Source organism: Vicia villosa, unplaced genomic scaffold (genome assembly GCF_029867415.1).
Source record: "Vicia villosa cultivar HV-30 ecotype Madison, WI unplaced genomic scaffold, Vvil1.0 ctg.000032F_1_1_3, whole genome shotgun sequence".
Classification (NCBI taxonomy): domain Eukaryota; kingdom Viridiplantae; phylum Streptophyta; class Magnoliopsida; order Fabales; family Fabaceae; genus Vicia; species Vicia villosa.
In genome coordinates this window covers 947,839-1,019,927 of record NW_026704967.1, presented here as the reverse complement: position 1 = coordinate 1,019,927, position 72,089 = coordinate 947,839, and the positions used below count along the sequence as shown (strand labels likewise).

The following is a 72,089-nucleotide window of genomic DNA, read 5'->3' as shown; positions in this document are numbered from 1 at the left end:
TAATCAGTCAATAGCTCATATCTCATAGATACGTTCACATCTACCCGTCAATTCAAACCCCAGTTGAATCCAGATGACTTAATTCTAAAAATTTATTAAACCTATTTGAGATATTAGCTCATTTTCTCAAACCTAAAATGTATGCCAGCTCCCGTCAAATGCTTAAAAGTTTCTACATTTAATGTATATTATTATAATATAAAAATATAATTTTATAAGTTTAATAAATTTGAAATTGAAAAAAATTCTCTAGGTTTAATTTTTAGATTTGAAATTGAAAAAAAAGTTATAATTGAGTCTTAAAATTAGTGTTATATTAACCAATTTGAAGTGTCATTTTTCACTATTTGTTATAAATAATAAAATTAATCATGACTGGGGTTTTGCAATATTTTTTGTTGGGTAATACTCTTTCTAATTAAATGTTCCATATATTTTCCAATTTAAGAAATAATTTTTAAAATTTACTATCAACATTTTTTACAATTAAACCCATTAATTTAAAGGATTTAAGATTTTAAAATTAAATTAATGTATTATTTAATTGTAATATTTATTTAGTAAACACAATAATTAGAAACATTCAAATATTAAATAACATTTTTTATGATTAAACCCAATAATTTAAAGATTTTAAAATTAAATTAATGTATTATTTAATCGTAAGATTTTAATTTGTAAACACAATAATTGAAAACATTCAAATATTAAATACAAAAAATATTTATTGGACGTATTAGACGTGTTATTGTTCCATTCTTTTTTATTTTAGAGATATCTTTTCCGTAAATTACAATATTAAAATTTTATAGTCAAACTAATTTTCTATATTCTTAGAGAATCTTCTTAGACAATCTATTTATTTTTATGCAAACCTTTCAATATACCATTTCATAGAGAACTAATTAATATGTTTTTTATTTTTTTAGTAAATTATAACTATTAATAAAATTAAAACAAAATATTTAAATAAATAACACAAATATAAAATTACTAAAAATATTTGTAATTAATAAAAGAATATCCAAAAATCTAAAAGCACTTTCAGATGAAATGCCCTTAAAAGTACTTTAAAATCGAAATGCCCTTAGAAGTACTTTAAAAAAACAAAAGAGTACTATCTGTAAATTTTGAATTCATTCAAATAACACGACAAAATTATATTATTATACTACTTATTTGTCTCAAAATAAAAGTTATATTATGATACTACTATTTAGGTAAACTATATATTTTAAAATTAATAGCAATTATAAATATATTTAATAATTTTTATTTTATGCATTTATTACTACCACAATTCATTAATGAGTCTTATGATATTTGATGATAAAGAATAAAATAAAATAGAATAAAATATATCAACTAAATTTATTAGTCTTTATTGGCTACACTAAGAGAATAGGAATAGACGCAAGAAGATAGCCAAGTTTGGGTTTGTTTGAGTTTGCTGGTGGTGGTAATACAAATCCTCTTCCGAATAGGAATAGACGCAAGAAGATAGCCAAGTTTGGGTTTGTTTGAGTTTGCTGGTGGTGGTAATACAAATCCTCTTCCGAATAGGAATAGACGCAAGAAGATAGCCAAGTTTGGGTTTGTTTGAGTTTGCTGGTGGTGGTAATACAAATCCTCTTCCACTCACCGTTAGTGTTTGAGAATGGATCTTACTTCTAATCAACAACTAAATGCAAAAAAAAAATCAAAGAATTATAATTTCATAAACCTCAAAATGTTATTAAGAAAATAATCAACAACCAAATATTCTAAAAAAACAATCATAATATATACATTGCTACGAAACATAACATTCACACAAACATTTTAATAAACAAACCACAATTTTCGTAGAAGAAATGAAACTATAGAAATTTTTTGTCCCTAATAGAAGATCGTAGAAGAAATGAAACTATAGAAATTTTTTGTCCCTAATAGAAGAAATATGAAACAGCAGGTTGTGGACATTAGAAGAAATATGAAACAGCAAATTGTGGACAAACTGCAAATTTTACTACTCATAGTAGCCTTCTCGCCTCAATAACCTGGAAATACATAAAATCAGATCCAATTAAAATTATAGGACTTAAATAGAATTCAAAATAAAAACTCTTTACGTTTGTACTCCAGCCTACAGTTTAGGCTTCAACATTTGAGATGTTCTATTAAAATTCAACTAAAACAATTAAAATTTCATTGTTCCAATGCCCTCAATCACCTTGTCTCAATCACCTTTCCATGATTGAAGTTAATCCCATATCTATGCTAAAATCAAACTTAGTACCAATAAAAAAATCAGAAAAAACTTGTTGCAGACCATATATGCTTACACCTAACTGCTTCTTTCACAGAATCGATTGGACATGCCAAAGGTTGAAAGAACAAAACAAATTTCACTTGATTTGGCAAATTAAAATCGAAATAAAAAAGACACAAAAACAAATATGCAAATTAAAATTGTACTTGCAGCAAAACAGACATGGAGAAGAATTTGAAAACCTCAAAAAGATAAATTGAAGAAGAATTTGAAAACTTGAAAAAGATAAATTGAAGAGTGAATTCCATTGATTCAGTAAACATATAATCCAACAATCTCCATAGAAATATGAAAGGGCAGGAGTAATTGTATTTTTCGTCAGTGGAGGCTTTGGGTTTTCAAAATCGTAAAACTCATCCTTCCAAATTATGCAATAACTCTATGCATTTAATAGTAGTTAGAGTTTTGTAATTTGTGTAAATAAATAACTTAATAATAACAAATAAAAATAAATATAAAATACCAACAAAAATTAAGGGAGCGACACATCAGCAGTAATAAATGTCAAATCAATATAATTATTACACGACAAAATTATATTATTATACTACTTATTTGTCTCAAAATAAAAGTTATATTATGATACTACTATTTAGGTAAACTATATATTTTTAAATTAATAGCAATTATAAATATATTTAATAATTTTTATTTTATGTATTTATTACTACCACAATTCCTTAATGAGTCTTATGATATTTGATGATAAAGAATAAAATAAAATAGAATAAAATATATCAACTAAATTTATTAGTCTTTATTGGCTACACTAAGAGAATAGGAATAGACGCAAGAAGATAGCCAAGTTTGAGTTTGTTTGAGTTTGCTGGTGGTGGTAATACAAATCCTCTTCCACTCACCGTTAGTGTCTGAGAATGGATCTTACTTCTAATCAAGAACTAAATGCAAAAAAAAATCAAAAAATTATAATTTCATAAACCTCAAAATGTTATTAAGACAATAATCAACAACCAAATATTCTAAAAAAACAATCATAATATATACATTGCTACGAAACATAACATTCACACAAACATTTTAATAAACAAACCACAATTTTCGTGGAAGAAATGAAACTATAGAAATTTTTTGTCCCTAATAGAAGAAATATGAAACAGCAGGTTGTGGACATTAGAAGAAATATGAAACAGCAGATTGTGGACAAACTGCAAATTTTACTACTCATAAATACAAAAAATCATATCCAATTAAAATTATAGGACTTAAATAGAATTCAAAATAAAAACTCTTTACGTTTGTACTCCAGCCTACATTTTAGGCTTCAACATTTGAGATGTTCTATTAAAATTCAACTAAAACAATTAAAATTTCATTGTTCCAATGCCCTCAATCACCATGTCTCAATCACCTTTCCATGATTGAAGTTAATGCCATATCTATGCTAAAATCAAACTTAGTACCAATAAAAAAATCAGAAAAAACTTGTTGCAGACCATATATGCTTACACCTAACTGCTTCTTTCACAAAATCGATTGGGCATGCCAATGATTAAAAGGTTGAAAGAACAGAACAAATTTCACTTGATTTGGCAAATTAAAATCGAAATAAAAAAGACACAAAAACAAATATGCAAATTAAAATTGTACTTGCAGCAAAACAGACATGGAGAAGAATTTGAAAACCTCAAAATGATAAATTGAAGAAGAATTTGAAAACTTGAAAAAGATAAATTGAAGAGTGAATTCCATTGATTCAGTAAATATATAATCCAACAATCTGCATAGAAATATGAAAGGGCAGGAGTAATTGTATTTTTTTTTGTTAGTGGAGGCTTTGGGTTTTCAAAATCGTAAAACTCATCCTTCCAAATTATGCAATAACTCTATGCATTTAATAGTAGCTATTAGAGTTTTGTAATTTGTGTAAATAAATAACTTAATAACAACAAATAAAAATAAATATAAAATACCAACAAAAATTAAGGGAGCGACACATCAGCAGTAATAAATGTCAAATCTATAATATTGAGTTATTTTGCAAAAAGTCATTTCTATCCATGGAATAAAAAAAGTTTTAGTACATTTATCAGAGGGCTTTAAGTGGAATTTCCAGGTACTTTTGCTTTTATATATTAATAATAGATTTTAGTTTACTCCTTTAATTCAAAGTAAAACTACGCGCGTTAATTTTATAACCACAATTTATAATTATTTATTCCTAGTTAATTATTAAGCTAAATAATTGTTTTATTTTTGATAGATAGATTTATGGTCAATTATCCTTACATACTCATCTAATTTCATTTTGTGTGCTCGTTAATACACAAGGAGTATTAAGAATAAAAACAATTGAATAGAAATTATAAAATCAAAACATTTAAATAACATCATACAATCATATGATCCAATAGAGTAAAATCAACTTCATCTTCTAAGACCTAATTAAGAGAAATCTAAGTACTCACAATTAAACAATTAAATATCATGGGTTTAGATGAAGAGTACGTGAAAATCAAGGAAGAATTATCTCTTTAATGACTCAAAATTGCTCTAAATCCTTATTTGAAAACTCCAAGGTGTAACTTTATATTGTCAAAACCAGAAACCCTTGCAAAATAACTCACTTTTCCTTTTTAAAGCTGCCAAAATGCATCAGAATCATGTACCATTGCAACCACGATTATTCCAAGGATTAGATCTCCTTTTTAGCTTTCTTTTGCAAAAAATCTTGTCTCAATCCGAGTTACGAAACTCTGTATATGATCAAATTACTAGACATACGTCAAGTTGTAAATTATGTTGAAAAATGCTCGTTTCTTCACGATTTCTCGGTGTTGCTTTGTTTCTTCAACTTATTCACTTTCTTCCTACTTATTCTCCACCTTAGATCAAATTTTGCTAAAAAATAACTCGGTTTTATAAAAAATACTCGTAAATATTACGTAATGATAAAGTGTCATCGCAACCCCAAACTTACTTTGTTGCTTGTTCTCAAGTAACCTGCCTGTAAGTTGAAAAAAATTAACAGAAACAAAATTGCTTACCTTTACCAATGAGCATCACCTTTTTTTTCCTGATCAACACGTTCATTCCCTACTTCAATCCAAATAATTCTGAAAAGTTCTTCCAACATCACAAAGACTCAATATGTATCTCATCTCACCTTTGTTCACTCGAAACTTACATGGTAATCACACGATCAACATACAAAAGCATTTAACCATAAGTTTGCAAAAAATTTAACAAAGTCAATCAAAGTCATATTTTCACACGCACTTTTGATGTCTTTTCAATGTTGTAACATGGCTTATGTCCGGGTAGGATCAATTGGGATAGTAGACTTAAACCTTTGGAGTTAGGTATCTAGTTTTTCTTATGTTACCATGTGCCTTTCATAACAATCTTTGCCTGGTCAACCGGTACTAGAGAATGTCATATTCGTACTTTTTTTCTTCATTAAATTATTTTGAAGAAGTTATTTTAAATTTTTATTTTCTTTTTCTTTATTTTGACTAACTTCTCTAGTACCCCAACGCCAAACTTAAACGTTGTTCACTTCCAAGAGCAATCCCAAACTTATACTTTAGCATGTGACAAGGAAAATAAGTTTTCTACTTAACTCTAAAGAGTGTGGAAAGATTTAATCTTTCAAGTCAAATGACTATATAATAGGCTAAGTCACCGAAAGAATGACTCGGACTCAAAGTGGTTAAATAATGAATATAAACATTTCATACAAGTTGGCTTAAAAAGGCTTAGAGTTTTCACAAACAAGTGCCTCAATATGCTTTTTATCAAACCAATAGACTCAATAGAAATAAAGAAAATTCTAGTAAATAACTATTATACGGATACGCTCATAAGAAGGAAAAGCACTCGAATTTTTGGCTAAAACCTTACTAGTTGAGGTATCTGAAGATTGAAGACAATTCAATTGATTTTTCCTTTTCTTCATCAAATATCCATCTGCAATGGGAACTTCTATAATGATAAAATTTTGTTCATTTTTTGGTGGCTTAGTTTCTTTTTGCTTTTTCATATTGTCACTAGTAAGGTAGCAAATCATTAACTGAAATAAACAACAACAACAACAAACTAGTTCATTAAGTAAAGCATAGAGAAGTAGTACACAATAGGAAAAGTATTAATCAACTAGATATTACTCTTGTTTATATAGAAGTGCAAAAAAAGAGAAATACTCTTGTTCATGAATCAATGTTTCCCATTATGTGTCATCTAATAACTTGCTTTTGTTGGAACATATTGAAGCAAATTCCAAAAATCAATGTTTCTATTGAGTTTCTAAGTCTTTCTTGTGCCTCTAAGTCTCACACCTATATATGTCTCATACATGCATCTTTTTCAAGTCGATGAAACTATAAACACACACTAAGATTGCTCATCATCTTCAACCTTTATGCATACACCCAAACAAAGTATACATACTCATTAATTATTTGGGTGTCATCTAGACTTGGTTGATAACGTTCTATTTAGGTTGGTTGTTATCTGAGATTTGGTTGAGAATCATAGGGGGTTTCATCGAAAAAACTATGAGGATTTTTACTCCAAGATCAAAGTGTGTATTTGGAGGTTTTCGATAAGATTTACGCAATTGGATTCAATTGAGTGAAGAGCTTTGAAGAACATGTGGTTCTTGCAAAGGAGTAGCGTGAGACGGTGAATCAATTAGTAATCTTGGGACAATAACTTGAATTTTGGATTCGACCGAGTGAAAGGCTTTGAAGAACAGTGGTTTCTTGCAAAGGAGTAGCGCGAGACGGTGAATCAATTGATGTTTGTTGGGTGACTTGATCAAACTCAGATCAAGGGAAGAGAAGTGCAAGGATCAACATTAAACATAGAGTTTGTAGGGTTGGATTTCTTGACATCTCTTGCAAATAATTTTTTGCATAGTAAGATTGATTTCTCAATTCCAAATTGGAATTGGGGGCAGACGTAGCCATAGAGAGGACAATCGGTGAACTGCCTAAACAAACTCCTTGTGTTCCCTATCTCTCTTTATCTCTTTATTTCTCTTGCACTTAAATTTCCATTATCAAATTGTTTAACACATTGATTGAGCGATTGATTCGTAGAAAATTTTTGGAAATTATTTTGATAATAGTTGAGTTGTTGATATTCTTGCAATCAATTTGATTGTAAGAGTATTTGAGTATCAACAAACTTGAAAGAAATTTCTGAAAAATCAATCGCACGACAAGTATTCAATAATACGACACTTGATTGTTTTATGTTTTAAATTGGTTAGAAACTGATAAGCTTATGGATACTTCAATTGTTAACTCTTCTTATCTCATTTTCATACCGTCTACGGTAGCACATATCCGAGTTCCAATAACTTGTTCGTTTTAACAACTTTCGATCTAACCGCGAAACTTTCGCTAGCCAAAGTTTAAACTCTTTTAAAAAAACTTTAAAACTTGTAATTTTTAATTAGGGGATATATTCATCCCTCTCTAAAAAAGGTCTCATCGTCTAACACTTCAAACTTGTATCTATGTATCTAATTGGTTTGAAATCAAACTCGGTCTTATACATGGATTCAATTAGATTTCTCCCCTTTATACCACATATGTTCAAATCACATGTTCCCCTATTCTTTCTCTATACTCTTCTAGGTTTCTCTTTTTTTAAACTAAATAAAGGACTACAAGTTCAATGAGGTGGTGTTGGTTGTTTTCTCAATAAAGCAAGCTTTGATTGTGGAGGATTCCCTTTAACGTCAAAGATCCTAAATTTTGAGCTTTTGAGGACATTAAGACACTTGATTCAAGATTACTCAAGGTCTCACTCTTTGATATGACATGCACATACTCATTGACTTCTTTATCATGTTATTCCTTAATAGTGTCGATATAATTTATCATTATATATATAATAGGTAACAAAGGCGACTCACTTGGAGACACTTCTTCGGCTACATCTTCAACCATATCAACTTTATAGCATTGAGGCTTCTTTCTTTTTTATTCATGTTTCATGGCTTCAAACACCTTAAACACAACATGCTCTCTGTTGAATCTCAAAATCAATTATCTCGTCTCCATATCAATAAGAGCTCTACCTATTGCTAAGAACGGTCTTCTGAGAAATCATGGTGTTTTAGAATCTTCTGATATGTCAAGAATCACAAAATCTATTGGGAACAAACAAATAATTTACTCTAACCAGTACATATTCAAAAACTCTGTATAGATAGGTGATAAAACTGTTAGAACAAGATTTGTTTTGATCAATATTCTTAGTTTTGATGATAACAAGGATATGAATTTTGTGTGAGATAATGTGGTACTCTAATACACTGCAATTTCCCTTTTCAGGAAATATATAAAGAGTATGCACAAATCAGCGCTCAGAAGCTTTGACTCATAAGGTTAAACATGCAACATCAGAACATGGTCTGGCAAGACATCAGAAGATGGTCAAGCAGAATCAGAACATGGGTCTATGGAAGCATCAGAAGAACTTGAGATCAGAAGTAGAAGCACTGAAGTTCTCATGGTATCACGCTCAGAAGCACTTCAAGGTCAGAAGACAAGAAGATGCTTTGCACCAAGCTGTTTGACTCTGATGATATTCAAACGTCGTATACACAAACATCAGATCAGAAGCAAGTACAAGATGGCAGGCTACGCTGACTGACAAAAGGAACGTTAGAAGCTATTAAAGGCAACGTCAGTAGACACAGCGTAAACAAGGCTCGAGGTAGTTGACAAAAGAGTGAAACATTAAATGCAATGCTGTACGGAATACACAAAACATTAAATGCTCCCAACGGTCATCTTCTCAAGTGCCTATAAATATGAAGTTCTGATGAGAAGCAAGATGACCGAATCTGCTGATAATTAACTTGCTGAAACGCTGTTCAAATCAAAGCTCTCAAACTTCATCTTCATCAAAGCTCACTACATTGCTGTTGTAATATATTAGTGAGATTAAGCTTAAACTTTAAGAGAAATATCACTGTTGTGATTATAGCTTTTCAGAAGCATTGTAATACTCTTAGAATTTGATTACATTAATTTGTAAGTAACTAGAGTGATCAAGTGTGATCAGGATACTCTAGGAAGTCTTAGCTTGTGTCTAAGCAGTTGTAACTAGAATGATCACGTGGTGGTCAGGATACTCTAGAAAGTCTTAGCTTGTGTCTAAGCAATTGTTCCTGGAGTGATCAGGTTGTGATCAGGATACTCTAGAAGACTTAGTCGCGGACTAAGTGGAAAACCATTGTAATCTGTCGAGATTAGTGGATTAAATCCTCAGGTGAGGTAAATCACTCCAAGGGGGTGGACTGGAGTAGTTTAGTTAACAACGAACCAGGATAAAAATAACTGTGCAATTTGTTTTTATCGTTCAAGTTTTTAGACTACACTTATTCAAACCCCCCCCCCCCCTTTCTAAGTGTTTTTCTATCCTTCAAAAACTATCAACTAATGTCAGAGTCATCTGAGTTGGCTTTGGTTCACCATAATTTAACTTTTTCATCATGGACAATGACATCAAATTAATGCTAACTCATAAATCATAAAATCATGACCAATAGTTAGTGAACAAATATTACATGGGCTAGTAAACCTACATGGATCTGTGAGTTTGGGTTGAAGATTTTGTTGAATGATTGTGTTGCACTCTTATGCTAAATTGATATTCTTGTCATACTTTAATTTACGCTTTCCCAATAAAAGTTCTTTCATGAATTTTGCATAAACCGACATTTGTTCGAGATCAGAGAATAGAATATTAACATATATTTTTGTCAGCATCTCCATAAAAATTTTGAATTGACTCACTTCCATTCCTTTCTTTGGTTTCTTTTTTAAGACCAGGTAAGGTGGTTTAATGTAATCAAGTAGCTTGGGGTTGAGTTCAATCAACATCTATTTCTCTGGTCTATGAGTTTATCAAGGGTGTCCCATCTAACTCCATCCTCACTTTATTCTCCCTCTAATTTTTTTCAACCTTTTTTCAACTACTACCTCTTTTTACTCTTTTTATCACCCTCACTTGATTCTTTTCTCTCATCACCAACCTTTTGGTTTGAGAGTGTCCCTCTATTTCTCAAATCAATGGCTTTTCAACTCTCATTTTTTGGGTTGTCGATCGTGTTTCCAACAAATTCCCCACTTAAACTAGTTTGTGCTGCCATTTTTCAAGACAATTTACCAATTTGAATTTCTAAATTTTTATCGAAGCTTTAGTATTTTTGCTCATGGTATCTTGTTCTTTTCCATCTCCTTTTGGGTTTTAAACATTTTTTTTTGAAGCAAATAGAATGGTTTTAAACATTTTGTTCTTACTCTTTCCAACTTGTTCAAAACTTGTTTGAGTGGCTTTCATAAAATTGGTTAAGCCTTCTTCCAGTGGTGATGGTTTCTCATATGGTGGAGTTTGAGGAAAGTGAGGAACTCCTTGGTTGTTACTCCACTTGAAATTTGGGCGATATTTCCAATCTGCATTATAGTAACTATTAGAATAAGGATTACCTCTTTAAAGTTTCCAACATAGTACGCCTCTTTTGTATATCCCTCTAGTACATAGTTTCCATTAGCATGTCTTTCCCCATAGAAACCACACTTGAGTGTTTGAACTTGACTCACACTTGCTTGACTGAGGGTGGATGCAGCTAACTATTTTGATATTACCTTAAGTTATACTAACACTGTTGTATTCGAATCTACAACAAGAATACCTTTTTTGTTTCACTGTTCGCTCCCTTGAGCGATACTCATTTTGGCACGTGCTTTCAATCAACTCTTGTACCTCTTCTTCATTCTTAGTTCTTAAGGTACCTCCAACTAAGGCATCTGGAAGGATTCTTGTTGGATTTTTAAGAATGCTGATAAAGCGTGTCATCTATTCTATAACACTCATATTATAATTTGGACATCTTCGGAGTAATAACTTGAATTTCCCCCACACATCAGATAATGACTCATATTCATCTTGATCGAAATTTGAAATTTCAGCTTTCCTTTTTAAAAATAGAGCATTAAAGAAATACCTCTCTAGAAACTTATCTTCTAACTCTGTCCATATCTGAATTGTACCACTCGGTAGAGGTAGATAATGAAACCAATCTTTTGCTCTTCTAGTCAATGAAAATCCAAAAAGTTTCAACTTGATATGACTTTCAGTTATCCCGTCTAGATTGCAAATAGAGCATGTCTCGTAAAAACTTGTCAGATGTTCCCATGAATCTCTAATGGCACTTCCATCAAATCGTCTGTCTCTTAAACCCGCAATTAACCAGTTGGAACCCGAGAGATACCCGCTCAACGTCAGTTATTTTGTAACTGTCTCCCATGGTCTACCTCAGTGTATTGGTTGTGATATTTTCTGCTTGTACTCTCTTTGTTAACCATGCTAATCGAGATGATTTTCAGGTTGCTTTCGTTGTCTTCTCTATCCTTAACTTCACATAAACAACAAGAAAATACATCAGTAGCACTGCATTAATTCACAAAACAAAAAAAATAAAATAAATTATAACAATAAAATTATAAAATAAAAAATAAAAATGTAAGAAATAGAAAAATTAAAATTAAACTAAATAATGAAAATAAAACAAACTATAACAAAAATAAAGATAAAACAACAAATAAATAACAACAAAGAAAATTCAAAACTAAATCTAAAATTTTTAAAATAACAAACTAAACACAAAAATTACATTGTTGGAATAACTCAACAATCTCCATCAACGACGATGCCAAAAACTTATTGACTTAATTAACAAGTGAACTAATCGTGTCTAAGTAATAAAGAAATCGTCTCCACATGGATTGCTAATTCTAACAAGGTCGTAATTGTGTTTTTTGAAGTAAATATGAGGATTTTTTAGTTTGGTTTGTGAAAAGTAGTTACATAAATAAAGTTATTAAAAGGTACGATAATAAGAAAGCGATTAGATCTTATTCAAATCTCTTAATTTTCTCATATTAATGGTTGTGCATTATTTAATTCTTTGGTGTTCAACTCATTAATTTAGACTACAATTTTCTAATTTCTTAGACAAATTCAAAGTAAAACTAGGCGATCTACGCGCCTTAACTCTCTAGCCACAACTTATAATTACCTATCCCTAGTTAATTCTTAAGTTGAACAATTTCTTTATTTCCGATCAATAGACTTACATTCAATAATCCATACTAATCCAATTTCACTTTGCACGCTTGTTAACACACAAATAGCATTTAAAATAAAAACAATTGAATAGCAATTATAAAATCAGAACCATTTAAATAACGTCAAAAAATCATATGATCCAATAAAATATAATCAAGATCATCTTCTAAGACCTAATCCAGAGAAATCTAGCTACTCATAGTTAAATAATGAAATACTATGAATTTAGATGAAGCGTACATGAAAATTAAGGAAAAATTATCTCTTCAACGACTCCAAATTGCTCTAAATCCTTGTTTGAGAACTAAAGGGCACAACTTTCTATTGTCAAAACTGAAACCCTTGCAAAAGTAACTCACTTTTCCTTTTAAAACTGCAAAAACCGTGTACCATCCCGACCACGATAGTGTTATCGCGACCACGATAATTCTTGTGGCTAGATCTTTTTTTAACTTTCTTTTGCAAAAAGTATTATTTCAACCTGAGTTATGAAACTCCATATATGATCAAATTACAAGACAAACGTCATGATCTAAATTATGCTGAAAAATACTCGTTTCTTCACAATTTCTTTATGATTTCTCGGTTTTGCTCTGTTTCTTCAACTTCGTCACTTTCTTCCTATTTCTTCTTCACTCCAGCTCATATTTTGCTTAAAAATAACTCAATTACACCCATAATACTCATAAATATTACGTAATGACAGAGTGCCATCATCATTAAGTTTCCTGCTCTCCCCTTTACTATGTCCATCTGTCTTGTTTTTTTTAGACTTTTACGAAGCGAACCTAACCAGGACAAGCATGCTTGTTTGTCATCCTAACTAAAACTACAATTAATACTTTATAAGGTCAATACCTATTTATCCCCCTGTCATATTGGGCATTTTTGAAAACCCCCGTAAAAAAAGTCAATGGATTCTTTGGCAGGCCAAGTCACCAAAAATGTTGATGTGTCAATGTTTTTTCATATTTTTTCATTAGTTTTTATTTCCACCTGTATTTAGTCATTTTTAGCTGGACAATTATACCCTTAGGTTCGAAACAAAACAACTTCATAAAGGTCACCCGTGTTGGATGGAATCCCTAATCCATTTCTCCTTCTCACCTATTGTCTGTTACATGACCCTATACCAAAGAACAACTAGCTACAAGTAATCATAACTATCAGAAAATTCATCTTCTTCCTTAAGCCTTCAACCTTATTCTCTAATACCTCCGTCTTTCTAGCAATTTCTTTGTCCATTTGCTTCAAAAACTCCAACACTTCTCCATCTATATTTGCTTCTCTTTCACTAAAAAACTCATCATGCCAAAGAAATAACACACAATCATTTTCTTTACCCAAAAACTTACACTTCCAATACTTCTTACCAAATTTTACAACTGATTTTGAAACAAACAACTTCATGGGGAGATTATGACCACATTTAGGAGTTCTTCTGTCGTTTGAATCTATGTTGGACATGCTTGACCGTAAACAACTGAACGTTTTCATTGATCTTGAGTGAAACCGATGAACAAAGAAGACGAAATACAGATGGTCACCGATAGAACACGAGAAAACGATAGAATAGATAAAAAGGAGAAATACATTAGGGATTCCACCCAATACAGGCGACCTTTATGAAGCTATTTTGTTTCTAACCCAAGGGTATAATTGTCCAAGTAAAAGTGACTAAACACAAGTGAAATAAAAAACAATGAAAAAATCTGAAAAACATTGACACATTAGTATTTTTGGTAACTTATCTTGTCAAATGTTTTAAGAGTGACTTTTTCCAAGTGTTAGGGGAATATGTGACTTTTTTTTTACGCGGGGGGTTCGAAAAGGCCTTGTTGTGAAAAACGATACCAATAACAAAGTATAATAGGGAATTATAGGGGAGAAGAAGAACACAAGAATTGGTTATAACTGTTATTCTTTCACTTTCTCTTAAAACAAGATTACAAGTTTACAAGAATAACAAATAACCTCTCTCACCCTAAATTAGGATTTGCAGCTTAGCAATGATGAGAGACTAGTATGCTATTTATAATAAAACCTAACATACTAACTAATGGGCTTTTTCCACAAGGCCCATTACACAAGCCAACTTAATAAACAAGCTAACTTAACAAATTAGGGTTTAAACACTAAAACCTAATTTAACATGCTAACAACCCTAGCATCTTCGACACAAGCATGTGAACAACCTTCGACATCATGCTTAACCCTGTCGAACCAAGAAGCTACCCTTCGGCCATACTAGAGTTCGATCCAAAATCTCACAAATCTTCACCTTGGATCTAACTCTACAACATCAAGGGAACAAACTAGCTTTCTTCATGCAGCTTTATCAACTGCATACAGTGGAAAAACTTGCAACTCGGCAATGTCTTGGTGATCATATCAGCAGCATTGTCTTCAGTCGAAACCTTCAGCACTTGGACTTCTCCACGCTCGATTACTCCTCTGACGAAATGCAGCCTCACATCAATGTGCTTAGTTCGCTCATGATAGGCTGAATTCTTCGACAGGTGTATTGCACTCTGACTATCACATTTAACAGTGATACTTCGACCTTGAAGTTTCAGCTCCTTTGCAAAACCTTCAAGCCACAATGCTTCTTTCACAGCTTCAGTGAGAGCAATATATTCCGCTTCAGTGGTTGATAGAGCAACAACCTTCTGAAGAGTTGCTTTCCAACTAATTGCTGTGCCAAACATAGTGAAAACATATCCAGAAATAGACTTTCTAGAATCCATACAACCTGCATAATCAGAGTCGACATATCCTTCTATTACTGCTTTACTATCTTCACCCAAGGCTCCACCATAAATTAGGACTCTATTCAGAGACCCATTTATGTACCTTAAAATCCACTTCAATGCTTGCCAGTGAGCCTTTCCAGGATTCGCCATGTACCTGCTTACAAGACTGACTGCGTAAGCTATGTCGGGTCTAGTACAGACCATAGCATACATCAAAGAACCAACTATATTAGCATATGGGATGCTATTCATATAGGCTATTTCGACATCAGTACTGGGACACTGATCAATACTCAGCTTGAATTGAGGGTTTGTTGGAGTCACAACTGGCTTCGAATTCGACATACCAAACTTTTCAAGAATCTTCCGTAGATATGCCTCTTGAGATAGGCATAACTTCGACTTCTTTCTATCTCTTCGAATGTCAATTCCAAGAATCCTGGAAGCAGCTCCCAGATCCTTCATATCGAACTCCTTATTGAGTTCAGCCTTCACCCTCATCACATCTTCGACACTGTTGCTTGCTATGAGAATATCATCAACATAAAGCAACAAAATAACAAATGAATTACCAGGTCGAAATCTGAAGTAAACACAGTGGTCGAACTGACTTCTAATGAAACTTATGTGTGTCATGAACTTGTCGAATCTCCTATTCCACTGTCGAGGAGATTGATTCAGCCCATACAAAGATCTTTTTAGCTTGCACACATAATCTTCCTTTCCCTTTTCGACATACCCTTCAGGTTGCCTCATCAGGATCGTTTCATCTAAATCACCATACAAGAACGCAGTCTTCACATCCATTTGTTCTAGTTCAAGGTCGAACTGTGCCACCATGGCAAGCAACATTCGAATGGACCTATGCTTTACAACAGGAGAAAACACATCATTGAAGTCGACACCTTCTTTCTGAGTGAAACCCCTTGCAACTAACCTTGCCTTGTATCTTTTCGACGTCACTCCTTCAATTCCTTCCTTAAATTTGAAAATCCATTTACAGCTGACTAACCTTGCCCCAACAGGTTTCTTGATCAGTTCCCAAGTATGATTATCATGAAGAGATTTCATCTCATCATCCATGGCCTTCAGCCATTCAGTCTTATTTCGACTCCTCATAACTTCCTTATAGTCTCTAGGTTCTTCGTCTAGAACCTCACTTGCAGAGATTAAGGCATAAGCTATAAGATCTGCATATCCAAGTCTCTGAGGTGGCTTGATGACTCTTCTCGACCTATCTCTCGACAATAGGTAGTCATCGTCAGTTTCCTCAACTTCAGCATCTTCTGCTTCTTCTTCGACTTCATCTGGGATATGCAATTCAGCATCAACATGCTCCACCTCAACAGGAATCTCTACCTGTTCCAGCTCTTCGTCAGATGTTTCTGTACTTCGACCAACATCATCAGTTTTCTTAAAAGCCATTTCAGCTTCATTGAAAACTACATCTCGACTGGTGATACACCTCCTGTGACCTGACTCTAGGCACCATAGCCTATAAGCTTTGACTCCTTCAGGATATCCCATGAACATGCATTTCAGAGCTCTAGGTTCGACCTTGTCTTGCCTAATGTGAGCATAGGCTACACAGCCAAATACTCTCAGTTTGTCGAGATCTGGTGGATGTCCCGACCAAACTTCTTCAGGTGTCTTCATATCTAACGCTGTCGAAGGACATCTGTTTATCAGATATGTTGCTGTCGAAACAGCCTCAGCCCAGAACACCTTTGTTAACCCCGCACTAGTCAACATGCATCTGACTCTCTCCAAAATAGTTCGATTAAACCTTTCAGCCAAACCATTTTGCTGTGGAGTACCTGCAGTAGTTCTATGCCTTGCAATACCAGAGGCAGCACAAAAACTGTCGAATGCCTCATTGCAAAATTCAAGGCCATTGTCGGTTCTCAACCTCTTGACCTTTCTGCCAGTCTGATTTTCAACCAGAGTCTTCCAACTTTTGAAATTCTCAAAAGTTTCATCCTTAGTCTTCTGGATGAATACCCATAATTTTCTGGAATAATCATCTACTATGGATAGAAAATACTTTGCTCCTGAATGTGATGGACACCTTGCAGGCCCCCAAAGATCAGCATGGATGTAATCAAGGGATCCATGTGTTCTTTGTTTGCCTTTGTTGAACTTCACTCTGCAAGATTTTCCAAGTACACAGGGTTCACAAAACTTCAGCTTTTCGACTTTGTCTCCACCAAGCAGATTTTGTTTCCCTAATTCGACCAGACCCCTTTCACTGACATGGCCCAATCTCATGTGCCAGATTTCTGTTTTCGACAAAGGTTTCGTGGATGCAACATTTGTCGAACCACTTACAACTTCAGCCTCAAGGGTATACAAGCCTTGTTTCTTCACGCCTCTCAAGACTTCCTTCGAACCCTTCATGACTCTTAGGATACTTTTCTCTCCTTAGAAAACATATCCTTTCTTGTCGAATTCACCAAGAGAAAGCAGATTTCTCTTCAAATCAGGAACATACCTGACTTTAGTCAACAACCTTATTGACTCATCATGGAGCTTGAATCTCACAGATCCAACACCTGCAATCTTGCAAGCCTTGTTGTTTCCCAGCAATACTGATCCACCATCTTGATCACATAATTCCTCGAACAAGTCTTTGTTTGGAGTCATGTGCCAAGTGCAACCTGAATCCATAATCCACTCCTTCTTAGAGTCACTGCTTGAAACCACAAGAACATCAGATGATTCGAAATCATCTTGAACAATGGCAGCGTTGCCATTATCCTTACCTCCATGATATTTCAAGCGTTCAGGGCACACCTTTCTTGTGTGACCCTCCTTCTTACAATGGTAGCATCGAATGCCAGATGCTTCGCCACTATAAGTCTTCGACTGGCTTTTGCCTTTCTTCTTGTCAAACTTACCATCCTTTCGTAAGAGTTTTCCTTTAACGGCCAAACCTTCGCCAACAGTCGAAGGTTTATGCTCCTTTCGTTCATTCAAATCCTTAGAGTACAAGGCTGATTGAACTTCTTCAAACGTCAGGGACTCCCTTCCATACAAGAGAGTTTCTTTGAAGTGAGCATGTGATCGAGGCAAAGAACACAATAGTAACAGCGCTTGATCTTCATCATCGATTTTCACATCAATATTTTCAAGATCAAGAATCAGCTTGTTGAACATATCCAACTGCTCAGCCAATACTTTGTCTTCAATCATCTTGAATGAATACAAAGCTTGCTTCAGGTAGAGTCGATTTACCAGCGATTTGGTCATGTACAAACTTTCAAGTTTCACCCATAACCCTGATGCCGTCGTCTCCTTTGATACCTGCCGGAGAACCTTATCACCAAGGCTCAACAGAATTGCGCTGTGTGCTTTCTCGATCATAGTTGTCTTCTCCGCTGCCGCTAATGCAGCATTCATGGCCGCCTCTCCCTTCAACGCTTCCAAACAACCCTGCTGAACCAGTAGGGCTTTCATCTTCAAGCGCCACAGACCGAAATCATTCACTCCGGTGAACTTTTCAATCTCATACTTTGTTGAAGGCATCTTCTCCACGCTCACCGCACCAATTTGTTGTGAAAAACGATACCAATAACAAAGTATAATAGGGAATTATAGGGGAGAAGAAGAACACAAGAATTGGTTATAACTGTTATTCTTTCACTTTCTCTTAAAACAAGATTACAAGTTTACAAGAATAACAAATAACCTCTCTCACCCTAAATTAGGATTTGCAGCTTAGCAATGATGAGAGACTAGTATGCTATTTATAATAAAACCTAACATACTAACTAATGGGCTTTTTCCACAAGGCCCATTACACAAGCCAACTTAATAAACAAGCTAACTTAACAAATTAGGGTTTAAACACTAAAACCTAATTTAACATGCTAACAACCCTAGCATCTTCGACACAAGCATGTGAACAACCTTCGACATCATGCTTAACCCTGTCGAACCAAGAAGCTACCCTTCGGCCATACTAGAGTTCGATCCAAAATCTCACAGGCCTCATATTGTCTTTTTGGTGGACTTTGTCGATTCCCTCCATCCCATTCTAATGACTCAGATTTTGTTTTACAAATATTACGTCTTTTGTGGTATTTCTAAAAAGAATAAAAGTAGAATAAATCTGTTTAGGTTTGAGGCTCTCTTAAACTTAAGGGTCATTCGTCTTAGCCTATAGAAAGAGATATGAAGTATCGCTTGTCACAATGTTAGACGATATCAGTATAATGCAGATATATGTTTTTTGGAATGATGGAACTTTAATAATTTTCCTTGATGAAAAAGAAAGTCTCCAACACAAAAAATATCAACATATAAAACAGAAAAAGATAAAGGGGGTCCATGATGATTTTGTAGCTTTTAAATTCAATGATTTTGTAGCTTTTAAATTCAAACAACTATTTTTTCTTACATGATTTTTTATCTATTATGCATTTATGGGTAGGATTTAATGGAAATACACCGACAGTGTAAAACAGTTTTATACTGTCAGTAAAATTCAAACCGTTAATTTTTATAAATATTTGACTTTTTCTTTAAATAAAATTTAAAGTATTTATTTTCAAAGGTTGTGATGCACTAATTGTGTAAAAAATTTTACAGTGCACTACCTTTAAGCTCTCGTATGTATATCCAATATTTTTTATTTGACAAAAATTATATGAAAAAGAAAAAATTAAACTCTATATATATAGAAAAATAAAATAAGCCTCTTCTTGTCACAAGTGTCCTCCGGGAAGCCTGTGCTGGAACCCTCATCTATCTATCCCTTTTAGATTCAAACGGTTTTTAATTCTACACAGAACCAAAATTCAGTTAACGAGATGCTGAACACGCGGCTCTAACTTCACCTTCACACTTGTTCCTTTTTTCACCCCCTCTTTTCAATCCCAAATCAGATTTCACTTTTCATTATCAGATCATAATCCACACTTATTATTTCTTAATCATTTAATTATCTCGCTTAATCTCGTTTTTCGAATGCATCGTTAGGTATTACTATTTGGTATTGAATGTGAATGTGAGTAGCGATTCATCGTTGATCTCGTTGATTTCATCGATTTCGCATTTTCTGATTCGATTATTGCTAATTATTGTTGATTATTGTTGATGTCTGATGTAGTTATGTATGTGATTCTAGGGTAGATGGTATGCGGCAGGTGTGTGAGTTCTATTTTTGTTCGAGCTGGAATTTTGAACAGGAGATTGCGATTCAGCTTCGTTGGGAAGGGTTTGTTGCCTAGAGTTGGTCCGGAAGTTGCTGTTTATTTTCCAAATCGTGTGTTTAAGAGGTATCTAGGGATGATGGTTGATACAGGTTCTATGTCGACTAGGGCTGGTCCTTCTATGGATACGGCGTCGCAGAAAGATGATGATTCCGCTCGGTCTGGTTTTGTTACTGGTGGATGGAAGAGGTTAATATGATTTTCATTTTTCACCATTTGATCTTTATAAATGTTTGATTATTGGATTTTATATGCGGGAAATGTATATTGATTGCTCGCGCTATGATTGAGTTACTTATTGGATTGTATACGCGGGAAATGTTTATTGCCCGCGCTATGATTGAGTTACTTATTGGATTTTATATGCTGGAAATGTATATTGTTCGCGCTATGATTAAGGAGGGAAATGGCTTGATCCTCTCCCTTTTTTTGCCTGGATTGCAGTATCATGCTTTTGTATTTGGTTTTTATAGCAAGTGTAACTCATTCTTAAAAAATTGGCTGATAAGGTTAGGGCTACAGCTGTTTATAAATTCTTTTGAAGCCTTATTTCTTTCCGATGTGGAACTTGAGTTTTTCTCAATATTTTACAATCCCGTTTGTTCGTTGTAAGATTATAATCAAAGTATTGTCTGTTTAGTGGCGGTCGTGACTCGTGGTCTCTAATGTTGTGGGTGTTTGGCTTGTCGAATCTTTTAAGATTTTCGAATAGAATCAATTTTACTACGATTGGTTTTAGAGCTATCTGTTAGCTAAAAGAGGTTGTTATTTAGGAAGTTCGATTATTTTTACCAAATGGGGCTAGAAGTTAATTGATAATTCATGGATCAGTTTTATTTGTTCAGTTGCATCAAAAGCTCATCTGTGCCCCTACTTTTACTTCCCACATATACCAACTAACTTATAGAAAGATTCTACCATATTTTCTACTATGGAATCTATCCCTATTATTTCTCCAATGATTTTATTCTTGATTCTATCTTGTGTGACCACTCATCCAAAGTAATGAGTATTCATTCATATTACACTACCAAAATGGAAAAGTGGCTTGTCCATTTGAAGTGAGATTTGTAGATGCAGTTTTAATACGAGATAAAAACACACAATATAATTGGGTGGATGCAATCTTACAAAATGTATACCATGTGTAGTTAGTGGTAAGAGATCTTCAAGTCAGTGAAGCTAATGCACTGATTTATCTTTTGATTTTGGATTGTATCTTTGTTCGCACAAAATTAGACGGAAGAATAACTGGGAGCTATGACAGATTGTAATTTTTGTCAAAAAGTCATTAGCTACTATTAGTAGTTAAAGTATGAATATTGACCAGTAGCACATTAAATCGGAAAGGGGGTTTTATTCATGATACTTGTTTCTACTCTCTGGACATTCCTAAGCTGAATTTATCTTTATTCATCCAGACCAAATTCCAATAGATGTGAGGTTTTACTAGGTCGTTTAGTGGAAGAATGGTTGAGGGGTTGGATTTGTGTTGTACTTTATGCTTTTTTCCTATTCTATATTATGATCAAGTTATGCTTATTTGGCTGAATTTTTAATTGGCAGTGAAGATGAAAGACTTGTCTGTGGGTATTCAAGCTTTAGAGGGAAGAGAGTGACCATGGAAGATTTCTATGATGTTAAGACATCAATCATTGACGGTCGTTCAGTGAGCTTATTTGGAATATTTGATGGTAAAAATTTCCAGCCTCATTACTTGCTAGAATGACAAATCTTTCTAGCTCTCTAGGCAACTCAGAAAAGTTTCCTGACATATTTTTAAATAATAATATTGACTATCCATGTTGTGTAGGCATTACATGTGAAAAAATAAGCTTTTTCATGATACACAAAATGACAAGCTGAGAGAATAATTCTAAAATTTCAGGGAAACATGAAACAATAAGCTTAAACCAACTCTGGTTTATTACTAGTTTCCCAATATTACTAATTGCAACTTAGTATTTTGTTTCTTACCCCAATCAAAAAAAAGTATAACATCCAATTGTGTTCATAGCATTAAATACTGTATCAAAAATGGTTCTTGGGTTGTACATGTTTGTGGCTGTATATGTCATGTTTTGAGGTAAAATTAGTGAACATGTTCTATGTTGCAAATCCTAAGCAGAAAAGCTTGCCTCAAACTCTAAAAGTTGTTTCCCTATGTTTATCTTCAATCGAAGAAAAATAAAAATAATGACAGAAATAAAATGAAAAAAAGTAAATATCCTGCACCACTTTGTATCTTTTGCTAACTAACCCTGTCTTCATGAAACCTTGTAGCAAATAGAGACATGAAGTTTCAAATTTGGAGTTTGTCCATGTGAACTTTCAACATGTGAAAACTAGCCCATACCATGCAAAATGCAAAGCATATTGACTCTAGTCGAAGATATAGTTGCAAAAACCTGCTTCTTGAATCAAGTTCCACCGAACCCTCAACGCAGCCCTCTATTTATTTTCCATTTTTAGTTGATGGAAAGGACTAAAAATGCAAATACTTTAAGCAGTTTGATTTTCAGTGTTGTTGATGCCGGGATGTCTGTCCATGGCATAGAACAGAATTCCTGCCATTCCGGCCACTTTGCGGCACCACTGTAGTGGATTATGGCGGAAAAACCCGCAATATCGGCGGTTATTTACCATAAACCACCATAAATCTCCATTGCGGATTTTTGATGACACTGGATTTTTGACATTGAATGCTGATCTTACACAATTTTATCTGTACCATGAAATGGGTCATCTATATTTTAACTAAGTCAATAATTATATTTATCATGCATATCTCAATAGGGTGCGTGTTTATCTGTTTGTTGTTCTCCGTGAGTGTCTAAATGAATTTTTGATATTCTACAGGTCATGGTGGTTCTCGTGCTGCTGAGTATTTGAAGGATCATCTATTTGAAAATCTCACGAAGCATCCAAAGTTTTTGACGGATACCAAATTGGCTATAAGTGTGTTTTCATGCTCTTGGTCTCCAATTTCATTTGTGGTTTCTTGTAATATTGAGAACATGTCAGTTTTTACCATTTATATTTTTGGTCTAGTAGTTTCACCTCTTAAAGGTGAATAAGTGGGATGTCGCGGGTTCGACCCTGTACCCATGCAGTCGGATGTCCCATTACAGCTATCAACCGAGCTGGCTTAACGGGACATGTCACTTTCTACCATTTGTTTATACATTCTTGTCAAATCTAACATCTTTAGCACCATTGAGTGCACATTTATTGTGTTGGTCCTATTTCATTGAAGGGGTCTAGGGTTGGTTCCTGCTCGATGTGATTTTAATTTTTCACTATCTGTATGTGCATGTATTGTAACTTAAGTAACCCTGCAGGTGAAACATATCAGCAAACCGATGCTGAGTTTCTGGACTCTGTAAAAGATAATTTCCGGGATGACGGTTCTACTGCTTCAACAGCTGTTTTGGTTGATAACCATCTTTATGTTGCTAATGTTGGAGATTCTAGAACTGTAATATCAAAAGCTGGAAAAGGTAATATTTAGATTACCTACTAATTATTCACATTACATTTCTTGTCTAACTAAGTAATAATATTGGTAGTCTTTAAGTTCTCATATCATATATAGTCATAAAAATAAATTTATATACTGATACGTTTTCAGGAGAAAACTTATAGTGTGAAATATGCTAATAGTGTAAAATATAAATATAAGAGGCCACATGGAAATTAAAGCATTTCTAACAAGACAAGGGTTTCCTTGCCTGCTTTTTGGATTAGTGTATGCTTAATTTTCTTATTTACTTTCATCTAAATACATTTTAATAACTATTAGCATGTACGGACTTCTTAAACTTGAGATTTCGTTTTTGACAGCAATTGCTCTCTCTGAGGATCATAAGCCTAATAGAAGTGACGAGCGGAAGAGAATTGAGAATGCTGGGGGTGTTGTCATGTGGGCAGGTAACACATGGCTTTTAAGTAGATAACTCACTACTCTAGATGACTGGCATGAAGTATTATCTTCTGTTTGATTAATATGTTTTTAACATGCGTGGAAGTTTTGAACCACAGAAGTAAACTACATTGTTATTATGTAAATGTGTTTCTAGCTTGTGTCTGTTACTCTGTTACATGTTCTGTGTTTTGAGTAACAATGAGAGTGAATGTACATCATATTGACATTTGATGTATGCCTCTGTATCCCTGCCTAAAATTTTTCTGGCCATCCAAGGGATATGATTTGATTAAGAAATGGAATGAGTAGCGCAGGAAAGAGACATTCACTTGTGTTTATATTCTGGTCAGGTACTTGGAGGGTTGGAGGGGTGCTGGCAATGTCTCGTGCATTTGGCAACCGTATGCTGAAGCCATTTGTTGTAGCAGAACCTGAGATCCAGGTGATCCTTGATTATCTTGTGTACCTCAAAGATATATAATCTATTATTTTATTTGATGGTTCAAGCAAGTGATCATTTCCTCGCAATCCCAACAGTGAGGGTGGATAATTTCTCTAATAGAAACTATTATGGACTACTTAATTTGAGAAAATGTTTCTGTCTTTTTTTTTTTTTTTTAATTTTGTTTCCTATTCTCAAAGACTAATAAAACAGTAAAGACTAAAATGTCACTTTGTTATTGCCTTTTTTTTAAAGATTTGTCATAGAAAACAATGTTTTCACTGATTACAATGAGAAATGCTTAAAATCATTTATGGCATTAGTCTTTTTTAATTGCAGTGTTCTATTCTTTTAAGATCCATGTGTATTATGTCTATACCCTGTGAACTATGATGCTTTTGCAAAAAAAATTGTCATGTAAGCAAGATTTTCAATTTTCTGGAAGCCACTCCCCATATTACAGCATGCCAAGTGAGATTAAATATTTTATTCACAGCAACTGTAACAAGAAAACAATTAGATAATCAATTTTCCTTTGATGATGCAGGAGGCCTTAACTTCTTTTCCATGATGTTGATAACATCTGTATTATAAAAGAGATTGCATGTTGAAGTGAAGAATTATATTATTATTATGTTCACATTCTGCCTTTTTTCCTCATTTATTTTCAGGAGCAGAAAATAGATGAAGAAACCGAGGTGCTTGTTCTTGCAAGTGATGGACTCTGGGATGTAGTACAGAATGATGTAAGATTGGTCTTCTTTCTTAGCCCTGTACTCTTTGTTGCTTACAGATATGGCTATATATTCCCCTCTAAATCATGCAGGAGTTGATTGGCATCGGTAACGAATACAATTGGTAAAATAAACAAGAGAAATAATGAGCACGGAGATGTATATTTTGGCAGGGGGAAACTCCATGTTTTCGCACTTTCAGAACCTAATCTTATCATTATATTGCCCATATATTATTCAACAGATTATAACTTCGATTTATTTTGTTGCCAAACTGGCATGATTATATACCAAATAAAATGTTTTTTTCCTTCTCTGCTAAAGTGAGGGTTTCTTTTTTAATTGCTATGCCGGGCTTATTTTTCTCATTGGTACTTGAATAGTTATTTACATTTACTTTTATCAGGATGCTGTTTCTATTGCCCGGGCGGAAGAGGCAGCCGAGGCAGCTGCTCGGAAGTTAACAGAAGCCGCATTTAATCGCGGTAGTGCAGATAACATTACTTGCATTGTGGTACGATTCAATCATGAAAAAAGACACCCAGCTAATCCTGATAAAGCTGATCCAGCTAATCCTGAAAAAAGCAGTCAGCATGCATGATGAGTAGACAAGGAAAAACACTCAACATGTGTGTGGTTTATTGAGGGAAGGGAACACAGTGAAGTCTGCACATGCTTTATGGCTGACTTGTGCATGTCAAACAACTGATGATTTGTTTATTCATCCGTTTTGTAATGTAAGTTACTCTTGGATCGTGGTCATTGATGGATTTATGCTCTTTTTAAAACTTATTATGGTGTTTGCTATAAATAAGTTTGCTGCTTGTAGAGGCTCCAGTTTGGTATTTTTTGTTTTTATCTATAATAAATGCAACTTGCATCTTTTTGTGTTAGGAGTTTCATACTGATGGGGTCACAATCATATTTTCTTCTTCTTTACGCAATTGAATTCAGCAATACTTAACTAATAACGTAACTAATTGTACATGTACGAGAAGAGAAAGGAAAACAGAAAATATATAGGAAATAAAATTCAATAAAAGTATTTATTAATGATTGATCGTTAGGTATTGAAAATGGAAATCTCTTTTTGCTATCAAAATGAAGCATTGTCTATCCCCTAGTTAGAAGTCTTGTAAATGAATTGTATCATTAAAGGTTTACTTCTTGTAAAATGAATGATGTATTTCAGTGAAATAGGTGACGAGTAAAATGAAAACACAGATATCAGAATTATCTTCAATCAAGGCCAGCAAAATACACAAAATTCAGCCGTAACGCTTGCTAGAAATGGCGCCATCAAGTAAAAAATTGACGAAGGTCAATTTTTTTCTAAGAGCTCGAGTAATCAACGACAATGCATGCAGAAGTTGAAAGGTTGTGCGAGTAAAATTGATCAAAAAGCATTTGAAAAACTCTTATGGTATAAAAAATGGTTTATTTTTAAATAACACCATTTAAAAAAATCTCAAAATACTCCACTTGACAAAAACCCTATTACTCTACTTTTTGGGGGCACTCTCCAATTTATTGGCGAGGGGTTTTCACTTTATCTTTTTATTTGGGGAATTTTGTTCATGCTGGGGCCGTCTGAGATTTTGGGTCATTTCCAACCCTCAAAGCAGAAGTGCTGGGTCTCAAAAGAAGCTATCCATAGTGCTATTGAGCTTCCGTTGGAGAATGTTATTTTTGAGAGTGATTCTCAATTACGGTTCAAGCTACTAGGACGGGTCTCATTGGTTGGGTCTCATTGGTTCTTTTGAATTTATTTCTACTATTCGTAATTTATTGCTTAGTTTTTCTAACTTTGAGGTAAAGTTTTAAAGTGCCAAGCGAATTCGGTTGCTCACGCCATAACAAAGGCGGCCGATTCTTGATCTAGACGTAGCTTATTTAATTTGGCACCTCTTTGTATTGAATCTTTGCTTATTAATGATATGAGTTAAGTTTCCTTTGATAAAAAAAAGTCATTCAAATTTTTAAAAATATCATTAAATAATTAATCAATAATTGTGGTCACCTTAGCCAACTTGTGATTGTGATTTTATTGATTGTGTTTTTATTGATAGAATAGTTAGAAATTTTGTGAAAATGTAATTTAAATTCGGGTGTGTATCTCATTGGATGAAACAAAATCACTACGACCAAGAAGCTGTGTGTTTTTGGGATTCAAAAAACTAGACAGGTTAATACCTCTATGTTGGGTAAGTTGGTTTGGAGTCTCCACAAAAATTATGATTTTTTATGAGTGAAGTTTTGAAACATAAGTACATTAGTGAAGAAACGTTCCTTAGTATGAAAAAAAAACTTGGATCAGTTACTTAGAATGTAATTATGAAAGCTCTCCATGCTCTTAAAGATTGCTTTGAATTTATATTGGAGGATGAGAAATCCTCTTTCTGATTTTCCAATTGGCCCGGGGTCAGAAATTAGCGGAGCATGTTCCCTATGTGGATATCAACGATTTGGAAATGCGAGGGAGTGATATATACAAGGATGCAAATTGGAACTTCAATTTATTATATATAAATGTTCTTTCGGGTGTTTGTGACTGCCTGAAAGCGCTCCCTATTTGTTTGAATTCTATGGTACCTGATCGGTTAAATTGGAAAGACAATTTATATGATACATTTTCTTGCAAAAAAAACACCGTTTGGATAATCTCCCTAATGTTAGTCAGGTGAGATTACAAATGTTGGAAATTTGTTTCTAGTGTGCTTCTTTATCAATGTCTTTATATTAGATGTTTTTTAGAAGCCTCAACATTTGCTTCGGTGATCCTTATATAATTTTTGTTTCAATCCTCTGATTCCTTCAACAATGAGCCATAATGAGCTTCCACTACGTTTCTCATGATTAAATGCTCAAGGTAACGTTAGTCGTCTCAATAATTACCACTAATCATGAGTTAGAATGGATCAAACATCAACTTCATAACCTCCATACGACCCCTTGGACTGCCTCTTCACCGTTACGATGGGTTACCAACATGGCAAACCGGCTTCTATCATGGCCTGACTCCAGTGATCTATTCGGAATCCTTCATGACCCCGATTACTAACCCGATAAATCAGCTTCTATCATGGTTTTTCTAGTCGTATGAATTCTTGTATCTTTAAACCATCATCTCATCTAAACTAAAAGAGATATCTTGACTAAGCTAAAAATACGAGATGTACATAAGCCCCCCCAAGCACAAGGCCTGGAAGGGTGACTGGTTTGGATAAAGAATCTTGGCATTTGTTACGTCCATGCAAACCCTATCCCAACTTGATCTTGATTTGACTAGATCCTGACCACCGGTCTTTACTGGATGATATGTTAGAGTGTTAAATTGGTACTGATTTTAATTATTCCATGGAATTTTTTATCTCTCTTCATAATGATGCCTTTTTATGAGAAAACTAAGCTCATTATGATTCTAAATGACATAACTTTCCTATGTGTTTAATAATCATAACACTTAGTGGATAAATACCAAATATCTCTTTTCCAAACTCTATATTCTTTAAAATTTGAATATTTGAAAACTCTCTCCCATAGTGGTCCTTTAAACCTTTACACCGCCAACATTTATGAAACAACTTCATGTATTCTTGTTTTTACCTTACTTTTATTTTGTTTAATTTACATAATGGTGGTAATACGTGAATTCGATGACCGGGGAAACATACTAATTCCTCAAAATGTCCAAGAGAAAAAAGAACTTTGAGATTTTTGCATAAAAGAGTGTAGAGATCATTTGGGGAAAGTTGAATTTGACCGTATTATTAAGGAATTTTATGGAAATATTTTTGCATCTATTAGTGAAACTGATTCCAAATCTTCATCAATATCTATATTGGTTGGGATGATTATAACTAGATCAACAGACTTGAATTTGTTTAGAGTATAATAAACAATAACTCTTGGTAGTGGGTATGGTATATTCCTACTCTTGAGAAGGTGAAATTCTTCCTTTGAAAGACTTTACATAAGCCATTTTCTACGAGATCGATGTTGTGTCATCGTAGTATGCTCTAAACAGATCTCTGTCCTATATGCAATTAGGAAGATGAGATGACTATACACTACCTGGGAGTGTGGATTTTCTACTCGCTTTTGAAAATCTATTGACTTATTGGATCCAATATTCTTCCAAGGGGATAATTTATATGATTGGACTAGACATGACATTGATGAAATCTCTATCTTTTATTTAGACATAAAAAAATGTTATCACTTCACAACTACCTAAGTGATACTTAAACCACATGTTATAACATAAACGCGGATATAAATTAGAGTAGAGAGAAATACATACAAATTTTGTTTATATAATTCGGTCAAATTATTTATGTCTGCGATTACAGTGCTACAAGTCATATATATAATACAAGATTTTAGTTTATTTAAAACTCTAATTCCTAGTTTCCCTAAACAAACAATTATCTTTAGCCATAATTAATTATTATAACAATATGAGATACTCTCTCAACAACTTGTAGTTATCTCAACAACCCATAATTATCTCAACAATATGAGCCATATTCAACAATCTCCACCTTGACGAATATCAAACCCATATGAATACTTCTTGCATAACGATTTGTCCTGGAAACTGGGGAGGTACACCTCCTGCTTAACATTGAGAAAAATGTAACAAGTCCAAATAGTATTTGAACATGTCACTGGTGACTGGCTTGGTCAACATATCAGCTGCATTCTCTAAAGTGTGAACCTTCTGAAATAATATTTTTTCGGACGCCAACAACTCCCTGATTTTATGGAATCACACATCAATATGCTTGGTCCTAGCATGATACACCTTATTGTTTGCCAAAAAGATGTCACTTTTACTATCACAATGCAACTGAACTCTACCTTGCTTAACACCAAACTCTTTCACTAACCATGTAAGCCACAATGCTTCTTTTGCAGCTTCAGTTACTACCATGTATTCTTCCCCAGTTATAGACATGACTACTATGGATTGAACTGGTGATTTTCAACATATAGACCCCCCATAAGAGTAAATACCTAACCTATTGTAGATCTCATATCATCTTGATCACCAGCATAGTAAGAATCCACATGTCCCATAACTGATGGAATACCATGCTATATGTTGAACATAATACCATAATCTGCTGTACCCTTCAAGTACCTATGATCCACTAGAGTGCTTTCCAATGTTGCTTCCCTGGCTTGGACATGAACTTGCACACTTGACTAATTATTTGTCCCAAATTCGGTCTAGTGCAAACCATAACATACATCGAATAACCAACTGCACTGGTATAAGAAATCTTAGACATATCTTCAATCATTGAGTGTGTCTTTGGACATTGCTCCAAAGATATCTTAAAACGATTCACCAATGGAGTACTCACAAGCTTTGCTTTACTCGTGTCAAATATGCTCAAAACACCTTTAACAAAGCTTTTTTGAGACAACCAAAATTTATTAGCTCCTTTGTCCCTGTGAATTTTCATCTTAAGAATCTTTTTTGTGGCACTCAGATCCTTCATATCAAACTCCTTATCCAACTTGGTCTTCAACTCATTTACATCATGTCAATGGTTGGCAGCAATCAACATAAAGTAACATGAAAATAAAAGAGTCATCATCAAGGCTCCCCACATAAACACAAAAATCATAATCACATCTTCCATAGCCAATCCAGAGCATGTATGAATCAAAGCGCTTGTACCACTGTCTTGGAGACTGCTTGAAGCCATACAAAGACCTCTTTAATTTGCAAACAAGTCTGCCATGTCTAGTGACCAGTATCACTGAACCTCTCTGGCTGCTTCATGTATATTTGCTCCTCTAGATTACCATGGAAGAAAGTCGTTTTCACATTCATTTGTTGGAAATGCACATTCCTGATGGCTACCAGGGCCAATATTGCTCTAATAGAAGTGTGTCTGACGACCTAATTAAAAATTTCATCATGATTAATCCCCTGCTGCTGTGAATATCCCTTTGCAATTAGACAAGACTTTAACTTTTCCCATTTTTTTCTGTTACTGCTGGCTTTTTCTCTCTATATCCACATGCAACCAATAACTCTCTTTCCTTGTGGTAGCTGAACAAGATCCCATGTCTCGTTCTTTTTTAAGGACTCAATCTCCTCCACCATAGCTCCCATGCACTTATCTTTCTCATGGATATCCATAGCCTCTCAAAAAATATAAGGGTCTCCTGAACTAGCAAGAAGAACATATGCTGCTATGTATTTAATCTCATATCTTATTGGAGGTGTAATACGACGGGGCTCCCTATCACGCACAAGTGTATAGTCTTGTATTTTTTATGAATCTCGCACTCCACATGAATCTGAGCCTAATTCATCATGTTGTTGGGTTACAACCTGCCTTACACTCACGGGTGGCTATTCAATGTCAACCTGAATCTTTTCCTGGATGGAATTTGCTACCTTAATATCTGTCACAATTGTCACATCTGACTATTTCAACATCGACTGGTCATCAAATATAACATATCCACCGACAACCACCTTCCTCTTAATAGGATACCACAACTTGTACCCCTTCACACCTTTATTGTAACCAATAAAGATGTATTATTCTGACTTGGGGTCAAGTTTAGATTGATTCTCACTGGAAATATACACATATTATACCAAAAAATCCTCATATTACTTATAGGGTTAATTATGCCAGGGGTCCCTACAAAAACGCGTCCCTGAACTTTTAGTCCCTGTAAAAAATTTCTTAGTGAAATGGTCCCTGCAAAATTAGACGTCACCATATATTGTCCCTCCCGTTAGTTTTCACTAACGGAGGATGACGAGGCTTGACAGGTGTATGTTTTCATTTGACACGTTGGAGAGACATTATAATAACACGGTAGAGGTACTGTACTAACCCTAAATCAGTTCCTCTCATTGCCTCATTCTCCCCTCTTCCCCAACATCGAGCCTCTCACTTCTTCTTCGTCTTCCTCATCGTCTTCTTCATCTTTCTGCATCATCTTCTTCATCTTTCTGCTTCGTCTTCTTCATTTTCACGTGAATCTATGGCGTCTTCTTCAAATAGAGGCAATTCGGTTTCAGTAGTTCATTCAACAAGTGTGAGCAATCATAGATGGAGAATGTGTGCCTGTAATGTTCGTATGATATCGTATCATTGCAAGAACGGTCGTAATCGAGGGAGACTCTTCTGGAGATGTCCCTTTATGCAAAGCGATGAAATGTGCAATCTCTTCGAATGGGATGATGATATGGAACCAGGGTATAACATAATGAAGAGTTTAGATGAAGAATGGACAAATGATTCAACTAAGATAAGGGAGATGCAATCTGTTGAAGCCTTAAAGGAGTTATATGAGTCAGCAATGAAGAAGAATGTTGAATTGCAGATCCAACAGAAGTTAGATGGATTTTGTGGAAAGATGAAGACAATTTGCATTGCAATTTTGTTCATGGTCAATTTGTATTTGCTAATGAAATGTAAATGTTGAAGGATTATGGGCAAATTGGGCAAATTGTAGTTTTTCTAAACCTGTAATGTGTAATTGTTTGTTTCTAAAATTGAATGCAATGTTGTGGCTTGGGTTTAATAATTGTTTGTCAATCCTGTTGTTGTTGTTATAAGACCTATACACTACGCCAAATTTAAGCTGTAGCAGCGCAGCTACTAAAGCGCTTTTAGCAAAAGCGCTCTCGTAGGGCTCGCTAAAAACAAAATTAATAAACAAGGGAAAATGATGCAAAAAAAGCGCTCTGGTAGGGGGGGTTATGAGAGCGCTTTCAAAAAGCGCTCTGGTAGGGGGGGGGTATGAGAGCGCTTTTAAAAAGCGCTCTGGTAGGGGGGTTATGAAAGCGCTTTTAAAAGCGCTCTTATAGGGTGGGGTCTACGAAAGCGCTTTTGGGATAAAAGCGCTCTGGTAGGGGGTGTTATTAAAGCGCTTTTGAAAAGCGCTCTGGTAGCCCATTTAAAAAATTATATATTTTACAAACACACGCGTTTTGTTTCAGATCCAAAACACGCGAACCTTCTTCTTCCTTTCGTTGCTCCGCCGTCCTCACTCCCTCTCCGCCGTCCTCACTCCCTCTCCAGCCTTCAACCGACTCCGCCACCGCCTTCCTCACTCCATCGCCACCCTTCAACCGTCTCTTCTCTGTTCAGGTTAGGGTTTTGTGCCGGAAATTTTCCTTCTTTTCATTGTTTGCTTTCAAAAATACAAAATTTTATTTAGGGTTATAGTTAATATTATTGGGGCTTTTTTAATTTATCATTGATTTAGGTTTTATCAGTGTGATTTATAGTATTGAAGACAAAGTTTGTTAGGTTTTTATCAGTGATTTAGAGTATTGAAGACAAAGTTTGTTAGGTTTTTATCAGTGATTTAGAGTATTGAAGACAAAGTTTGTTAGGTTTTTATGCAGAAAAAAAAAACTCAAGTAATTTGTTTTTGGAATAAAAGTTTCATTAGATCCGTGAAGTTAGTATTTACATCTATAGATGTATTATCTATAGTTTTATACACTTTTTAATTTAGTATGAATTGATTTAAAGGGCCTCCAGGATTGATCACTTTTGAACTCTTTTAGCTTTCACATTCTAATTTTTTTTTCAATATAATGTATCTGGAAATTAACATGATTCAAGATTTTCTATATGTAGTTAGTAATAATCACGTTTTTCTATTGTAGGTTGAGCTTCAAACAGTGGATGGACTGGTAAAGGACAGGGGTGGCCCTGAGCACGGGCTCGTGGGGCGGGAGCCCAGGGCCCCAGAATTTTAGGGGCACCAAATGTATTTTTCTTACCCCTACATATATTAAAAGAGAATTTTCTATTACAAAAATACTTGCTAGAAATTTAAAAAAAAATACTGGTTAACAAAATTATAAGGGCACGACAAAGTTAAAATTAATAAAAGAATGTAATTTCTCATAAATAAAATATAAAAAAATAAAATCAATTAATTCCTCTAAAATAATATTAATTAACTTATCCATGATTTTAGCAACTACAGAGTTTAATTGAGGCACTAAAATTAAAATAATGATATAGAAAATATTTTATATTATTGATCCCAAAATTAAGAGTGAACTACTTCAACTACCTGAACAAGATAATAATCTCAAAATTAAGAGTGAAGTCGAATCTTTAACAACTCATGGAATTAGAAACTTTAAATTTTTAGTAGTTATGATTATTTAGTAGCTGAACCTTGATTCTGCTGAAGAGTCTTTTCGAAATCATGATTTCTTATATATTGTAGATCAAACAATAGGCTCACTTGATATAAGATTTAAGCAGTATAGCACATATGAAAATATTTTTTTAGATTTTTGTTTAGTATTGAAAGGCTTAGATCATAAATAATTTTGTTTGAAGAACCGAAACTTATTAGAGAAGTGTTAATAGTTGAATCAAAATTAAGCTATATAATATTGAGTTCTTCAAAGACTTTTAATTGTTTTCCTAATGCATGCATATATTAAAGAAGATTATTGACTAAATAGTCATGCGTAAATTTCAATTGAAAATAATTTTTTGAAGAACCTTGATTATGAACAAATTATTAACGATTTTGCAACAAAAAATGCTAAGAGGATGATATTTAAACAATTTTAAAGGCTTGGTCAATTTTTTTATAGGAAAAAAGACCGGATCAAGAAGAATAATAATAAGTCTCTTTATAGTGGTTTATGTTTTGATGTAGTATAAACATTGATTGAAAGATCCATATTTCTATTCTTTGTGGACAATATCAAATGAAAATGTGTTTTTTTATCCAATTATTTCTTTTATCTTTATGTATTTCTTGTTAAAAAAAATTATAGGGGCACCACTCTTTTGATTCGCCCAAGGCACCAAAACTCAAAGGACCGGCCCTGGTAAAGGATAGAACACAATGTGCCCCTGCCGATTATGTTCCACAGAATATGAATCAAGTATTGTACCCCGAAGTCTTCTGTGGCAGGATCCTTCGGGGTACAGTTATTTGATTCATATTCTGTGACACAATACAACTTGGATAGAAATGAGGCGATGCAGGTTAAGTCCAACAAAACCTTCAAATTTCTAGTCCAACAACCCCTTCTCATTATTGCAACATTTATTGATTGAGTAAACATACACCCCTAGCTTAGTTGTTTAGGGATGATTTTCTTATTGTTATAATGTCATGTGAATTGGTTTAGTTGTTTTCATGCATGTTAGAAATATGTGAATCGGTGTATATATATTTTGGATTAATTACAATGGTATAATTATAATGCATGTTTAGTATATAATCGAAATCGCTTCTTTGTTGAAATAATGAGATTACTGAAATAATGGGATTACGATTGTAAATTATAGGTTTATGGGATAACAATGGTAAATTACAGGTTCATGAAAGAATGCTGCCATAAATGCAGGTTTAGAAATTATAAAAATAATAGGTTTATAAAAAAAAAGCATAAAAAATAAAATAAAAAACGCAACCTACGAAAGCGCTTTTGGAAAAGCGCTCTTATAGGGGGGGCTATCAGAGCGCTTTTTCCAGAAAAAGCGCTCTAATAGGGGGGGATACCAGAGCGCTTTTTCCAGAAAAGCGCTCTTATAGGGGGGGTCTACCAGAGCGCTTTTAGAAGCGCTTTTGTTACCTACGCCAGCGCTGGCTTTCACAGCGCTTTAAAGCGCTTTTAAAGCCCAAAATAAGCGCTTTCGTAGGCCTTCCGTGTTGTAGTGATAATTTGGCAATGTTACAGTATGGGTTTAATAAGACCTATAATTTGTGTATGTTAATTAGTGACTTATAGTTTGTGATTGTTAATTAGTGACCTCTAACTTGACAAGTTCCATTATAATATAATTAGTTACCTATAATTTGACTTATAATTGATTACAGCAGCAGATATAAGGCATTGTAGACATAACTGTAATTAGACATAACATAACAAGGTAACCTTGAATAAGGTTCATCATCAGTACATTTTTGCAGCATATTTAGCTGAATTGAGTTAAACAAAAAAAAAGGTCTCAAAGATGCTAAATAAACATAACAAACATGCATAACCATTTGATTACAAAAAAAGGTTTCAAAAGATCACAAAACAACATGATTAGTGCAATCTTTGTTCACTGAGTTAAGCCTTTATAGATGTCATCCCATTTCTTCATCTTGAGGACACCACTACTTGAATCTTCTGTTGCTTCATCCTCCTCAATGATCACCAATGGGTCATCTGGTTTTTTCCTGGCCCTGCAATAGCCTTTGTCTTGAGGCTCATGAGTCTATCACTTTGCCTTTTTGCCACTAGAACATAACTTTTACTTTTTTTTTGCTTTGGTCTGCACTTCTGTTGAAGATGATGTAGGTGGTTTGGCATGCACTTGTCCAACAGATGATGCAGGTGGTTTGAATGGTTTGGTCTTAGGCTTTTTTGGTGCTGGGCCAAAGAAAATTCTGGGTCCATCCCTGGCCTTGGTAGCAGTAGTTGCACTAGATGGTTGAGACTCCTTCTTATGCTCAAGTATGGCATCCTTAAACTGTCTCAAGGAATGAATCTCCATTCCTACTTTGAAGACATAATCCTTGCTCAGTTTATTTTTCTCATTGAACCTTATAACACAAGGCCTTTCATCAGAACTGTCATCTTCAGCCCCACTATCCAACTCATCTGTCATGTATTCATCTTCAATGACATGTTGCTTCCCCATTTCTTCTGTGACACTCATTTTCTTAACTCTTTCACTTGATGCACAAGGATCTGATTGATTTATATGCTCAGCAGTGTAACACCCTGTTAGGAGTAAATTAATGGTAAATTCATGTGTTAATATAAGTGATTTCTTCTCTAAACCAATGCAAAAATGTGATGAATCCATAGGTTTTTATTAAGAATTGAACTGAATAAGTTTAGTTCGTGCGTAAAGCAAATCGAATCACTTGTGGGTGTTATTGTTGCAGGTTTTGAGCTGAATAAGAACTTAAGAAGAACATGAGGAGGAAAGAAAGCTGGAAGTCTCAAAGGCTGAAGAAAAAGATGGAAAATACAAAGGGCGCGCCGCGAGAGTTCCGAGGCGCGCCGCAAAAATACTTCTGTTTGAGGGGCGCGCCGCGCCAGCCCGTTGCCGCGCCGCGGCCTCGGCGTTAAAAGCCCAAAAGTTCTGTTTTAAAGCCCTAGTTTTCCAAGTGGTGAGATATACTTTGGGGGAGCGAAATTAGGAGAGTTATCTGATTCTGAAGCTGAGAACAACAATTGAAGGTGGATTCTTTACCAATCGAAGACATTCTATTGATGAAGATGAATTCCTCCATTGATTCTTGTATGTTCTTCATGTCTATGGAGAGCTAAATCCCTCTTGTTGAGTCTAAGGTAGTAGTTAACCTATGAATATACATTACCATTGATTAATTCCTGTGAACAATTGTTTGAATTTATTATCAATAAGAAACCTTGCTTTTAATTTACATCATTGTTGAATCTTTGATCGAAAGAAAGGATTTAACTTTTGCCCTAGGTTACTATATTGATTCAATTGCAATTTGCAGAGATGGAATTGTAATTGGGTTTTCATAATTATCGTTCTTAATTACTATTATCGTTATTGTGATTTGGAGAGATCGAATCTCATACCGGTAAAAGTTATCTAATTTGATTTGCAGACATGGAATCTTATTTGAGGATAAGTGAAGATAATGATTCAAAGGATTGTTCTATTGAGAATTAATTGATAATTGTATAGGATTAGGTTGATGAACCCTAAAGACTCAACATCTTTCTTTAATTGTTAACACAAAGTCCTTTACTTGCTTTTATTTTATTATTTGCTTTTGATATTATTATTAGTATAAAACAAACCAAACCAAATTTCTTAATTCAAAATAAACAACTATAGAACGGCAGTGATATTAACCAATCCCTGTGGATACGATATATTACCGAAAATATTTACCCACAAATACTTTCAACAAATTGGCGCCGTTGCCGGGGATTGGTGTCAATATTGCATGCATTGCAATAGTTCTTATTTTGAGTTTTAATTTTTATTTTCTCTATTTGGTTGTTTCACGTGTTTGCTAGTTTTGCAGAAGATTGTGTATGCGCAGCAAAGTTTCTAGCGATCAACTTCTTTTTGATCCCGAGATCGAAAGGACCGCTAGGAGGTTAAATAGCAAAGCACGAAAAAGAGCGAACATAGCAAAAGCAAGAGACAACGCAACCGCGACATCGTCACAACAACTTGAAACCATTGACGAGTCGCAAGAAGGATTCTTCTTTCACGAACTATTCACGGAGGAAGAACCGTAAGTTTTTATACAACCTACTGTTGGCAACATGGCTGCTAATGGTCCATGTGCTAATAGTCCAAGACTCAATCCTCAGTTCGCGAGAACTGCCGCCAACGGGCGACCGACAGAACTGAAGACCGGTATCATACAATTGATTTGTGCAAGTCCTTTCGCCGGATTGGACCATGAAGACCCGTACACGCATCTTACTCGATTCTATGAGTTAGCGGGTACTACGGGTGTCGCTCAAGCTGATGAGGAAGCATTATTTAAGAGGTTGTTCCCACACTCTTTGCTATCTAAGGCAAAGGATTGGTATCTGGATCAACCCGAGGTAGTGATGACAAATTGGAACACATTGGAAGAAAAATTTCTGGAAAGGTTTTACTCTCAAAACCGATTCTTCGAAGCAAAAACAGCAATAGCAGTATTTTCTCAAGGTAGTAATGAATCTTTGAATGAAGCATGGGAAAGGTATAAAGCTATGTTGAGAAAGTGCAAAGGACACGGTTTTTCAGACGTTGACCAAATCCATATGTTCCGTAACGGTCTCACAGCTACAAACAAGACACTTTTGGACGCCACAGCTGGTGGTTCTCTCATGTCCAAAACACCTGAAGAAGCTACTCAGATAATAGAGCGAATGGCTCTAAATGATCGTCAAGGCAATCATGATCGAACAGTAAGAGATAAGAAACCCGGAATGTTAGAGTTGAACAACAGTGATGCTCTACTTGCTCAGAACAAATTGCTAACTTCACAAGTGGAACTTTTGACACAACAAATGTCTAAATTACCACAACAGATCAAGGAGCTGAACTGGGTATCTAATTCATATCAAGTTGCTAAGTGCGAATTGTGCAAGGGAGATCATCAAACAGGATTCTGTCCACCAGTGCAAGAAGAAGAAGTGAATTACATGAATAATAACCAAGGACAAAGGCAGAATCAATATCAGAATCAACCATACCAACAAGGTTATCCCCCAAGATACAACAACCAAGGGTACCAACAAAGACCACCGAATCAAGGGTATCAACAACAAGCATTCCAACCATACACTCAACCACCACAACAACAGCAAAGAGGACAATCCAAGTTGGAGGAGACAGTGAATCAGTTCATTCAAACATCAGTAATAAATCAGAAGAACCAGGAAGCGGCAATTAAAAACCTGCAAACTCAAGTGGGGCAAATAACACATCAACTTACTCTACAGGCACAAGGAGCCTTACCAAACTCAACCGAAAAAAACCGCAAGACCAGGAGAAAATTAATGCTGTTACAACAAGGAGTCAAAGGGGTTCAGAATCGGAAAAAGAGAAAGAAGAGATAGGTGACCCTATGGCGATGGAGGTAGATCTGGAAATAAGAGAGGACCTAAAAGAGCCAGAAGTTGTAATACTACCAATGAAACCAGTTGATGAAAAAAATAAGAAAGATGTTGAACAGGTGATTAAACCATCCCTCCCTTTGCGAGTAACAAAGAAGGATTCAAAAGAGAAAGACGTTCGGAAATTTACGTCCTTGTTCAAAAAGTTAGAAGTGAATTTACCTTTCTTTGAAGCACTGGAACACGTACCTGTGTATAAGAAATTTATGAAGGAGGTATCGGCGAAAAAAAGATCACTAGAGGGAGAACCAAAAATGGCAATCGGAAAATGTAGTATAGTCGCTGCAGCAAGAAAAATCCCAATTAAGAGAAGAGACCCTGGGGCGGTGGCGATACCATGCACTATCAAGAATATATCATTTAAAAAGGTACTTCTCGATTCTGGCTCTAGTGTGAGTCTAATGCCGTTATCCATTTTCAAAAGGCTTGAATTAGACAAGATTAGTGAAAGTAAGTCGCAATTACGGTTCGCCGATCACACTATTAAGAAATCTTATGGAGTAGCGGAAGATGTACTAGTAGAAGTTGATAAGTTTGTTTTCCCTGTTGACTTCCACATCATGGACATTCCGGAAGATGAAGAAACTCCGATCCTTCTTGGGAGACCCTTTTTGTCGACAGGACGCTGTAATCTTGACATCGAAAAGGGGACGCTAACGCTAAAATCATTTGATGAAGAAGTAACCTTGAAGATGCTGGGAGTCAAGAAACACAGGTCAGGGGTAAATGAGAAAAATTCAACTGGTATACCGGAAGGTGCACAAGAAAACAAAAATCTCAAAAACCTCCAAGAAAAAGTCTCTAACATATCTTCTCCAATGAAACCAAATTATGATGATGTCAAAAGTCAAAAGAGGGCTAAGGAGAGTGATAAGAATGGGGAAGATAAAGTGAAGAGAAAAGCTATCCATGCTTTTTATCTTCATGAGTTTGTGGGTATGGAAGTACAAAGTAGCGAGTGTTGGAAAAGGAAATACCCTCCATAAAACAAGGGGTAATGGACCGTCGAGCCATGCGACGTTAAACGAAGCACTTTGTGGGAGGTAACCCACACTTCTAATGTTTTATTTTTGTCTATTTTTATTTCAGGAAATAATAAGGGAACCTTTCTGGTGAAAGCTAGGAAGAGGCAAGTAATATTGTAATACCCTCTGTGAGTCAACCCTCTCGGGCTTGTTACGAAACATTGAGGTCAATGTTTAGTTTAAGTTTGGGGGTGGATTTACTCTTTGCATTTTTTATGTTCAATTTTATGTTTTTATGTCTGTTATGTACTCCCAGTTAGAGTAAGTAGTCCCGTAACAAAGCGAGAACCTCAAGCGAAGTATCAACAAGGAAGCAACATGTATGAAAAGTGGTAGGAAGTGAATGTTCAAAAATTTTTCACTTTCACTTTCTTTTTCAATAAGTAACAAAGCAGGTATGAATTTTTGAACTCAAACTCTTAATGTGTGCAATGAAACGTAAGGTGTTAGTAAATACTGTCAGAAGTTCTTTATGGTACATTGTTTGTTGGATCGGCTTAGCCTTAACCATTGTGAGGAAAGCTTTCCATTGTTTACTATATGCAGGAGACCATCAATTATTTTGACGTGTTTGTATCATGCTAAACCGTTTGTTGCATCGTCTGTGGAAATCTGTGGAAGTGATTTAGGCAATTGTTTGAATCTGAGAGTTCTTTTAGCCTATTCCAATGAAAAAACTTATTTTCTTCTGTGAGAGTGTGATCCTTTGCTAACCATTCTTTGAGCCTGAGGTCAAGGTAAGTATCATAATATGCACCAAGGAAATACCTGGTGAGTTTGATCTCAATAAAAAGTTTTGTTTTGGACCATCAACCATAAAATTTGGTGATGTGTTTTCTCTTTGACCTTTTTAGAAAGTAGGGGAGCATTCATATAATCTGAATACAGGTTGATCTCCAAGTTGGGGAGAGTCACATTCAAAAGAAGAGTAAGTACTTATGGTAATCGGTGAAAGATAAAAGAAGTCGTAGCTTGAAAAAAAAAAGAGAAGTAACAACGTTAGAATATAACGGTTGCTGAAAAAAAGTGAAAAAGAAAAACCAAGCTACGAATGAAAAAAGATGGACAGGTAAAGGAAGTAGAGTTTTAGAGAAAAAGAAATAAGTTATGAATTGGATGCTTCCCTATATTAGGAACAACCCTTGATTATCTTCTTTTCTTTGAATCTAAACCACATTACAACCATAGAAAGACCTTCTGATTCTCAGATTCCACAAGACTTGATGCGAGCAATTTGGTGAACGTATGATATGGATCTTTGTTGATTTAATTGTTTGGATGAGTGTTTAACCCCTCTTTTATTCATCATACTTTTTGATGAGAGTGATTAGTGCTGATTCAATTACAATTGTGTAGTGTTTTGAACTTCTGGAGGTAATTTGCTTTCAACGTTTGTTTCATGTGTATATTCTGAGTTTGCAGGTAGAAGAGGAGTATTTGACTTAGTTACTGGATTGAACCACTTGAGAAAAACTTTTTGAAAAACTTGTTGCTTGATTGTCGGTAAACTTTGCTGGAGGTAAGTAATTTTGTTTAGGGACAAACAAAACTCTAAGTTGGGGAGAGTTTGTTAGGAGTAAATTAATGGTAAATTCATGTGTTAATATAAGTGATTTCTTCTCTAAACCAATGCAAAAATGTGATGAATCCATAGGTTTTTATTAAGAATTGAACTGAATAAGTTTAGTTCGTGCGTAAAGCAAATCGAATCACTTGTGGGTGTTATTGTTGCAGGTTTTGAGCTGAATAAGAACTTAAGAAGAACATGAGGAGGAAAGAAAGCTGGAAGTCTCAAAGGCTGAAGAAAAAGATGGAAAATACAAAGGGCGCGCCGCGAGAGTTCCGAGGCGCGCCGCGAAAATACTTCTGCTTGAGGGGCGCGCCGCGCCAGCCCGTTGCCGCGCCGCGGCCTCGGCGTTAAAAGCCCAAAAGTTCTGTTTTAAAGCCCTAGTTTTCCAAGTGGTGAGATATACTTTGGGGGAGCGAAATTAGGAGAGCTATCTGATTCTGAAGCTGAGAACAACAATTGAAGGTGGATTCTTTACCAATCGAAGACATTCTATTGATGAAGATGAATTCCTCCATTGATTCTTGTATGTTCTTCATGTCTATGGAGAGCTAAATCCCTCTTGTTGAGTCTAAGGTAGTAGTTAACCTATGAATATACATTACCATTGATTAATTCCTGTGAACAATTGTTTGAATTTATTATCAATAAGAAACCTTGCTTTTAATTTACATCATTGTTGAATCTTTGATCGAAAGAAAGGATTTAACTTTTGCCCTAGGTTACTATATTGATTCAATTGCAATTTGCAGAGATGGAATTGTAATTGGGTTTTCATAATTATCGTTCTTAATTACTATTATCGTTATTGTGATTTGGAGAGATCGAATCTCATACCGGTAAAAGTTATCTAATTTGATTTGCAGACATGGAATCTTATTTGAGGATAAGTGAAGATAATGATTCAAAGGATTGTTCTATTGAGAATTAATTGATAATTGTATAGGATTAGGTTGATGAACCCTAAAGACTCAACATCTTTCTTTAATTGTTAACACAAAGTCCTTTACTTGCTTTTATTTTATTATTTGCTTTTGATATTATTATTAGTATAAAACCAACCAAACCAAATTTCTTAATTCAAAATAAACAACTATAGAACGGCAGTGATATTAACCAATCCCTGTGGATACGATATATTACCGAAAATATTTACCCACAAATACTTTCAACACACCCCATATTTTCTAATTTTAATTTCATCGGAAATTAAATTATTATTTAGAATTATTTGGTATTTTGTTGAATTATTGGAAAATTATGGATTAAGGGCCATTGGGCTAGAATGGTGAGATTGGTAGTATGGGGGTGCTAAGGGAGTAAGCCCATTACTAATTATTTTATGTTTTCATAAAATAAAGGAAATAAGGAAATTGGGAAAAAGGAAAAAGGAACGTGAAAAGCAGAGCAGAGGAGATGAGAGATTGGAAAGCTGATACGTGAAAGAGGAACAGAAGAGGAAGAGGGCTAATCAAGATCTTTGGCTAAGGTAAGGGGGGACTCTTCCGGTTAATATCTTTTATCGTATTATAGATAATAGGACTGATTTAGATGCATTGTTTGTGTCAATTAGTTGTATGATGGATTGGGGTTTTGGGATGATTTTGATGGGAATTGTATGATGTGATGAATTGTATGATTATATGACTGTTATGATGATTGAATGATCCTTTTGTGTGTTATATTTGTGTTATAACATGTATGTGGCTGATATGGTGGTATTTGAGGTTCATAACATAACTTGATTTGGGTTTTGGGGATTTTGGGATGAATCCCGTAATGCTGTCAATCGATGTGAGATCTCTGACTTTTGCCAGTTCGCGCCGCGAAGGTAGGTGCGCGCCGCGAAGGCGTACTTGTTTTCTCGCATCGCGCCGCGTGCATAGGTTGGCGCCGCGAACGTGTTTGTATGCTTCAGGTCGCGCCGCGAACTTTGGTTGCGCCGCGTGCTGTAGCGATAACTGTTTTCTTGTAAAAAGTTAAAGATGTGTAACTTTCAAACCGTAAGTCCGTTTTAGACGCCGTTTTGGACGTTGTTCCTTAAATTGAATGTTCTACCATATGAAACGAATAAAACAATAACAACTTGATTTTATTTTAAAAAGTATCATTTTCTTCAAATGTGGTTTATTCTGGTTTTGCATAGCTGATGAGGTGCAATGGTTGTTGTGTGCATAATTGAATATGTGCAATGATGTATGTTGTGATAATGTGGTTGCTTCTGTTAATTGTGCAAATGGGCGTTGTTCATGGTAAATATGGTTATCATGTGTTTTGAGGAATGATGGGGTAAATACTCTGTCGTTGATGAGTTGCTTTGTTGTACTTGGTACACGATTTTGAGGGGTGTTATCGTTGTTGCACTGTATAATGAATGATTTACCTGTTATGATGTTGTGGCTGTAATTGGTGTTTGTTATACATATATTGTTGGTGTAAAATATGTATTTTATTATGGTTGAGAAATAGCATAACTGTGTATGGCTATTGATTATTGTGGTGGTTGATGATTATGACATTTGGTTGATTTATGTGGGTGATGAGCATGTTATGGTTGATACATGCATTCATAATCATTATGTGGCTGATCCTTGACGATGGTGGATCAGTGGTAGCTAATTCCCATTGTGTGGAATTAGTGAGTGGGTGTTGCCGTATCCTTGACGATGGTGGATCAGTGAGATGGGTTATCCCAGATTTTGGTACCACATGCATATAGTTGCATCTGCATTAGGTTACTTGTGTTATTATAACATGAATGAAAGATTGTCCAATGTTATAATATGTGATGATTTTGTAATGGTTATGATTTGTTTGGATGAATTATGGTGTTGTCTCTTGGTAATGTATTCTATTTGTTGTTGTGTGTTGATGAGTACTTCCTGACAATCTGAATATAATGAAATTGGATGAATAATGTGACTATGATGTGTTATTGTTTATGATTCGATAACATTTGTTAATTGTGAATGAGACTCACCCTTACTTTGATGATTTCAGATTGGCGAGTAGCGGCTTTTGGCTCGGTGAGGATTAGCTCATGAGTCAGTTTGTTTAGTATAGCATTCGGTGTCATGCTCTGATATTGTAACACTGGGGGAACGTTAGTTTAGAGTTTATGATGATACTCTATTTTGTTGTTATTGGAGTAATTTTGTGAGATATTGCATAGATGATGTTATGCTTATCTGTTGATTATTGTTCCGCTGTATAGAAACATGATTCTGTTAAATGGATGATTTTCCCCTAAGTGAAGCATGACAATTGATTTATGATAATTTGTTTTAAATTGAATTGTGGCACCCTTGTTTTCATGTTTTACTCTGAATTATTTTATTAATTTCCGCGGGGTTTAGAAGGGTGTTACAATAGTGGTATCAGAGCAGGTCGGTCCGTCCGGCCAATTGTTGAGTCAGTTGAGTTGCGCGACAGTTGTATATTGTCGGCATTTTATTCCTTGGTACGCGACATGTGAGTGAATCACTGTCGGTACTTGGTTGTTTGTTGCAGGTGTTGGATTGAAACAAGTGGGGGAGAAGCTTCGCTTCTCGGTTATGTTTCAGTTGCAAGAAGATTGATTCAGTAGGCTGTTGTTGGCAACAGTGCGAGCGTTGTCGGAGTTTGTTGTTTTCCGAATTGAAGGTGACTTGGAATTAAGACTTCACTGGGAATTGAGTTGGAACATCTTGAAGGAAGATGATTAGAGGTAATTGACAGTTATTGTAAGAGAAGGAAATTGGAAAGTTGCAATGTGTCAGCGCTGCTGGTGTGCTGCGAAGCTGTCAGTTGAGTAGCCTTACGACTCAGAAGAGGTTCAGCTGCAAGTTTGCGAAGAGGATTGATGTAGTAATGTTCCAGAAATTGCGCTTCAGCGATGGGAAGTGTTGATCAAGTTATAATAATGTTTGGAAGTAAAGAGATATGATAAGGGGCTGTTTGGAATGTGATAGAGTTGAAGAGAATGAGTTTTGGAGAGAGATTTTCGTAAGCAAAACGCAGGAAAATTGCTGAATAGCTGCGGAACTTCGAAAATTCATAACTGGAGTTTTGGACATCCGAATTGAGTTCCGTTTGAAGCGTCGGAAAGCTAAAGAGATGAACTTTGTTATAAAAATGGTTGCAGCAGCTGTAACATAATTAATTGTGACACGATGACGTTGGAAGGAGGCGAAGTTACGGTTACTCTTGCTCTTATAACTAGACTTGTTTATTGGTACTGCACGGGATGTCAGTGTCAGTGTTGAATGGATCGAAGGAATACTTGGAAGGTTTTTTGAGAAGTAATTTTAAGAATTGAATTTACCAATTGAGGAGTTTTGGATATATCGTATAGAGTGTCGCTGCATGATGTCAGTGTTGCATTTTCGGACAATGATTGGAAAATTCATATCTTGGGTTCCGAGTGTCGGATTAATGTGCCGTTTGAACCTACGAGGAGGAGGGATTGTGTTCTAATTTATGGAAGAGTTATAAATACGGTAGAGTGACCCTATGAGGAGAGTTTCTGAAGTCGGTTACGGGAGTGTGAAACTTGTTGAATAAGAATGCCTACTATCGGGATTGTTTGAAACAAAATTGAGTGGAACATGTTATTGATGAATAGGTGGATGAGATGTTCGATAATAAAGATGATTTGAGTGCCGATGGATTTTAGTGAGGAGTGAATTAGTAAGAAAGGTGAAATAAACTTTGGGAACAGTTGAAGTCGTAATTATGATGCCAAAGTAACGACAGGTATAAAAGAAGAATTATAGAGAATTTCTAACACCTGTTGATGTGAGGAAGACTTGTTGAGATTCCGAGTGGAATGATATTGGGATGTGAAAGACGTCACAGGATTGGGAGTCAAACCACGAGTTTTGAATGTTGTCGCGGTCTTCTGCCAAGATGAGGATTTTGATTTGGAACGGAATGGATAGTAATGTACGAGTATGTTAGTGACTATGAAGTTTGGAAGTACTTAACAAGTGTGTGATGCTAAGTGACTATGAAGCGGATTGTGTGAAATGTTGGACGTTGGTGTCTCACCGACAAGATCCAATAAGAGGGAAGTGTGCGAGTTGTAAAGACTCAAAGTGGATTGTTGAACTATGACGATGTTAATGAGTTTGAGTGCAAACTCGGAAAGGACACTATTATGTAGTAACGATGGTTTATGCTTACATATGGTTGTCGGCTATCTATTGACAAATTGAGGACTTGATCACCCTTAATCTCTTGTTGGTAGTAGACGGAAATCATATAGATGGGATGAACTTGTTTTGTTACCTTAATGGTTTTAAGATGTGATGAATACCAAGCCTTGAGAATAATCACTCACTATGTTGTGTGAACTTATGAAGAAGTGAATATGAAAGAGTGCAACATGGTGGATGATGACTTAAGACGGGTAATCAGAGTCGCGCAGCGAAAGTATGATGTGGAGTAGTGTTATGAGTACTACTCGCGGGAAGTAAGGAATTAATATGTCGGGAGCCTACATAGAGAATAAGTATTGATCTATATGTTGGATTTAGAATCCAGTGGATGTAAGGATGTCGTGTCGAAGAATTATAACTCTTTTGAATAATTTCCGAGATGATGAATATGTCATTACGGTTGTACGTAGTTAACAAGTATGTATTCGGCAAAATTAAAACGAAGGATTGATGATATATGGTGCTGTAATAATTTTGTGCTGTTATTGAGGGGATATTGTAAATTCCATATATAATGAGGAATTACACTCTATGAAGGACGGAGTTGATTTGATTCTTAGTAGAGAGCGTGACTTAGTTGAGCTTTTTGTAAGCGATGGTATACTGAGGCTGATGAGTGTGTACTGGTTCTGATGGTTAGGATGTTTAAATAGAGGAAGCAAATCAGGAATTGGTTTTCGTTGGATGCGAGTAAGGATTGCTAAATGGTAGATTAGTACCATGAATGATGAAGAATGATTCTTGAAACGAATGAGTAAAGAGAGTCGGAATCGGGTAAAACTCAGAAATCTATTTGGTATAGATGATTGTGATGAGTAGTCAGAGTAGTGCGGAAAAAGCGGAATGTAACGTGTTGGATAATTACTGGTGTGATTTAAGAAGAGTCAGATAATTGGAATTCAATGGTATAGGAATATGAGTATTGAGTTTCTTGAAGGAAGCGGTTGGTGAAAAGTGTAAGTATTATTTTATCGCTCAGATGGAAGAGTATGTCTAAGGTTGGTATGTTTGGTAGATGATATGCATTACTGCAGTGTTAATCAGTGTGATCATACTATAGATTGTGTCATTGTATTACTCGGCTGTTGAGCGTATTGTATAGGTTGTACCTCAATGTTCAGTTGTTGTTAACCTTTTTGGAGCTATAGCGAGTGGTATACTTTTGGATAGTCAAATGCGACGCAAGAACTGGGATTTGAATGTATGAAACATGTTTCCTGTTGGTTATGTCAGATGGATTTTTGGGGATTGACTGATGGTAATGTTAATTGAGAGTTGGAGACTCAGGTGAAGGACTCTTATACGAGCTGGTTACTTGAGGTATGTTTTCGAGGACGAAAACTCTTTTAGTGGGGGAGAGTTGTAACACCCCATATTTTCTAATTTTAATTTCATCGGAAATTAAATTATTATTTAGAATTATTTGGTATTTTGTTGAATTATTGGAAAATTATGGATTAAGGGCCATTGGGCTAGAATGGTGAGATTGGTAGTATGGGGGTGCTAAGGGAGTAAGCCCATTACTAATTATTTTATGTTTTCATAAAATAAAGGAAATAAGGAAATTGGGAAAAAGGAAAAAGGAACGTGAAAAGCAGAGCAGAGGAGATGAGAGATTGGAAAGCTGATACGTGAAAGAGGAACAGAAGAGGAAGAGGGCTAATCAAGATCTTTGGCTAAGGTAAGGGGGGACTCTTCCGGTTAATATCTTTTATCGTATTATAGATAATAGGACTGATTTAGATGCATTGTTTGTGTCAATTAGTTGTATGATGGATTGGGGTTTTGGGATGATTTTGATGGGAATTGTATGATGTGATGAATTGTATGATTATATGACTGTTATGATGATTGAATGATCCTTTTGTGTGTTATATTTGTGTTATAACATGTATGTGGCTGATATGGTGGTATTTGAGGTTCATAACATAACTTGATTTGGGTTTTGGGGATTTTGGGATGAATCCCGTAATGCTGTCAATCGATGTGAGATCTCTGACTTTTGCCAGTTCGCGCCGCGAAGGTAGGTGCGCGCCGCGAAGGCGTACTTGTTTTCTCGCATCGCGCCGCGTGCATAGGTTGGCGCCGCGAACGTGTTTGTATGCTTCAGGTCGCGCCGCGAACTTTGGTTGCGCCGCGTGCTGTAGCGATAACTGTTTTCTTGTAAAAAGTTAAAGATGTGTAACTTTCAAACCGTAAGTCCGTTTTAGACGCCGTTTTGGACGTTGTTCCTTAAATTGAATGTTCTACCATATGAAACGAATAAAACAATAACAACTTGATTTTATTTTAAAAAGTATCATTTTCTTCAAATGTGGTTTATTCTGGTTTTGCATAGCTGATGAGGTGCAATGGTTGTTGTGTGCATAATTGAATATGTGCAATGATGTATGTTGTGATAATGTGGTTGCTTCTGTTAATTGTGCAAATGGGCGTTGTTCATGGTAAATATGGTTATCATGTGTTTTGAGGAATGATGGGGTAAATACTCTGTCGTTGATGAGTTGCTTTGTTGTACTTGGTACACGATTTTGAGGGGTGTTATCGTTGTTGCACTGTATAATGAATGATTTACCTGTTATGATGTTGTGGCTGTAATTGGTGTTTGTTATACATATATTGTTGGTGTAAAATATGTATTTTATTATGGTTGAGAAATAGCATAACTGTGTATGGCTATTGATTATTGTGGTGGTTGATGATTATGACATTTGGTTGATTTATGTGGGTGATGAGCATGTTATGGTTGATACATGCATTCATAATCATTATGTGGCTGATCCTTGACGATGGTGGATCAGTGGTAGCTAATTCCCATTGTGTGGAATTAGTGAGTGGGTGTTGCCGTATCCTTGACGATGGTGGATCAGTGAGATGGGTTATCCCAGATTTTGGTACCACATGCATATAGTTGCATCTGCATTAGGTTACTTGTGTTATTATAACATGAATGAAAGATTGTCCAATGTTATAATATGTGATGATTTTGTAATGGTTATGATTTGTTTGGATGAATTATGGTGTTGTCTCTTGGTAATGTATTCTATTTGTTGTTGTGTGTTGATGAGTACTTCCTGACAATCTGAATATAATGAAATTGGATGAATAATGTGACTATGATGTGCTATTGTTTATGATTCGATAACATTTGTTAATTGTGAATGAGACTCACCCTTACTTTGATGATTTCAGATTGGCGAGTAGCGGCTTTTGGCTCGGTGAGGATTAGCTCATGAGTCAGTTTGTTTAGTATAGCGTTCGGTGTCATGCTCTGATATTGTAACACTGGGGGAACGTTAGTTTAGAGTTTATGATGATACTCTATTTTGTTGTTATTGGAGTAATTTTGTGAGATATTGCATAGATGATGTTATGCTTATCTGTTGATTATTGTTCCGCTGTATAGAAACATGATTCTGTTAAATGGATGATTTTCCCCTAAGTGAAGCATGACAATTGATTTATGATAATTTGTTTTAAATTGAATTGTGGCACCCTTGCTTTCATGTTTTACTCTGAATTATTTTATTAATTTCCGCGGGGTTTAGAAGGGTGTTACAAGCAGCATTTCCATTCACCATATCATCCATTTCTTCAGCAAAACCCTTCATTCTTTCCTCCTCACTATCATCAAAATGCACATCCCTAACTGACTCATCACTTGATTCATCCTCATCATCTGCTTTGCCCTTACCCTTCTCCCCAATCCTATCCATAAAAGTACTACCTCCTGACTCAGGTTTTACCTCACAATATATCTCAGCATCATATTTATTCGCTACAACAAACATTGTTAACTCAGCAACATCCGAGTCATCCCTAAATGGCAATATGTCTTCTTCAAAACTTCCATTTTCAAGTTTCCACCACATCTTAACAGTTTTTTCATCAAAGTCAGGTTCAATGGTTTTCACTAAGTCACGGGCTTCATAAAACGACCAGTAATTTATGTCTTGGTTAGTAAATCCAATTACATCCCCACCTTCGCATCTAATCTCTAGGTCTTTCACAAAATAACCTTTTATATAAAACACAACTTTAAAAATAATCATTTCCTGAGCCATACATATTAGGGTAAAATTTTTAGGTTGACTTCAGATAAAGTACTGACTACAATTAAAATACGAAACCCTAACAATTCTAAATTGGGAGAAGTGAGTTTACCTGGGTCCACGAGTATGAAGACAACAACAAATGTGAGGGACCACGAGGAGACAACAACAAGAGCGAGGGACCACGTAGAGGATAGAAAATGAATCTCAAAGAAGCTGGGACCACCAATGGAGAACAAGAACCACGCGCAGCTAGGGTTTTGCATTTGGGTTTAGGGAAGAACAAGAATGTGAACTTAGGGTTACTTAAGATGTGTATTTGATACACTTAAGTGAATCACCTTTTCCATTGTGGCAATTTTAATTTTTTATTTATCAAACGCACAATGTGAACGTGGTTTTGAATAAATCCCTAACATAGGCGAAATCCATTTTATAAGAATCAAACACCTCAAAATCATTTTAGAATCAATTTTATACCTTTAGAATTGTTTTTGCCTATTCCACAAAGCTAAAACTAAAAATTGGAAACCATAGTTAAAATTTAACCATAGTTAAGTTAGTTGGGTCCCATTCCATTATAAAAAGGTAGTATGTTTGGGTTAAGAGAACAAAAACTTAGACAAAAATAAAAGAAAAGGAAAATGATTAACCAGCAAAGCAAGAGGCAGTAGTAGTAAAATTGGGGCAAGATAGATTCTTCACAGTTTGTAAGGGCTTTGACAGATGGGTCACTGTACATCGTGACCGTCTTCTCAGATTCAAATTTCTCAACGTTACAGCCTTTTTCTCCAATTAGGTAATTCCATTTGTTCATCATTTCATCAAACACCTTGTGTTATGTCTTTTGCTGTTTCACTTTTCGTTCAATTCGAAACGCGCGCAAGTTCTAGGGTTTCCATTTTTCTTGATCGAGAGCTCAATTGTGATGTTTCTGTGAATTTTAACCGTTTTTGTTTGTTTTCTGTTGTTCAGCTCCTGTAGATCTGTGGCGGGATTTTGTTAGCCTCGAAATTCGTGTCCCGAAGTCACAGGTTGGTTTCCGAACATTCCTCACTCTGTCATCTCTTGTTGTTGTCCTTTTTTTCACAGTAAGATTCTTTTAAGAATTTAGATTTTTTATTTTTTTGGGTGAGAATTTGGATCATTTGGTGAGTTCGGTGCTTTTGATTTGTGATGACTTCATGCTAGTTACTATGTTAATGCTGTGTAAGTGTGTGTTTGGTGAGTTTGCAAATGAGTAGTTGATTATTGAATGGCATTTATTTACCATGTTCTTGTGATTATGACTGGAAACGGTGTTGCTATTTGCATCTAGTTTTTGTAAACAAGTTATAATAACTATATGATCTGTGGCAGTTAATGTTGAGCTGTCCTAACACATGCTTTGTTTAAGAAAAAATTGAGCCGTGTTACTTCTAGTGTTGCTAAGAAACTTGCTATGAAGAGGATTGAGATATTTGTTTTGTTAACGATGATGGGTTCTGTATGAGTATTTGAGTATGATATTGTTGTATACTCGGATTGTCTTATTGCTATACCTTAAAACAACAGATTTGTGGAGAACAATTTGAAGAGGAGCTTATGAATGTTAACTCTGAGTTAACATTTTGTTCTAAGCTGTAGCTCAAGTGATTGAGTTGGGGAATCCGAAGGACTTTGAGACGAGGCTCAAGTTTTAAATCCTAACTGCTAATATAATACACTAACAATCGGCATTTTTCTATAAAAAACTCAAGTTTACCTTTTCTGCTCTTTCCAAGTGTACTTGATTATTTGTTTAGGTTTTATAACTATATATGTCAGTGCTACACTGCTACATCAGTACTGGTTGGACACTGTTTTTCCATTTTCCTTCAGTTGCATTTATGCTGATTTGCTATGTTGTAATTTGACAAAAATGACACTTTGAAACTTGTCTCTCTTTGACACATGTAACATATGTTGTTCCATAGAGGTGTCCATAAAATTTTTCTATGATGTTCAATGCAAGACCCTAAGTTTAATTATTAAAAACTGAATATTCTTACAAGTTGCTAACATGATTTAAGAAATCATAGTATTTTTCTGTAATCGTTTTGAATATTGATAAGTGATGCATACTTTGAAAATCTGATTTGGTTTAATTGTTGATCAAAACACCTAAGCTTGTTTTTCTGTTGGTTCAGGTACACGAGGTTTCCTTATGCAAAGGTGGCTTGCTACAGACTCTAGTTGAGGTTTAAATCATTTGTCTTTTAGCTAAGTGTGGAGGAAAACATATCACGGGTTTGAAATGATGGAGTGCAACAAAGATGAGGCAGTTAGGGCCAAAGAAATAGCAGAGAGGAAATTTTCTGAAAGGGAATATATTGGTGCGAAGAAGTTTGCTATTAAGGCTCAAAGTTTGTATCCTGATTTGGAGGATGTTCCCCAGTTTTTGACTACTATTGACATTTATATATCTGCTGAGAACAAAGTAAGCGGAGAGATGGATTGGTATGGTATACTTGGAGTGAGCCCCTTTGCTGATGAAGAGACTGTTAGAAAGCAGTACAGGAAGTTAGCGCTCACCCTTCATCCTGACAAAAACAAGTCTTTAGGTGCAGAGGGTGCATTTAAACTGGTTTCAGAGGCATGGAGTTTGTTATCAGATAAGACAAAGAGATTAGAATATAACCAGAAGAGGAGTTTGAAAGGCTTCCAACATAATACTCCCAACCGTGGGCATCCATCAGCAGCGCCTAGTTCAAATAGTTATTATCATTTTAAGAAGAATGCATCTTCAAATGTGAGGACTGGGAATAATAATGCGAGGGCGCCTGCAACTTCTGTTCCTCCTCCCCAGAAAAAGGCTGAAACCTTTTGGACTATCTGTAATCGGTGCAGGACACATTATGAATATCTCAGAGTTTATTTGAATCACACCCTTTTATGTCCCAACTGTAATGAAGCTTTTGTGGCTGTAGAGAGGGGTCCTCCTCCCAATGTTTTTAAGCCGTCAAGTTCGCCCTCCTCGCATCAGCAGCACCAAAATTCTCGACGTCATCCAGGAACTAATAATTCAAACCATCTGTGGGGTTCCCAGTCCAGAATGGCTGGTTTTGGTAGCACAGATGGATCGTCATCTGTTGCCGCCCAAGCTGCAAGTGTTGTGCAGAAGGCAAGTGAGAAAGTGAAGAGAGAAGGAGCACCGTCAATTGCTGAATGGGAGAGGATTCAAATGTCTAAGAGGGCTGATGGTTCTATGAAGAAAAGGAGGACAGATGATATGCGCACTAATGGTTATCCAGGATATATGGCAAATCATATGGCTATGGGACATGGAGCAGCAGGCTTGGGCAGTTTCTCTGAATCAGGAAAGGTTAACATGGAAAAAGAAAGGATTTATGGTTTTTCAGGTCTTTCAAGCAAGCATAATAGCACGCGAGAGTTGTCAATGTTTGAGTTACGAAACATGTTGGTAAATAAGGCACGGAATGAAATTCGTAAGAAACTTGAAGAATGGAAGTTAAGGGCTGAAGCTAAGATTATCAACAAGAACAAAGAGAATAAGAGACACAAAAATATGCTTAATGACAAAACAACTGGTTCAGAGAATTATAAAGAGTCCAATGTTAATGGTAATAAGCATGTTGGTATTGGTTCTTTACCCGCCACATCTGATGATACAGTTAAGAGCCAAGCCTATGTTACAATCAATGTTCCGGATCCTGATTTTCACAATTTTGACTTGGATAGAGCTGAAAGTTCCTTTGCAGAGGATCAGGTCTGGGCTGCTTATGATGACGATGATGGAATGCCTAGATATTATGCTAGAATTCACAAGGTGATCTCCATTAAACCATTTAGAATGCGAATCAGTTGGCTTAACTCTCGAAACAACACTGAATTGGGCCCAATAGATTGGGTAGGTTCTGGTTTTTATAAAACTTGTGGGGATTTCAGGACTGGAAAGCATGAAGTAACTGAATCATTAAATTCATTTTCACACAAGGTTAGGTGGACAAAAGGCAACAGAGGAGTTGTGCGCATCTTTCCAGGTAGGGGAGAAGTCTGGGCACTTTATAGAAACTGGTCACCTGATTGGAATGAACATACTCCTGATGAAGTGATACATAAGTATGACATGGTAGAGGTGCTTGATGATTTCAGTGAAGAGCAAGGTATATCAGTCACTCCCCTTGTTAAGTTTCCTGGCTTTAGGACAGTATTTCGAAGGCACCAGGACCAGAATGAGGTTAAGAGGATTCCTAAAGAGGAGATGTTCCGATTCTCTCATCAGGTTCCTAATCACTTGCTTAGTGGGCAAGAAGCTCATAATGCTCCAATAGGCTGTCGAGAGTTGGATCCAGCAGCTACTCCTTTAGATCTCCTTCAGATAGAAACGGAAGCTAACGAGACAGCAGGTAATGTTAAGAAAGCCTGAGCAAGACACATAACCTACAGTTCAGTTCTACTGAAGAGCATGCATCTTGAATAGGAGAGAGGATGCTTCGACACCTTGTAGGGCAGAAATGTTCAAACGAGGATGACAAACAAAAAATGGGATGGTAGATGACAATGCACAACATTGTGACCTTTTATGCAGTAGGCTTGGGAAATTCAAATTAAAATTGATGAAAATACACCCTCTTACTCAACTTTTTGATTTTGTAAGTCCAACTCAGATAATCTCTAGTGTCTTTTGGTTTTTTGTTGTATAATTTTTAGACATGTTATTCCTAGACTTCATATGGATGTCCATACTCATGGTGAACACAGTTATTACTCATCAATCTTCAAACAAGATGATTATACTGTTGTTTTGGGATTATTACGTGCTTTCAGTGCCTGGTGATTTGCTTTTCCAGTTTATGAACAGGCCCATTCTATTAATGAGTTTTACTTCTGTCTGATTCATTTGCTAATTGCAGTTCTATACGTGATGCAATGAAGCATTTATTTAAAACTGCATTTAATGTAGATTAAAAAAACTGCACATTGTTTTTTATTACGACTTCCTGTTTTTAATAGAAAAACACTCGTGTTCTTCTGTGATCTACATGGGTCTCTGCTTGGCAACTATCACTAAGTATGGGTTGGTGAATGGTAGATTACATACCAGGCATAAAGTTGGTCGGAAATTGTCAGATACATATTTTTAGTTTGATCCCTGAGTGGGAGGAGCTGCTCAAGAATTTTAATAGATTTAGTAGGTTCTTTAGCATGACGGGGAAGTGAGACTATGTCAATAGGAAGATGATGTAGTAGGATTTTGTTGGCTAACGTTTTGAAAATATGTTAATTGTTTGGGTGTGAAATTAGAACTCGAGAGAGATTGCTATTCATTCAAAAGAGATTACCATATGAAAAAGATCATGTCAACAAAGATGATTCTTCAACTTGTGATGCTATCGGGAACAAATTGGTGCCTCGTAAGGTTCTCTTACTTGCATGGAGGCTATTTAATAATAGACAGATGTGGAATTACTCAATTGAAATCTTATTTGTGTGAGAAATTGGGATGATGTTCAAAATTTTTCAATATTCGTTTTTTTGGAATATTACTTTTTCAACATGCTGGTAAAAATTATTCTTGAAAATCCCAAAATGTCATTCGGAGATGCATCTTCGAACGCATCACAAAAAGGTGTTTCGGAGACGTCTCTCTGAAATAACCACTGACAATGTTTTTTTTTTATAGAAATTCATCAAAAGTTAAGTTTTGATACGAATAAAAAAAACGCGAACGGAATAAAAATGTTAAACAACAATAATCACAAACGATAATAAGCAATATCAAACTATAATAAACGATAGGCATAACGATAACAAACGATAATATGTTGTCAGGGGCGGATCTATAGCCCAGCCAGCCCGGGCACGCGCCCGGGCTCAACCCCTCCTTTCGTTGTATACTCCCCCACATAATAGTCGATTTTTAGACAATATCAGGGGCAAAATTAATAATTTTTAGACAAAATATAGGACAAAATTAGTAAAAACAGGGGGCAAAATTTTTAGACAAAATCAAGGGAAAAATTAGTAGAAACAGGGTATAAAATTAGTAAAAATAAAGTGTAAATTTTTTGCCCAGGCTCCCTAAAATTTCTGGCTCCGCCACTGTATGTTGTTATGAAAATAATAAAATATTATACATAAATTGTTCTGGAATAAAAAAAACATAGCCAATATTACGTATGCATAATCCTCACTCCCTAGCCCCTCATTTGCCTCCTGTATCCCAATGCAGTCGCTGCCTTGCTAACCACCCTCTCCATGATGGCCACCGCCTTAGGTCTGCCCCTCTCAATGATTCCTAAGTCCAGAGCCTCCTCCCTAATCTCTTGTATCCGATGAAAGACCGACAAGACATCAGTGACATGATCATCTTCGACCTGCTGGTTCTTCAGAATCTCCTCATGAGCTGGCCTAGGTGGACGTCCAGGAGCATCCGATGTCATGATAGGGTGTGACAGTGTGTAGAACCATGTCACATATCCCTCTACACAATGCCAACTACTGGATGCCGACATCATCCGATAGTCCCGTGGCACTAAATGATGCTCCCAATCATCAAAGATCTCATCGAGATTCCAGCGGAAAATGGTGTCGGGAGCAGCCTGAGATGGAGATTTGGGTATGATCTGGACATAGCCAAACTGCCGCATGCATCGCTCCGACAGATACCTGACCATAGTGCCGGTCCTACATGCCAGCCACCCAGAGTACAAAGAGATGAAGTCGAATGAGATAATCTCTCTGTGATCCTCGAACGACGTCCATAGGATATCATCATGAACAGTCTGATCGAGATACACCCAGAATGGGAGCACAACCTAATTCCCTCTGTGGGGGAGATACATGGTAGCCCTCAGCATAACCTCCGTATAGTTAAGATCAAGAGCATATTCATGAATGTGGTGGAAGTGAGAAATGATCCATCCCTGAAGTAACGAATAAGAGACATGTATGCAAAAATTGTTAATAGTAAAATAAATTTAATAGTGGGAATGAAAGGTACTGTCAACAGCGTGCAAGAGTCTGTAAGCTGCATCATCCTCCAGTTAGAGGCTTCATTCAACTTTTGGTATAGGTATACCAAACACCCGACCCCCCCAGTTCCACTCACACACCGCATCCAAATCCATAAAGTACCGGAGGTATATTACATCCATGCACTTAACACTTTTGTCCACAAAAAGGGACGTGCCAACCAAGTACATGAAGTAACACCTCAAAGCAGACTGACGATGATACTGAACAAAGAAGTCGTCGCCCTCAGTCTCGGAATCAGCTGCCGCAATAAGGTGGTCTTCATAAAGGTCCTTAAAGAACATGAACTTCACATGTGTCCCATTGGTCGAAGAACACTGCTCAATTGCCATTTCTGGTTGAGCACCCAAATGTCAACCATCCACTCAGTGACAACATCAGGAGTGATGCGGTAGTGGTTAAGGAGTCTCCCTTGAATAAGAAGGTGTAACAGACAGGCGACGTCATTCAGAGTGATTGTCATCTCTCTAACCAAAAAGTGGAAAGACGATGTCTCCTTGTGCCATCTCTCTACGAATGCCCCTGCATTCCGTGGCTAATGGTGTTGTAACCGTAACAACAAAGTCCTGAAAGTCCGGAGGCAATAATGACATCCCTGAACCAATTCGCAGTAGGATGATGCAAAATGCATATTTTGCGAGCGTGGTTCACAGACTTTAGTATCGACTGCTCCTTTAAAATAAAAATTAATATCAAGATGGAGGTATAGTACAAAAGTGTAATAAAAAAGTAAAACTGTAATAAAAAATATACCTCTCCACGGGAAACATGTCGTGCGACATGATTGGAGTAATATATCAAGAGGGAGGTGTTAGAGAGCCCTCTTGGGTAAGCTGGGGTAATATGCACGGGTGCCGGAACATGTACCTCCTCTAGTGCCTCCTCGGGTGCAGGAACATGTTACTCATCCGATGCCTCCTCATTATCCCTAGATGAGGACGCACGGGATAGACGAATCCTGATAGCAGAAGCAGTTGGTCCATCGACTTCCTTCTGCAGTACCCGACGATGTTTACGACCCCTTGCAGCCGGCTCAACTCTCTCACGTAGAGTAGAAGCTGTTTAGGTTGGCCTACCGAGTCTAACTCTGTTAGGATTGTCAGATATTTTTCCTGGAAAAATAATAATGAGAAGAATAGGTCGAGTTTGAAAAATTTTAAAAAAACTCAGTCATTATTTTAGAGATGCATCTCCGAAACCCCTCAGAGTAGGGGTGAAAAGACGGACCACCCGTCCCGCCCCGCGTCCGTCTTAAGTCCTCCAAACAGCGAGCGGGGCGAGCAAACCCGTCAAGTAAAATAGGCATAAAAATCATGCTCGCCCCGCCAAAGTTTACCTACAAAAATATTGCATATATTTACAAATAAATGTATAAAATAAAACCATCAAGAATTTGAATTACTAGAATTAACTAAAACAGGGAGGGCTTAAGGCGAGACGAGCTTAACGAATAGATGAGGCGAGTTTTAGCGGGCGATGGGCTTTGACGGGGCGAGCTTAGGTGGGTTTAGGCAGCGCAAACTTTATTGGGCGGCGGGCCTAAAATCCCAACCCAACCCGCCATTTTTGGAAGGTGCGCGGGCCGACCCGGCGGGCCACCGCCTGTTTTGCCACCCCTACCTCAGAGGTGTTTTCGGAGATGCGCTTTCGAAAATACGTGCGACCTTTATTTTTGGAGCTTCAACCTCAATCACACAAAAATGTCATTTTACACAGTTTAAACTTCAAACAACCAACATTATACAATATCTACTAACTATAAATGATCCTAAACATCATTTTATACACATGCAAATAGAAAAAGATTTTTTTGAAAAACTTATTCAATATGTGGAAATTTGTTGAAATGTGTTGAATGATGTTGCAATGAGTTGTAAGGAGTTGCAATGAATGGAATAATATTTGTGGAAATTGATGGAAATGAAGTTTGGAAATGTTGATTTAAGGGTTTTTGGATGTTTGAGGTTTAAGGTTGTTTGAGGTTTGGAAATAGACAGAATGAAGGTGGTTCTATCGTGAGTTACATTATATAGCCTAATTCGGAGATGCATCTCCGAAAAGTCCAGAATTAAAAAAATAGGTTTATTCGGAGATGCATATCCAAAACACCCCTGATTTTGAACAAAAAGTGAAATCGGAGATGCATCTTCGAAAAACACCTCAAAAAAAAAAGAAATGTGGTGCGTTCGGGGATGCATCTCTGAATTATGAGGGCAAAAAAAGAATTACGCTAGAGGCCCCTAAGAAGACATAGAGGTGGAAAAAGAAATTCTCTCTTTTTATTTGTCTTGTCTTTTTGTATGAGAAATATGATCATATGTAATGGGCTAGTTGGATCTCAGGAGTATTTTGTCGAATAATAGTTTAGATCATGTTTTAGTTTCTGGAAATTATTAATTCCACCTTAAGTGGTGGAAAAACCTTAGAAAAATTTTAAATTGTCCCTTAGGTTTTAGAGATGCATCTCCGAACGCACTATTTGTTTCAGTCAAAATGTTAAAACTGAGTCATACTCGATATATTTTTCAAAATTTATTTCGAAGATGCATCTCTGCAATAATTCAATATACACACTATGCATCCCTCACCGAAACGTCATTTTTTGTCATAAATTATTTTGAAGATGCATCTCCATATTCACACCAGATATAATTCGGAGGTGCATCTCTCGAACCACACCAACAATAGTTTTTGACTTTGATTTAGATAAACTATGATGAATTAGACGATATGTTATAACAATACTATGATGAATTAAACCATACAACGAATATGAAGAAAATGACAAATATAAAGTAATACATCTAAAGTACACAATGAATTCGAAATAAGTCAAAATAAAATACAACCAATAATAAATCCAGAGTACAAATACTATAAACTATTGCCTATATCAGACTCGGGACCCCTTATTCCTACACTTCCTCCTATACTGTAATGCTTCACGTGCCTCCTCTATCATGGCATCTACAACGTCCCTGACCTCGGAGCCATCTAGAAAGAGTCCTCTATCATTAACCTCCTTGCCCAATCTCTATAATACGCTGACATCTAGGTAACACATCGACAACATGATCTGCCCTAACCTGCTCCTCCTATAATATCTTCAGATGAGTAGGCCTCGGTGGATCTCCTGGAGCATCATATATCATATAAGGATGTGACATCCTTAAGAACCACCGGATGTAACCATATGCGTAGCTCCATTCGTTAGGAGCTATGGTATTTTGTGCCTCCTATGATATCAGATGTTAACATCCATATCTCTACGTGTCATAGCGGGAGGAGCAAACATAGAAGGGTCTATGGGAATATATTGCATGTATCTGAATTGTCGCATGACACGCTCAGGAAGATGAGAATATGTCAGACGTGAATCACAAGAAAACGATTCATAGTAGAAGATAATTAATGATCTCCAAGAGACGCGTCTCACGATGAATGACGTAAGAATGGAAGTGTATGTCCTCTGTTACCAAACGACTAAGATACACCTTGTATGGCTCTCCGTCACTCGATTCTCTTTGAGCAAAACGAATGCCGAACCACTTGGCATATCCCCGGTGTATGTTAGAACATATGACAAGCAGGATATGCGTGGGAAGTGCAGATGAATCAATATTAATGGTGTTGCAAAAGTGTTATTAAAATGACACACAAACACTATATGACCAAGAAATTTTACTGTCAATAGTGTGATGTTGTCTGTCACCTGTTTGGTCTTCCACATACAACTTTTAAATAACTTGGAGTACAAGTAAACCAAACAAGCGCCCCCTAGTTGTACTCATGGATCCGCTCGAAGTAATTGAAGTATCGCAGGTAGATGACATCCACATAAGTGGCACTCTTGTCCCCAAAAATGGACGTGCCAACCTAATATAACAAGTATTCTCTTAGAGTGTATGCTCTATGTTGCGTAACTTACTCTTCATCACCAGCAACCTGCTATGCTCTATGCAGCTCCTGTATATACTCCCTCTCCAGGAATCAAAACCTAACATGACACCCTTTGGTGGCTTCTAAATCCTTCATGGAACCCTCTGGACCAACTCCCAGATAGTATACCATCATCTCTAGTGCATCATCTATGTTAATCTTCCCATGATCTAAGATTTTCCCCCCTAATTGGAAGATGAAGCAGACACGAGACATCATTCAATGTGATAGACATCTCACCATGTGGACGATGAAATGATGACGTCTCTATATGCCATATTTCTAAAATACAGACATCATACCATGGTCAACTGTAACATAACCGGTCCTGCACAAGTCTCTTAGCCCAAAAAGCCGCAAAACATCATGAAACCTGCTCATTAGGCTATTTCAGGTAAGTAATCTTCCACCCACGGTTGATGAATTTTAGAGCATCACGATCTTGCAGAAAAATAAATTATCGTCAGAAACTTTTTATATTATAACAAACATGATTTACAAAGAATGAAACCAACTAAAATTTACCTCTCTGTCCCAAACATATCTAGCAGCATGGTCCGGGTAAAGAAGTAGCAGTGACAAGTCTGACGGGCCTCCTTCAAATCCCTCAAGTGCCTGTAGGGCCTCATGTGCCTGGGGTGTCCCTAATGCCTCAGGTGACTCGGTTACATCTGGTGCATTAATAGGTGAAACATATATCTTATGGGAAGACGAATGCAGAGATGCATGAGTAGGTGACACCCGTCTCCTACGGGAAGAAGAAGGAAGAGATGCATGAGCCCGAAAAGATGACGCCTTCGCACTAAACGTGCTAGAAATAATAGGTGCATGCGATGGTTGACTATTTCCCCTCTGAAATGAAGCATGTTGTGCAATCATGACGTGCCTCATCTGTCTAGCCTATCACCCATAATGCGTGTAAGTATACATACGAAACACCATGAGTTCTATAAAAGAAGAAAAAAAATTCATACTGACATACTTCAGAGATGCATCTCCAGGTTCTGGGGATCTAAATGTTGATAAACTTTGGAGACGCATCTCCGAAATTTTCTGCAACTCATACTAGCGTCAATGACAGAAACGCAATCCCTCAAAATATCAAACACATTTCTCATTTACATTACATGTATAAATTACCTATTTCATAACCTAATCCCCACTTTCTACAAATTTATATAAAAACTAAAAAAAAATTAAAAATCCAAAAGTTTACAAATTGTGAGTATACTTTGGTGTTGAGTGAGCTTTTTGATGGACTTGATGTTGATGGAAGAAGCTTTGAAGTTGGTTGAATGATTTTGAGATAATGTGAGTTGGGAGAGTTTGAGTGGTTTAGAGTTGTTTTTTTTAGAAATGGGAAAGGACAAAGGATTCTGCCGCGTTTTTGATCAAATAGCGTCTGAAGATGCATCTCCAGAATTTTTACAGAGATAAATTTCTGTAATATTTTTTTATTGTCTTAGGGCCTGATTCAAGAATATATAGAATTAAAGAGCGTCTGAATATGTTTCTCTAGAATTCAGAAGTATTATTATACTTTCATGAAAGCATGGTAATAATCTATAGAGTGTTTTAAGTATTTTTTTAATTTATGAGAATGATATATTTGTCGGAATTGGTTACTTACGTATTATTTTAGACTAATGCAAACTTGTGCTTTAAGACACAAGCTAAAAAACCATAAATAGATTATTCGTTTTAAAAAACGATTCAATTATTTAGAAGTTAAAGTATAATATCATTTAAGAGATTAATTACTATACACTGTCAGTGTAAAATTTTTTACACAGTCAGTGAATCATAACCACCCACTAATACGAATTAATAAATAATTAAATTAAAAATAAAATATAATTTACAATCCAACGTTCATTATTCACTGACGGTGTAAAACTTCTTTATACTGTCGATGCATTCCAATTAAACTCTATCATTTAATGATAAAACTTTTATTTTAAAATTTATTAAGAACACAAATTATCATGGTCTTTTTTGAAAACTACACATATTATTATACCGACATATGAAGAAAAAAGTCACCATTTTTTCCCCAGTCTCATTTTTAAAATCATGGTGGCAAAGAAGATATATATATTTTTTCACTAGTTGTTTCTCTACTTATGTGCTAATCAAGCTAAGACAAAGACTACAAACAAATATTCCGACATATTATTCTAGAAATAGTAGCAAAAAGAATTATAGTTGTTAGTAAAAAATACTGCGAATAAATGAAATTATGTAAGATACATTATAGTATTATAGTAAATAATAATTTTGGATATATATCGAGGGACCGGGAAACACGAGTGTTTGGTGATATATATCTGAGTGATTTCTTGCACAATTTCAAAGATGAACGGTGGAAACAGTGATTTGAATACAAAATTTCCGGTGTTTTATGGAAAGAATTGAAATCGATGGATGATTCAAATGCGTGTGTTGTTTGGCGCTTAAGATGTGCTCGATCTTGCCAACGACGGTTACACGCCTGTTGACGCGGATGCAACGAAAGTGCAAAGAAACGCGCAACGAGAAAGAAAGATCAGAAAGCACTGTTCTACACCATCTGTGCGTGGATGTGAATGTGTTCAAGAAGATACGTGATTCGACGACGGGGAAGGATGCGTGGGGTACAATGCTATTGCGGTGACGCATCAGTGAAGAAGGTGAAGCTTTAGATTCTACGTAAGCTGTATGAGAATCTCAACATGAAGAGCAATGAGAAGGTATCTGAGTACATCTCCAAAGTGATTCTGATCACTAATGAGATGAAAACTTGTGGAGAAACGCTCTCAGAACAAGTGGTTATTGAGAAGGTACTTAGATCACTTACTCCTCAATTTGATTACATTGTTGTAGCTATTGAACATTCTAAGGATATGAGCACCATGAGAATTAAAGAGCTGTAAAGCATTTTAGAAGCACAAGAGTTCATCTGACTGAGAGAATCTCTAAAAGAGAGGTAGAGCAGGCTTTAAAAGCTTCTTTTGCCAAGAAGGACCAAAAGCAGTCTTGGTCAGAATAAAAAAAGACATGGTGGTTCTCATAAGTCAGAAGCCTCGTACTCTTATGAGAAGAAACATCAGAAGGGAAAGGAGAAGCTTGGCAAGAGAATGATTCAGTGTTACTGTTGTAATAGGTTTGGCCACTTTGCTAAGGACTCTTGGTCAAATAAGGAAAGAAAATCAGAAGAAGCAAACATAGCCAGAGGAGTTCTTGATGATGAACATATGCTATTGATGACTTATGAATCTGATAAGGAACCTGTGCGATTGGCGTTTTCTGATTCTGAAGGATACTTTGAATATGAGTCAGAATCAAAAGATGACTCTGAATTTGAAGTCGAGTCTAATTATGAAGATGGGCCAGGATCAGAAGATGACTCTGAAGTTGAAGTCAACAGAGACGCATAACAATAGAACTTCACAAAAGCATTCAAAAGAGAATATATTCAAAAATAGTTGAACGCGGTGAATGACAAGATGCATTCATTGATGAAAAATTATACTTGGTAGCTTGTGAAACTACCTAGTAAAAAATTATGGTTAAATTCAAATTAATTTTCAAAAAAAAAGAAGTTATTCGAGAAATTGAAGAACTATGGTTTAAGGAAAGACTAGAAAAATGGTTTACTCAAGTGGATGACACCGCTGATAATGAGATTTTTTCACTTATGGAAAGACATTGTTCTATAAAGGTACTCATGGAATTTTTAAATGAATATAATCTTAAGTTGGCATAGATGAAAGTCAAAACAACTTCTTACATGGAGACCTTGAAGAGACAATTTACATGGAGCAACCTAAAGGTTTTGTAGAGGAGAATTGTAAGGTATTGTTTGTTGAATAAATCTTTGTATGGGTTGAAACAAAGTTCAAAGCAGTTGTATTGTCGGTTTAATGAATTTCTATTTAAATATGGATTCGTGAGAAACAATTATGATAGTTGTGTATACATACATATTGAAAAATATTGAGAAATTATTCTCAATCTCATTTTGTATGTTGATGATATCTTGATGGCAAACTCTAGCAAGGAAGAGACCGGTAACCTCAAAAAAATTTAAATACAGAATTGGATATGAAAAATCTTGGTGAATCTAAGAGGAACACATGTATGTATACAGGGCCGACCCAAACAAACTGGAGGTCCTATTCTAATTTTTATAATAAACCGTTAATAAAATAAAATATAACATATATATTAAATTCAACTTTAAAAATTATGTAAAACTTTTATAAATAACAGATATAATAGAAAGTTAAGTTAGCTCATAGCTGTGTAGACACATCAAATGTAGGGTTTGAATTCAAACTCGCGACATCCAATTCATTTATTTTTAAAAGTGAGATTCTCAATCACTAGATTATTTGATAAAAAAAAAATAACTATCATTAAACTAGTTAGTGTTATGAATTGAACTATGTACATTAACTCCTTTTAATCATTAACTCAATTAATTAAACCGATCAATTTAAACTTCTCACCATATATTAGACTAGATTAATCAAATAGCTTTTAAATTTACCAATTTAATTTATTATTTATTAAATTGTAATGATTTAACTAAAATAATTATAAATTTACTAACTTTTTAATATATTATTATAAAAATAAAAGTTAAAGAATACATTAAAAAAATATTAAATCACTATAAAAGAGCATAAATTGATGCATTGTATAAAAGAATAATGAATGATATTTCAATAAAAAAGGATTTACAAAATTAAGTGAAAATATATATTAAATGCTTTCTTGTTAATTGATAAGGAAAATGCAGTGGTGAAGTGACATAGTTTTATAGCGTGTTCTATGTCTTAAAGTGTTTATGAATAAAAGAATACAATAATTAGAACAAATAATGAATTGGCAATAAATGATGATCTTGTCTTGAAATAATATCATAAATACATTGTATTATTTTAATGTAATATCACACAATCTAATCGTATTATGTTATAAAAAATTTACACTATATAGTATCTTTTTATTTTGAGACCCTCTATACATCTTGGGCCTGTGCTATAGTACTTGTTGTACAGCTACAGAGTTAGACCTGTATGTATATCATAAGAAACTGCAAAATAAGTGAACTATTTTTATCTCAATCTAATTACTTAAAGAAATAGGTGAATGAGTTTATAATGTAAGATGCTAACATTGTCAATACTTCTTTGGGTGATCATACAAAGTTTTAAATACGCAATGTCATCAAATCGAAGAAGAAACAAATATGGCGAATAGTACTTCCTATGAAAATGGGGTTGGAAGAATCATGTACGACATGGTTTGTAGTAGACCAAAATTAGTATATGTAATTAGTATAGTAAGTCGATTTATGGCTAATCCTGATCAATTTTATTGAAAAGCTTTGAAGTGGGCGCTGAGATATTTGAATGGTTCATTGAAGTGTGTTTTGAAATATACAAATACAAATCAAGAGAAAATTGTTTTGGAGGATTTTGTTGATGCAATCTATGCGAAAAATGTGGACACTAGAAAATTCCTTTTTAATTTTGTGTTTATGTTGTTTGGAACAACTATAATCTAGAAAGGTAAATCAACAATCTATGGTTGCATTATCTACTACCCGAGCAAACTATGTTTCCCTTGTTGAAGGATAAAGGAAGTCATATGATTGAGAGGCAGGATTAAAGGGTTAGAGATCACTCAAGAATGTGAGAAGATACATTGTGATACTCAAAGTTATATTCACTTGGCCAACAATCAAGTGTATCATGAGAAGAAATATCACATTGACATTAATTTTCACTTCATAAGGGACATGATAGATTCAAATAAGACTGTGTTTTAGAAAGTGGCTTATGTAGAGAATCTGACGGCTATGTTCACCAAATCATTGCCTAAATCAAGGTTCAAACTTTGCTTAAACTTGATCAAGTTTGTTGAAAAGTGATTCAAACTTTGGAGAGAGCAAGAAGGTGATTGATTGATATATTAACATCATTATAAATTTTAAGTTCAAAGTGGAGAATTATGAGAATTGCCTTCAAAATTTATTTGAAAGATTCATGCAAACACATTGTGTTTGACATGAACGCAATGTATCATAGGGGAACACAATGCATTCGCGCATTTTTTAAAAAACACAGTACATTTCAAGAAAACACAATGTGCTTCTCCTAACACCGTTAAACGACATTCAACCCTTTTTGGATAAGAAAATGAGAGAGTTGAAATCCCAGCGACTTAAACTAAGAAAAACAAAATGAGAGATTCTTAAAATCCACAGTTTTACAAACTAGAATACCATTGAGACAATAATTTGACTAAGAATAATTTAATCTATTTATATATTATATATATATATATATATATATATATATATATATATATATATATATATATATATATATATATATATATATATATATATATATATATATATATATATATATATATATATATATATATTCTTTTTATAATCCTTACTTTCACAAGTTATGCTATTCACAAGTTATCCTCATGTCTTCCATACTTTGTTATGTTTATTATTAACATAAAGTTCAACATTTAAAAAATAAAATACCACTATGCCAAACAGCAGCTTTTACAGCGCTTTTTTGGGCTATTAGAGCGCTTAAAAGCGCTGCCATAGCCAGCGCTGCCGTAGGTAAAGACAGTGTCTTTTGGTACGCCAAAAGCGCTCTCGTAGCCTCGCCTATAGCAGCGCTTTTCCAGAAAAGCGCTCTCGTAGCCTCCTCTATAGCAGCGCTTTTTCCATAAAAGCGCTCTCGTAGCACCCCCTATAGCAGCGCTTTTTCCAGAAAAGCGCTTTCTTAGGCCTACTTTCACTAAAAAAATGCGGCTGATTTGCGGGGTTTTTTTAGCCAATTTGTGGGGGGGGGGGGGGGGTTGACCTCCGCTATATATTGTAAATATGTAAAAAAAGAATACTCAAACTTTCATTATTTTTCTTTACTTGAGAATGCAAATAATAAATATATCAATAAAATACATAAATGTTCTAAAACCAATACCCCAAACTTGGACAAATAATAAATATCAATAAATACACAGCTAATCTTATAAAGAAACAGGGCCTGCACCATACACAGCCACAGTACAATGTCATCGACACTATCAAAAGGACAACTTGATACCAAGCTCCCCTGGGAAATTGCAGCATACTTGGTGAAAGATATGCAACCTCTACAACGCCAAAACATAGCAGAAAGCATGCAGATATCAACAATTTCTTCTCCCAATACAAAGCGATGACTAGTGACATGAGACTAGTTGTCACCAGCATTCCAGATATTATAGCGAAACCTGTAACAAATTGCGAGTTTAACCACAAGTTAAAGTCTAGCAGAAATGAAAAATAAACTAGAATTGCAAAACAAGTTATGCATTACAATACCTTGATTGATTTCTTGGAAAAATGGCCTAACCCTGCAAACATTGCTTCTGATCCTGCAACATAGCAGAACAATGTTAACAATCACTTGGTGATCATTTTTGCAACATAGCAGAACAATGTTAACAATCAACCTTTTTGCTAAAATTCAACATGGAACTTCCTTGTTGAAAATTTGAAGCATGGAATTTAACATTCTGTGATATTCATATTCCAAAACCAACCAAAACACAAAATAAACAACAACTCTTCTTGGAACTTCAGATTCAAAATCAACCAACAAACTAAGACAACCATGAAAACAAAATCAAACAGTAGCAAGCAGAATTCAAACCAGGCCCAATTCAAACCAATAACATTCCAACAACAAAGGCAATTCAGATTTAATTTCACAATTCACACCAGGCCCAAAGATGGTTCATACAACATCACAAAAAGAGTAAAAAACAAGCTGAATATTGGACTAAAAAACTCAGATTTTCGTGTGGGCTTAACAGGCAATTTTTCACACATTTTGTTCATCAAAGTTTCAATCCAATTTCAACAAACTTCAGCCCAATTCATCAACAACAAAAAACACTAAATCTACAACATATTTAAGTATTAACTCATTGATGCAAAAGAACAAATCACACCAAGAACTCATTCACGATCTCAGAGACAAATTCAAAGCAAAAACCCTAAAAAATACAGAGATTCACAAACTCACAACAAAAAACGGAAAGAGGAGTCTCACCTGAACGTGAAGACCGCCTCTACTCTCGCCGGAAAAGCTCAGTTCACCTCCGTCTTCGTTCGTTTTCCGCCTTCGCACCTTTTGAAGGTCGTGGATCCTCCCATTCATCTGTATCCACCTTTATGTGACCGTTCTGTGTTTGAATTTGTTTGATTTTGAGCTTAGGTTTTCGAATCTTTCTTTGTAGATCTGCGCTTTTCAGTGGTTGTTTTACAGGAACTACCTTCAGATTCGTGTTGAGAAGGACCAGACGAACGCATTGGTGTGAAAAAAATCCTAATTCTGGAACCTACACGGCGCCGCCGCCGTGAGCACCGTCGTCCTCCGTCTTCACATTCATAACAACCACCACCTGCGTTCTTGGATTTTGTTGTTGAGAGGTTTGTTCATGAGAGAGTTTGGTGAGAGATTAAGAGAGGAGAGAGAGTTGATTTGAGAAATAAAATGAGAGAGAGTACTAGTAATGAGATTCAAATGAGAAATAAAACTTAATTATAAAATTAGCTATACCAGCGCTTTCAAAAAGCGCTCTCGTACCCCTCGTTTACCAGCGCTTTTAACAAAGCGCTCTCGTAACCTTCCCTTTACCAGCGCTTTTAAAAAGCGCTCTCGTATCCTCCCTTTACCAGCGTTTTTAACAAAGCGCTCTCGTACCCCCCCTTTCCCAGCGCTTTCAAAAAGCACTCTCGTACCCCCCCTTTCCCAGCGCTTTCAAAAAGCACTCTCGTACCCCCCTTTACCAGCATTTTTTTTCTTTGTTTTTTAGTTTTGTTTTTAGCGCAACCTATAGCAGCACTTTTCCCAAAAGCGCTTTCGTAGATGCGCTGCTAAAAGACAAATTTATTGTAGTGTACTAAAACAAATATAATAAATAAATGATCAAAAATAATATTTATTAAAAGATAAACCACAACAACAACAATCAAACTTTATCTCACTAAATATTTATTCGTAGATGCGTCTCAAAATTAAAAAGACTCCCTCTTTTATTGAACTTTCACTTCATATAGTTCCTCTTATATACAAGTTTCTTTCTCAACTCATAAAA

The 72,089-nt window shown here is 35.5% G+C and overlaps 2 protein-coding genes across 5 annotated transcripts; both read left to right on the top strand.

Moving 5' to 3' along the window:
• The first annotated feature begins 19,870 nt into the window (after positions 1-19,870).
• LOC131622587 (probable protein phosphatase 2C member 13, mitochondrial) lies at positions 19,871-26,390 on the top strand. 4 transcript variants are annotated; one of them, XM_058893632.1, is made up of 9 exons: positions 19,871-20,154; positions 20,308-20,576; positions 21,954-22,081; positions 23,247-23,345; positions 23,729-23,887; positions 24,231-24,317; positions 24,663-24,754; positions 25,426-25,500; positions 25,895-26,390. In XM_058893632.1, exons 2-9 carry the CDS (start codon positions 20,308-20,310, stop codon positions 26,087-26,089), a joined length of 1,104 nt encoding a protein of 367 aa, XP_058749615.1. In that variant the 5' UTR covers positions 19,871-20,154; the 3' UTR covers positions 26,090-26,390. The 4 variants fall into 4 exon arrangements, with proteins under 4 accessions (XP_058749615.1, XP_058749614.1, XP_058749613.1 ...); XM_058893631.1 differs by having other exon boundaries at positions 20,303-20,576; XM_058893630.1 differs by having other exon boundaries at positions 19,871-20,182.
• Positions 26,391-52,592: 26,202 nt separating this feature from the next.
• On the top strand, positions 52,593-56,822 carry LOC131622586 (uncharacterized). Its single transcript, XM_058893628.1, has 3 exons — positions 52,593-52,764; positions 52,941-52,999; positions 54,134-56,822. Exon 3 carries the CDS (start codon positions 54,241-54,243, stop codon positions 56,371-56,373), a length of 2,133 nt encoding a protein of 710 aa, XP_058749611.1. The 5' UTR covers positions 52,593-52,764; positions 52,941-52,999; positions 54,134-54,240; the 3' UTR covers positions 56,374-56,822.
• Positions 56,823-72,089: the final 15,267 nt, after the last annotated feature.

Bases quoted from the DNA above. Each gene is read 5' to 3' on its own strand.
- LOC131622587 (XM_058893632.1), top strand. From the start codon at position 20,308: ATGGTATGCGGCAGGTGTGTGAGTTCTATTTTTGTTCGAGCTGGAATT. The intron at 23,346-23,728 runs GTGTGTTTTCAT...GTAACCCTGCAG, and splicing joins GGATACCAAATTGGCTATAA to GTGAAACATATCAGCAAACC. The intron at 25,501-25,894 runs GTAAGATTGGTC...TACTTTTATCAG, and splicing joins GGGATGTAGTACAGAATGAT to GATGCTGTTTCTATTGCCCG.
- LOC131622586 (XM_058893628.1), top strand. From the start codon at position 54,241: ATGATGGAGTGCAACAAAGATGAGGCAGTTAGGGCCAAAGAAATAGCA.